We start from the raw sequence: 50,592 nt of genomic DNA, 5'->3' as shown, positions 1-50,592 counted from the left end.
ATACATATATACTTATATATGTGTGTGTATGTGTGTATATATGTGTGTGTGTTTCTATATACACATATATATGTGTGTATATACATATACATATGTATGTATACATATATACTTATATGTGTGTATATACATATATTTGTATACATACATACATATATATGTGTGTATATATATATATGTATGTGTATGTCTATATATACATATATGTTGTGTATATACATACTTTTACAGTATGTGTGTATATACATATATCTGCATACATATATGTGTGTGTGTGTGTGTGTATACATATATGTGATGTGTGTGTGTGTGTGTGTGTGTGTGTGTGTATGCCATTCTCCTCTGCCTTGTTATCAGAGAGTTTTCTGAAAGCGGAAGAAAAGTCCAAGGCGTATCTATGGCCTTTTCCTTGCATTTCTGGAGTCATAGCCATTGCCTCCTGAAGGTCAGAAACCCAACCAGACGCCAAAATACAAACCAAAATGCAAAAGGGATAAGATAACCTTAAAGGCTGAGTCTTCCTTATTACGAATTCCCAAAATATTCCAAAACCCCAAAGTTTCTTGTTTTCAAGGGCGGCTGAGGCCTTTCCTTTCCAGCGGTTCGATGTACGGAAACTTTTGTTTCATGCACAACAACGATTTTAAATACTGTCTATAAAATGACTTTCAGCGTTTGTGCGTAAAGTATATTTGAAACATCAGTTGTGCAAATTTGGGAACGCTCTCTCGCGATTTCTTTTCAGGATGGAGCCACAGCAGTCAAAGCGGTGTCAAACTGGATCATTTCTGCAGTGCAGACGCAGCCCAATTGCAGCCACTCAGTGGGGACTTGAGGCATTTAGGAAAATGCCTTCAAGCATCCTTGCTTTTGGCAGGGAATGGCTTGTTGGCATTGCAAAAGGGCAGCAAGCCGTTGGTTATTTGCTTTTCTATTATTGTATTTTGGAGAAGAAGTGGATTTTTTACGCTCCGTGAGCCAAAATAACCGGGCTCTTTTTGGGGATTAAAATGGGATCTTGACTCAGCTGGGCAGCCAAAAATGCCTTATTATTATGCCAACCTGACAAGACTACCTGCCAAAAATATGCCCTTTTATTAAAGCCTTGGAGGCTTTAATCGATCTGTTCTGAAAAACATGGATATGTACCTGGCTCTAGTAGCTGTTTTCAGTTGAAGAAGCAAAAAGCAAAACTTCATTCTCATTCGTCAATTATATTTGTATGTATTTTTGTATAAATTATTTGCATAATGTTTTAAAATATTAAATCTTTTTTTCAAATTTGCAGATGGCACCAAACTAGGAGGAGTAGCTAATACCCCAGAAAACAGGATCAGAATTCAAGAAGACCTGAATAGATTAGAAAGCTGGGCCAAAGCTAACAAAATGCATTTGAACACGGAGAAATGTAAGGTACTGCATTTAGGGCAGAAAAATGAAATGGACAGGCATAGGATTATGGGGGACACCTGGCTGAACGAGAGACTTATCTGTGTGTAAGGGATCTAGGAGTCTAAATAGACCACAAGTTGAACATGAGTCTGCAGTGCAATGCGGCAGCTAACAAGGCCAATGCAATTTTAGGCTGCATCAATAAAAGTATCAAGAGAAGTAATAGTGCCACTCTATTTTACTTTGGTCAAACTTTATCTGAAATCCTGTGTCCAGTTCTGGGAAACACAATTCAAAAAGGACATTGAGAAACTGGAGCCATGTGTCCAAAGGAGGGAGACTAAAATGGCGAAGGGCCTGGAAACCATGAAGCCCTATGAGGAAAGACCTAGGGAGCTGGGGATGTTTAGCCTGGAGAAGAGACGGTTAAGAGGTGATACGATAGCCCCGTTTAAAAGTTTAAAGGAGTGCCACACTGAGGATGGAACTAGGGCCAGTGTGGCCCATGGGCCACCATCTGCCCACCCTTGTTGTAAACTGAAGCCGAAGACAGAGCTCCGGTAGGAGAAAGCTTGCCAAAGAATGAAAGGGAGGGAACAGTGCCTAGACATGCATCGTGTCCAATGCAAACATCTCTCGGCTATGCGCTCCCAGGGTATTTGCACAGATAATTTCCTGCTTCAAAAACGGTGGAGGAGAAACATTCCCCAGGCATTCCTCCTAGGAGTAGCCGAGGAGCCCTTGAAGGTCATCTCCACCATCTACAAAGGAAGCCAGGATGCCAAAGTGGCCGGACCTGGCCTTCCAGATGTTCCTTTGCCTCCTTGTCCTCCATCCTGATGGATCCAGATGTGTGGAGGACCGGAGGAACGTCATCCTTTCGGCCCTGGAGAGATCAGCTGCAGTCCTGGAGGAGGAGTACGATGCCATCAACTTAGACGCCGTGGTGGGATTCCACATTTTGCAAGGTACCCAGGTGCCAACTGCTCCGGCACCATCCGCGTCTGACTCCTGCGCACACTTTCTTTCCCAGAAGGAAGGCCCACCTGTCTTCTGCAGGATGGATCCCGAGTCCTGGGCGCATGGGAATTGTAGTCCACGGCTCTGAGCTGGGTCAGGGATCTGCTCTGAGTTCTAGTTTGGACCTTAAAGGAATTTCCTGGGATGCTGAACCTATCTTGAGAGAAAGGTTTCAGCAGCTGGGATTTGGTGGCACCTGATAGTTAAACTGTTTTTTATTCTTATGGATTCAAGAAACAAATTGCTGAAGCTCCAGCTCTGAGAAGCATGCACTCACCTTCCTTCCTTTTCTTCCTTTTCTTCCTTCCTTCCTTCATTCCTCCCACTTTTCTTTTCTTTTTCTTTCTTTTCTTTTCCTTTCCTTTCCTTTCCCATCCCTTCCCTCCTTCCCTTCCTTCCTTCCTTCCTTCCTTCCTTTTCTTTTTCCTATTCTTTCTTCTTTCCTTCTGCTTTTTTTCCTTTTCCTTTCCTTTCCTTTACTCTCCCTTCCCTCCCTTCTCCCTCCCTCCCTCCCTCCCTTCTTTCCTTTTCCTTTTCCTATTCCTTTTCCTCCCTTCCTTGATTTTGCTAAGTTTGTTAAATAAAGGCCACCCTTTCACGCCACCATTGTGTTTAATGGGACTTGAATATCCAAGATCCATGAATGCTCTGTGACAATTCTGTAGCACTGAGTCATTGCAGTTAAACTGGTGTCAAACTGCTTTAATCCTTCATCTCCTCTTCCGCCTGTGTTTTTATACCAGATGATGTGCTTTGTGCCAAGAGGTGTGAATCCTCCATGTTCAGGGGCAGTCTGTTTGACTGGTTCAATTGTCACATTGTTGCTGCCATTTCCTTTGGACCTGCTTCCTTCCCACACTGCCTTGAAAACCGCACACTGTACACAATGGACACGCTGCAAATAACTGCCTGAGCTGCACCTCTCCATTCCTTTGCTAACAGTGTCTTTTTCCCTTTGCAATGTCCAGCCTTCTTGAGCAAAACGTTGGAGGAATGGGACAAAAAGCCAGGATTGGAGCCGGAGAGGGAGCGAGTGGCACGGCTGGAGGCAAAAGTGTCCGCTTGGACCGAAAAAGCCAAACATTCCCTGGAGCTGCAGGACCCCGATTATTACAGAAGTAAAAAATAAGTATTACTTGGGTGGAACTGCTGGGATTTGGGAAGGTGGCAGACGGACACACTTCTCTCCTTGGCATGATGAAGTTGTGCAGATTGGATTTTCTCTATGAGAACTATTGAATTGAAGGGATCCCAAGGATCATCTGGTCCAACCCGCTGTTATGGCAGGAAATTCACGGCTAAAATGTTAGAATTCAGAGACGTAGCCGTGTTAGTCTGAAGCATCAGAGATGTACAAAGATCTTGGAACACTTTCTTTAAACCAAAGAAAGAAGTTGACAGCATGAACTTTTGGGCCCCTTTTGGGGAGAAAGGCAGATAAAAGTAAAATAATAAATCAATAAATTCCCTTTGAAGCCGTGCTCTATGGTGGATTCCAAAAACCATCACCCCCAAAAAGTTAACTTTTCTAAGCTTTGGGTTCTAAGCAGGGTTCTAAGATCTACATCAGTGATGATGAACCTTTTCGAGGCTGAGTGCCCAAACTGCAATCCAAAACCCACTTATTTATTGCAAAGTGCCATGTCCCTCTGGCTTTCTAGTAACAAACTCTGGCAAACTTTGTGCTGGGACGATGGCACATGTGCCTACAGAGAGGGCTCTGAATGCCACCTCTGGCTTGCGTGCCATAGGTTCGCCATCACTGATCTACATTTAGGTGTTTCTTTGTAACATTAATCGCCCTGATTTTGTGAGCAAAAATAATTAATAATGTTCCGATGGAATAAAAGTTCAGTGCTGTCGCGCATGAATGGCAAGCACTTAAACAATCCTTTCTGCTCCCTCTCTCCTTTTTAAAAGTTTCGTTGATTTATTTATTTATTTGCAGATTTTGCCCCGGCTTTAAGTCCTGGTTTTTGGAAGGTCCCAGACCGCTGGACCCACATTGACCATTCTGTTGGTTTTCCCACAACCAATGGCTCCTGTTTGCATGGAGGGATAAGCGATTCCTGCATTTCTTTCCTCTTAGGATCATGGTAGGAATTTCCCTTGCTTCTCCCTTTCCGTTTGCACATGTATCCTTGGCTTCTGTTTTGGGTTGCCAGATCTCAGGGCTTGGACCAGAGTTTCCAGGCTTCATGGCTCATCATGTCCAGATGGGCGATCCTGGGGTTTTCTTGGCAAGTTTCATTCAGAGGGGTATTTGCCTTTGCCTTCCTCTGAGGCTGAGAGAGTGTGAATTGCAATGGGTTTCCATGCCTGAACAGGGATTTGAACCCTGGTCTCCAAAGTCATACTCCAATGTTCAAACCACTACACTGTATTGGCCCAACTATGAATACATAATGCTTACTGACATCGCATGGGGATATGCATCTACGCTGCAGGATTAATGCAGTTTGATGTCACTTTAACAGCCATGAGTCAATGTTATGGAATTCTGGAATCTGCATATGCATTAACAACCCTTGGCAGGTAACCCTAAACATGGCTTGTCTCTTATAAAAATGTTGCAATGTTTATCATCTGCCCATGGAAGTGGGTCTAACATCTCTCTTTTGCACAGGAAAGATGGCGGAGAGTCGTGCCTCGTTCCCGAAAACTGCAAGAGCATTATGACAAAAACTCACTGCTCGAATTATGCGTTGTCCCACCAGCTATTCTACTTCATCTTTGCAGAAATGGTAAGACGTTCCCTCTCCTGACATGATGGTTCGGAATATGGCCTTTCATCCAAAACCAAGAATTTAGTGAGAACCCAAGCTTTTTAAATTTAATAAAGTATTTTTATGTAAAAAAAAATAACACTTCTAGACCTCACTGGAGACTATCTTTTGCAAACAAAACAAAAAACCTTACATTCGTGGGCAATTTCTGAGGTGTGTTGTTAAATTCAGCTATCCAGCAACCATTGCTAGATGAGCTTCTTGTATTACTATGGGGAAAAAGGAGAGCATAAGCTAGCTAAACCAACATGCATGTTGTGTGAACTAGCTAAACTAACATGTAGTTTAAACTAACTAACCCATTGGGTAGCCTTGGGAAAGTAACACTCTCTCGGCTTCAGGGGAAGGCAATGGCAAACCTCCTTGGAACAAGTCTTGCCATGAAAATCCCATGATAGCTTCGCCGTACGTTGGAAATGACTTGAAGGCACGCAGCGCACATATGACCACATGGTTTAAATAAAGGAACAGGCCAGTCATTTTATTTCTCCTTCTTCTTCTTCCCACTTTTCTTATCTAGAAAGGATGTTTGAATCCTCTCTTCCTGGATGCCCAATATTACAAGAACGTCTTTTGCCATTTGATGATGCAAAGCAACCTTCATCCCAAAAAGGACGTTGATGCTCCGGGAGACATCTTTACAGAAAACAGTAAGCGACCTCTTTTTGCAAAGGCGCCATCCTGTTACAAAACTGTGCGTCACACTGCTGTGTGCCTTTTCTTGGTTGTTGCAGAAGGTGGAATTTGCTACCTGTTTAAGAAAACCATTGAGAGGCTGCCACAACCATTCAATGGTCTTCTTACTTCTACAAAACCGTCCTCTCCTTGTGATCATCTCCTCTGCTGCCAACGCTTCAGATGTGTTTGTGTTCTCTTCCCCAGTTATGTTTTGCGGCTTGGCTGGGTTCTCTGATTTCTACAAGCCGGAATGGTTGGATCGCATCCTTAGCTGGCAAACCCCTGGAGATGGGTGTTTCTGGATGTACAGTGAGTAGACAGGACACCTTTGGCGGAGTCATAGGATCGTAGAGTTGGACGTCATTTCATGGGCCACCAAGGGGTCTGCTCAATGCAAGACCTCCAAAGGTCACCAAACTTTGGTCCTCCAGATGTTTTGGACTTCAGCTCCCAGAATTCATGACCGCTGGCCAAGTTGGCTAGATGAAGTCCACAATACCTAGAGAGGACCCAAGTTTGGGAATTCCTAAACTAGAGTAGCCCCAACAAGGAAGGGAAATAATTGTTCCATTCCGATCTCCTTTTAGAGCCCTCCGTTCCAAATCCAGAAGGCGCCGTCCCCAAACCACGAAGGTTTAAAAGAAGGGAGAAACTTCTTAAAGGTAAAGCTAGACCTTTTGCATATTTGGTTGTGTATGTGAGACAGTTGGAAAGCTGAGAATTTTTAACACAACTCTGTCTAGTTTTTTGTGGGTTTTTCGGGCGATGTTCTAGAAGAATTTATTCCTGACGTTTCGCCAGCATCTGTGGCTGGCATCTTCAATGAATTCCCTGAAGATTCCAGCCACAGATGCTGGTGAAACATCAGGAATAAACTCTTCTAGAACATGGCCACATCGCCCGAAAAACCCACAAAAAACGATGGATGCTGGCCATGAAAGCCTTCGACTTCACAACTCTGCCTTTCTGTCTACCAATGCACCATTGTTGTGTGCCTTCAAGTCGTTTCCAACTTATGGCGACCCCAGGGCATAGGTTTATCCTGGGGTTTTCTTGGCCAGCTTTGTTCAGAGGTTTGCCCCTGCCTTCCCTTGAGGCTGAGAGAATGTGACTTCTTGCCTAAGGTCACCCAGTGGGTTTCATGGCTACACTGGGAACCAAACCATGGTCTCCAAAGTCGTAGTCCAACACTCAAACCGCCTGTCTGGTCTATGTAATGCCAAAGTGAGGATGATATTAAATAATGGTTGAAGAGCCTTTCAGATGCCTAATTTTTTTTCCTTCTGCAGATGAATGTTCTTCTCATAACATTGCTGTGGCTGTAGGAGCCATCGGGGGATTCCTTTACTATGGCTTCTGATACCAGAGAGGCATCATCATCATCACCACTACCATCACTATCACCATCTCCAACATTATGACTACCACCATGTTTATTTCAAGGCTGCTTTCTCATGCCCAATGCATTTCCAGAAATCCACTAACAATTGCAAATCCTGACAAGCTTTCAGTAGAATAGAGCAGAAGGAACTAATCCAAACATTTCACATTCATTGTTGTAATACACCTGCAAGTCAACTCTGAGTTATGGTGCATGAGAGTTTTCTTGGCATGATATAGTCTGTGGAAGATTGCCATTGCCTTCAGTGGGTGACCTTGGGCAAGGCACACACTCTCAGCCTCTGAAGGCGGCAATGGCGAACCTCCTTGGAACAAATCTTGCCAAAAAATATCTGATGATAGGTTTGCCTTAGGGTCACCGTAAGTCGGGAATTACTCGATGGCACGTAACAAGAATAAAAGGAATAAAGTGGGAGGAAGAGAGGGCACTGTTTTGAGGAATTATCAATGTCATTGCAAAAGTGTCATTTGGTCACCCAGCAAAGTTGCCTTCCCAACATGGATTGCAGAACTGGCCTCCCTTGTTCAGGAGATGGTCCTCAACGCATTTCATAAAAGCATTCTTCCCCATCCCAAGCCCAAAGCTGGAATTGAAATGACAGCCAGTTAGAAAACATCTTGCGCTGTTTTTTCCCTTGGCTCTTTAAAAGATAAGCCAGCGACGTCTCATCCAAATGATTACTTGGGTTCTTAGTTTGATGCAACCCAGAGGGGCAGTTTCAAGTCTGCAATGCACTGGAGAGGCACAAACCTTCAAGTGTATCTTAAAAAGTGATTTCCAGCCGATGGTTGTGAACAGAGACAAGGGACCGCTGTAAAGCCCCTGGTACCCCATCTTAAAAGTTATAGGTTCATTTGTCAAATCTTTTAATGGTGCCTTACCTCAGGCTTTTCTTTGCAGCAGACGCTAAGGACAGGAGCAAAAATATAAACAGTGCTAGGAGACGCTCGAATCCCTTACGAATTATTTTTCCCAATATATGTTGCTTAAGGAAGCCCATGGGCTGGATCCAAACCCTAAGGAAATTATGCCTTTTCTATATCATACCCCAGACTCTGGTGGCCCTGCTAGATTTCAATTATAATTTTGCTAGCAAGCTTATTTTCTGCTGCTCTAGAGATGAGGGCATAAGAGCAACGGATGCAAATTCCACCTCTACATTAAGAAGACAAGCATTTGATGTAAGGTAAAGCATAGCCTATTACAGTTCAGATCTCCTTGAAAAATACTTTCTATGGCTCAAAACTACACCTTCCAGCCATTTTTCCCAGCCTTGTTATGTGCTTTAAATTAATTTCTGACTTACGGCAAGCCTAAGGCAAACCTATCACCAGGTTTTATGGCAAGATTTGTTCAGAGGTTTGCTCAAGAACAGGCAACGGATGGCATTTTGGTAGTGACTTCTATATTTTCCTACAAAAGCAATTAGACATTGTTTGACACAGAATATCCCCTTCAGTTCAAGGCTACACAAGCGGAGTTGCACACGGGACACCGTTGTGCATCCCATGTACAAACGTGTTGCGCACTGCACAAGATTGGGCATTACCATCGTGCATCTCCCATCAGTCTGCCTATTTTGTTGCTCATTGTTGACGTTTGCCATTCACAATTGTCCCTCAACCCTGTGACTATAAAATTTAAACCCCATCTCCTTAACTTAAGAATCTTGGCCAAAAATTTCCAAAGGGCATGAAGCAACAACAATAAAAAAGACTCCACACTTTCAGGTCACCCTTCTTCTTCTGGATTTTGTACGAAGCACATATATCGATGAGAGTTTGGTGTTGACTGCTGTGTATTAAATATTTATGCATTTGAAATCTAAAGGTATATTAACCATAAAGAACGAAGGGGATTTGGGGAGGCTCCCAAATGCGATTCCCACCGTGGCTTCGGATACAGTGGCTCTTTCTCTAGGGAAAAGCTGATGCCAAATTTCACTACTAAGAAAGTTAACAACAACAAAAAGGTACAGATGTCCCCAAAGAAGCGTCTCAAACCAGCCTTTGCTGGGTGGTGGGTGGCGAAACCTTTGGTCCAAGAATTCAATAGCGGAAAGAGACCGGCAGGATTGAATAGTGCAATAGATCTTTATTGATAACCACACAGGACACCGGCACCGATTTGAACTACAGGCTCCAATACTAAGGCCTGGGGCTGGAAGCACAACCAAGAACAAGAATCACTTTCTGAGAAGGTAAAAAACCTAATTTTTTACCTATTGCACAAAAGGAACCAACTGCAACTATAGATGAGATGGACTGAGATGTTTCTCCTAGCAAGCCTATCATCATTCAGTCAGCAAATCCAAGCGGAAAGCAACATGGGTGCTATCTCTGCTTGATGGGTATTTTATCATCTCGTTTCTCAAGACTTCCAATGTTTAGCATTCCCACTTTGGAAAAGAAGCCGCAGTGCATTTTAAAACCAGCCAAAGCCCGTCCCAGTTACCATCGCCTTCCTCCGTCCGATCCTGTTCGTTCACTTCTTTTATAGCAATATATATTATCTATATTTATATGTACAAACGCACGCTAGCAGAAATCAACAAGATAATTCACACAATTAAGTGGCTTTTCCATACTGGAAGGATGTCTAAGCAGTAGCATGGTCTGTCTGCTTAGCTTGGAGAAGTTACTTTTGTTGAGGTTTACAACATTTCTGCATGGCTAAAATGTGGAAGCATTCTGGGAGCTATGCTCCAAAAAAAGTAACTTCTCCATGCTTGGGAGGAGGAGGGCAAGAGTCGCACATCTCAGTTGAAATAATCTCAAACCTACTTTAACCATCTCTGCTCCACTACTCTAGAATTATAGTTTTTCTAGGAGGGTGAAAATACTTTGTTGGAAAGTCTGTTCTGAAAACTATATTTCCCAGGGTTTCCTTTGGGGCTGAGAGTTGGAAAAGTTTGGAGTTCATTTCTTAAATTAAAAAGTGCAATGTATATACAACAAATAAAGTATACTACTGCCAACAAGCACCTCTTTCCTCTATGCAAAGATGTAAGGAAAAGAGGAAAGGAGTTGGGCATCACTTCCAATGGCCAAGGTTCAGCATTTCTGAACATTGACTATTCAATGGCTGAGATTCAATACTTTGATTTCCAATGGGAGTGGAACTGGGGTTTTCTCCCCTACCTCCATGGTTTATGAAATCTGCTTTGGAATATTTCTTAGTCCTCCAAAGCAGGTTTTTAGGGTATGTATGTGTTATCACGGGAATGGGAGAAGCACCAGATATTAGCTCTGGATGGGAAAAGTAAACCAGCTGGATTGCAAAGTATTTTAGGGTCCTTCCACACACTATAACACAGTTATAGTGCTATGGTTCCACTTTAACTACCATAGTTCCCTCCTATGGCATCCTGAGACTGGCAGTGTAGGGAGGGGTACATAGATGATGTAGGATGGCAAAGCCAAAAGTATTATCTCCAAATATTCGTACAAAGCCTGTGCCAACTCTGCCCTCCCTGCAGCCAAAGAGAAGAACGACAACGACACACTGGCCGAATTTTGTGGCAACAAGAATAATTAAATCTTAACATCTTTCCAACAGCTATGAACAAAGTGCGTGGCTGGCTGGATTTTTCCTATGAAGACAAAAACAATAACCATCGTCATAAAAACTTCCTTAACCCGAACAAATTTAACGAAACAGAGCAATGAGAATCGAAGTGAATCGACTGCTGAGAAAACAATTATAAGAATATTAACAAAGAGGAGGGCAAGCAGCAGAGCATTTGCAAAGCGGCAGACTTCAATCTTTTGGGACTTTGAAGTTGTCTTTCTCTTTCCGGATGGCGCCCATCGTCCGGATGGGATCCGTTTCCCGGGCGTGTTGCTGGACGGTGGCCTCCCTGTCAAGGAATGGGAAAAGAGGTTAATTCTGGCTTGCCAATAATAATAATTATTATTATTATTATTATTATTATTATTATTATTATCTTTATTTGTATCCTGTCCTTTCCCCCAATACTGGGACTCTGGGCAGCTTACACCTTCCAAATATTACTATTAGAACCATACGAAAGGCCACATTCAGACTGAATTAAACTAAGGACCGTATTGAAACATACGTGCTAAAAGATTATTTAAAGGGGGGGGGGAAATACAATTAAAACAATACAGCATTTAGAACATATATATAAATCATATACAGTGAGCCCTTGGTATCCGCTGGGGTTTCTCCCAGGACCCTCTGTGGATACCAAAATCCGTGAATGTGCTGCAAGTCCCATTAAATACAATGGCCTAGTAAAATGGTGCCCCTTATATAAAATGTCAAAGTCAAGGTTTCCACAGGATTCAAGGATTCAAATCAAGGATTCCATAGCATTCAGCCTTGGTGGTTAAAGAGGTACCGAACTGCATTAATTCTGCAGCGCAGATGCATCCTAAGTTGCCTCTGTCATTTGCACTCATTAAGGTCTTCCCTCCCAATAAGAGCAGAGTGTGTAAAGGTAATGTTTTTAGACTACAATTCCCAGAATCCCAAGCCAACATGGGAGTTGTGGTGCCCAAAGTTGGGTGTGAAGGTTCTTTCTCCTATGCCCCATTTGACAAAAGAAAATGTTCAGGATGAGTGAATTGGTGACAGCAGCTGATTTAAGATATAAATATACAGTATCTATCTGTCTGTCTGTCTGTCTGTCTATAGAGAGAGAGAGAGAGAGATCAATCAATTGATCAATCAGTCAGTCAATCAGTCAATTGATCAATCAATATAGATGACAGATAGATATAGATACACACACACACACGCAGACATGCACAAACTACAAAGCCCAAGATTTCATAGGATGGAGCCATGGCAGTTAAAGCAGCATCAAACCGCATTATTTTCGCAGTGTGGAAGCAGTCTCAGCCTCAGTCCCTTGGTGTTCAGAGGTCCTCTATTCCTGCCCCAACAGCCATCTTGGTTTAATAATGAACTTTATCATTATTAGGGAGGGGTAGGGGATTATTTAATTATTTAGTTTTTATATGTATCACATATTTTATTGATATTTGTTCATTTTGTAACCCGCCCTCGATCTGTAGTGAAAGGTGTGATATAAATAAACTCTTCTATTATTATTATTATTATTATTATTATTATTATTATCTTGGAAAGCCCCCAAATCACCTCACTCTCATGAAGGGGTTGAATGTGAACTCTTCGCTGATGGTTGAAGGGATGGTCGGTTCGCCGCTGTCGTATTTCGCCTAAGGAAGGAATACAAAACTTTTAGGATGCTAAGGATGCTTTGCAAAGGCAAAAACCCCTCCGAACAAAGGTTGCCAAAAAGGTTGCCACCACAATAGGGTCGTCTTAGGATGGCCATAAATTGCAAACAACTCAAAGGCACGCAACAACCACAACAACAAGATGATGCTGATTATTACTGTTATTATTAAGCTTTTTTGACTACAATTCCCAGAATCCCCCAACCTAAAGAGAGATCCCAGCAACCCAGTCATCTCTTCCTGTAGTAAAGTCGCCAGGGGAATGAAAGGAGGTGCATTGTGGAAGGAAAGGGTGAGTAGGCTACAAAGCGACTACAATCCTCTTGCAAAAAATGGGAGCCCTTCCTTACCTTTGCCCATGAGAGTTTGCGCTGGATTGCGTTGTTGTTGGGCTCCACATGTCGCGCAAACTTTAAGTTGCTGATGGTGTATTCATGGCCGCAGTAGACTTTCTGGGAAAGAAGAAAACGAGAGGTTCTTGCCGTTTTTAAATCCAATTTCCCCCCCAAAAAACTTTTGCAATTTCAGATTAATGCTTTATATTTCAACTATAACCGATTGTCTGTACCGACAATGTTGCTTCATTCTGTATTCTGCGTTTGTGTGTGCGGCTTTTTCTTTCTTCTTTCAAATTGCATTTTAGTATTGTATTTCAGTATTTTATATTACTGAAATAATTATAAATGTTTTAGTCTTAGTTGGTTGTGGGTTTTTCGGGCTATGCGGCCATGTTCTGGAAGAGTTTATTCCCGACGTTGCACCAGCCGCATCTGCGGCTGGCGCAACATCGGGAATAAACTCTTCTAGAACATGGCCGCATAGCCCGAAAAACCCACAACCAACTATGGATGCCGGCCATGAAAGCCTTCGACTACACAATGTTTTATTCTGTTTGTAAAGCACCATTTACACATCTGGTGCTATATAAATAAATTATAATAATAACAAAAATAATAGGAATGCAAGGTTCTGGAGTCAAAATGTCATAGTCCCAAGCATCATTCTGAGGATTCAGGGCATGGACAGGTAAATAGAGCCCAAATTCACCTCCCAGACCATCCTGTAAGCCATATCCTATATTGCAAGCCCAAATACCTACATCGTCCCTTTGCAGGCCCTCTCAAAATGCTGACAGGGAGTTATACTTCACCATTCTGAGAGGGACTCCAGAAGAACTGCAGAAACCGGGGGGGGGGGGGGGGGGCAGTAGAAGGTTTTTGGGTGCAGGTGAGGGTACATTTGTGTTTTCACATACTTGAGGGATCTTCAGCATGATTCCTGGGCAATTTCGGGGCCATTTGTCCAAACCATGCAGAATGGAGGGGAGATGTTTGGGGATGTGGTTGTGGTAGAGGATGAATGACATCTGAGGTTGGCACAGAACTGCACCACCGCCACCACCGTGCCAAAAGCGTTGGCGCAATACCGTTTCGGGAGGAAGGCGTCCCAAGATCTCAATCAGAGCTTTGTACATTTCATCTGGGGTTCCTTCAAAGAACTTCCCGCAACCAGCCACAAAAAGCGTGTCTCCTAAAAGTAAAAAGAGAGACAAGGAGAAAAGACATGTAACTGGTCAGATTCACATCATGCCTTGAGAAGAACAGCAAATCCATAGTATGACCACCATTAGCATCATCATCTTTACTTATATGGGTATACACAGCCTTTCCCCCAAATTTGGGACTCAAGACAGCTAACCATTTAAGACAAGTATAATATCACTAACACCCACCAAAGTCCAAGATTAAAACAGAATTAGGCTAGGCACAAAGTGGGTATTAGAAAAGCCTTCCCTCCCATACTAAAGCAGGGATGGGGAAACTGTGTAAAAGGGGCAAGGGGTCTATTTAGGACTCCGCATCTTCATCCCATGGGCTTCATCCCCATGACACACCAGGGCTGTGTCTGCACTGCAGAATTAACCCAGTCTGACCCCACTTCAACTGCCATGGCTCATGACTGTGGAATCCTGGGAACTGCAGTTTTGTGAGACGTTTAGCTTTCTCTGTCAGAAGTCACAATAAACTAAAAACACCCAGAACTCCATAGCACTGAGCTGTGGCAGTTAAAGTGGTGTCTAAACTGGATTATTGCTGCAGAATCCAACGCTAGGATTCTATGTGGATCACACCAAGTAGAGACAGTTGGAGGGCTATAGCTCAGGTGTGCATACCTCCGACCCCCCAAAAAGCCTCACCTGTGAAGACGGCAGGGGGTTCGGAGCTATTTGGCTTCGTCACAAAATAGCAGATGTGTCCAGAGGTGTGGCAGGGCGTTGAGAGGCATTTCACGTTTAAGGAGCCCACCTAAGAGAAGGTGAATACATTCAAGCTGTTGGTAAGGATACTTCTGATAGTATGGAAGGACTGAGCTCTTGAGCATGAGATTTCTCAGCACCAAACAGCAAGTCTTGGCTTGTAGAAGCCACCGGGGTGGACAAAAGTGAAGTGACAAACAACACCTTGGAAACTGAGGCATCTCTACTTCTCTGCTCTATTGTGGCCTCCCTAAAGAGCGAAGGTGGCCATTTCTTGAGCTGGACATTCCCTTGACTGGCAGAGAAGTAGGCAATCTTCCTTGTCACACAGAAGTCTTCACCAAGCAGGAGGAGAAATGGGTTTCCTCTCAGCTATAAGTAGTTACCTTTCATTGGTCACCGTAGGGCAGAGGTGGGGAAGTTTAGGTTCTCCAGGTGTTTTTGGCCAACCCTTCCCATCAGCCCCACACACAGAGGGTTTCTGGGAGCTGCAGTCAAAAAGATCTGGAGATACACAGATACTCTACCTCTGTTTTAGGCAAGAAAAACAGCCCATGCTTTTAGCAGGTCACCGCAAGAGCCAGCTTGCAGGACTAGACTTGGAAGGCCTTCAGATTTTTGTCTTCCAAAGTGTTAGGATAATAGGCATGAAAAGAAGACAGCAATAAAGGTAGCCTTTAAAAAAAAAGTGATCAATGCTGCCCTTTGCCAACCAGGGGCACAATGAGTAGGGTTGCCCAGCTCAGGGGACATGGTTCTCCTTCTTCCCTAACTCATCCTGGTCTTTTCTTGCTGTGACAGCTCTATACATGTGACAGGGAGGTCTGGCAGAGCCCCAGAACATTTCAATGTGCATGAAGCATGAAGCAAGGCCTGTTGTTCCTCAGCTAAACATCCCATTATCCACAAGCAGAGAGCTGCAAAGGCAGCCAGGGACAGTTGGGAGAGAAAGAATCAGATGCCAACTGCCATGCTCCAAGCATTCGTGCCCTTCAGTGCTCAGACACAGTGGCGCACACTTTGGAGAGTGTTTGGGTAGCCCCATTCTCCGCCCCCCAACTTTTTTTCCTTGTTCTTTACCTGAAATGACATAAGATGAGAGACTTTCTGGGTGAGGGCTCCAACCCTGCTATCTCCCCCGTACACTTGCAACCCTGGCTCCATCTTTACAAGTTTCTCATTGCCACCAGCATGGTCCCTAGAAGGTCAAAAGGCCAGATTTGGAAGGCTGCGCGTACACACACACAAGAGGCATTCTCGGACAACGCACGTCAAGCACACCTGCCTTTTGATTTTGCTCTCTTTAAAATAAAAACCAAAAATGAATGGAAGACACCTCCAGTTTTCCCTTTCCTTTTGAATGAGAACTTACATTCTGTTCTGCTGAGTGAAACAAAAACTGGACAGGACCCATCTGATCTAGAAGGCATTAGGAAAAGAGGAAGACCCCATTACAGGCAGATAGACTCTATCAAGGAAGCCATGGCCCTGAATTTGCAAGACCTAAGCTGTCGAGGATTGCGTTAAGTTGATTTGATGCCAATTAACAACAACCAAACTACTGCTAAGTCTATCAAAGAATTCTATTGATCTGAGAGGAATCAAGACTTTTTTCCCACTTTCTTTGAGAGTCCTTTAATTTTTGAGAACTACGTTTCCTGGGGTTCCTTGGATGAAGTGTCCAGGTGAAACAGGACCCAAACTATCCCAGAACAAAACATTAGTGTCACTTGACCTCCCTCTTGTGTCAAAGTCATGCCACAACCAAGTGGCAGCTTGTTCTTGACCCACAACATGGATGAAGGGGTTGTGTACATATCCCAGGATTTTTATTTATTCAAATCCTATCACAAAAAAGGGTTACCAGTGGTGATGTGTAGTAAGAACAGTGGTCAATTTCACCCCATGCTTTCGGACTGCGTCCAGAACCTATAGAAAGAGTAAGACAGGAACATGTTAAACCTTTTCACAAAGCATCATTGGGGCACATTCATTTTCTATCCACAACTCTCTAGAAAAAAAACAGGTCCATGGTCCAGATCTGGTAGTGCCAAATACAACAATCCTTTATGCAACTAGTTTGAACTTCGCTGCCAGGGTGGGCAACTGTTAGAGAAAAGGAATCCCAAAAGATCTTGGGCAACTCCCCCCCCCCCCCAATGCAAAAAAATCCCCATTTGGTCTCAATAAATTTGTAAAATCTCTGCATATGGCCACCTTCTGGCCACAGAAGAAGGTGGACTTGATCCAGGGGAGATACCTTCTGGGGCTGCACTGGGTCAACTATGGCAGCCTCTTTGGTCTCCTCGTCTATGAGGAGGTACATGTAGTTGTCGGTGAGGGCAGGAAGGAGCTCCACCTTCATGTTGTCCTGCGCGACTACCTTGGAGGGTCTTCTCTCAAACTCCGTATGGAGGAAGTTGGCCCGGAAATGGAGCACACCTTCAGAAGACAAAACAACAACTATCTTCAGCCAAGTCTAACAGATTGAGGGTCAACACCATGGGACAAACTTGGGAAGGACCCACAATACTCTACTGGATCCTTTGTCTGAGCCAATGAGAGAAGACTACATCATGGAGGAGAGAATTCTGGGAACAGGTGACAGTTGAACAGTCGAAGGAGTTGAGAGACAAGGTGGCCCTTAAGATTAAATAGGAAGAATCACATAGGCCTACAAAACTGAGGGTTATAAAGATCATTTGTAAAATGTATGCTGGTTTTATAGGAATTTGGCATTTGGAATCCAAAAACAACCTCAGATTTGCTCCATCGTGTAGTATTCCCCCCCCCCCACACACACACACAACTTGCTTTGACATTTCTATATTCAATATTCAAAGATCTATAGCTGTGTTAGTCTGGGATATCTAGATCCAAAGGGATCTTGTAGCACCTTGGAGACCAACTGAGCAAAAGGCATTTGTACCATAAGTGTTTGTAGACGTGGACTGCTATCTCTCCAGCTATCCACTTGATCTACATCTTCTCCAAAAGGTCCTCCATTTTGACCATGGCTAAGAAGCATGAATTTATATTTGTATTCGTGTTCTTGGTTTTTATTTTGTCATGTCATCCATCAAGGGAGGTCATTAAGTCCCATATTACAACAACACACAAAGGGCTTGTGTAGCCCTTCAAAGTAGACCAAGCCTACGAAAGCTTATGCCACAACATCTTTTGCTCAGTGAGTCCTACACAAGCCCTTGGTATGTTATAATACGGGATTGAATGACCTCCCCAATGGAGGACATTCCAAAATAAAAACTAAAAACACTCATATACATATAAATTCACACTTCTTAGTCATGCACAAAATAGAAGACATCTTGGAATTCCTCCTAGACACAGGGCTGGAATGGAGGAAATGTGCTGGAAAAGGAGGACCTCTGGCTACTCTATTCTTGTGGCTAGTTCCTATGGTACCCATCTCCCCAAAAACATCTCTCTCCTCACCTGTGTGGCAGTTACGCCTCTACAGAGCAGGTGTAGACCGACCCAGGAGACAGGCGGCAGCAACTAGGAGAGCAAAGAGGAAGGCAAAGTCTTTAAAGAGATTGAGATGATTCAACAGTCTTAAGACCAACGCCAAGCCTGGGAGGTTCTCCTCCACGCTAAACATGGCTTAAAACACCGCTCTCATCCAACCAGGTTCCTCTCATCCCCATAATGCAATCCTCCACGCCTTGTGCTGCATGATTTATTCCCAAAATTAGCGTCTCTCTCTGTTGACAACTCTCTTCCTTTCTCTCTCCAAGCGGACAAACCTGTTACACAAAAGTCACCTGGCCTCAGGCTCCATTTTCTTGTTCTACCACCGGCCCAAATTAATTACTTCTCTGGCGTCTTTTAGGCCTGGTCCACACTAGAGAAATAATTCAGTTTGACACCACTTTAGCTGCGGTGACAGAATTCTGAGAATAGTAGTTTGGTGACATATTTAGGCTTCTCTGTCTGAGAGCTCTGGCTCCATGACAAACTACAATTCCCAGTTTGTTTCAGTTAGTTGCAAAGGTGCTACAAGATCTCTATATACATTTCCAGGATTCCACAGAACTGAGTCAAAGTGGTATCAAACTGGATTATTACTGCAGTGCAGATGCAATTTTAAACGCGTATGTCTTATTTGTCCTTTAAACTGTTGTGTGTTTTCATTAATGTGTTTTAACTGATGTTGTGCATAGTTTATTTGTTGTCGTTCCCTGCCTCGATCCATGGGGAGAAGAGGGTAACAAATAATAATAATAATAATAATAATAATAATAATAATATTCTCTTGAAAGACCGGGAAGGCCATTTCCACTCCTTCATGTAATCTCCATGATCCAGCCGCAGCAGAATGGCTCAGCAAAGTTAATCTCCATCCACAGACACAGCTGCTGAGAAACATCCTTAGTTCCACCATCTCAGAACTTTAAGACCAATCCTCTCCAGTTTCCAATCTGGCAACTCTTGGCCACCTTCTCCATTGAAATCCTTGGTGGGAAGAGGATCACCCATGGGTAGATGGGCTTTTGGCTCTGGGTTGCACAGAAGGGGTTTGCCATGGCCATCTTATAAGGCTGATAGAGTGTGACTTGACCAGTAGAGGGTGCCCATGGCCGCAGACCCCAACCCTCAAACCAACCCTCTCTAGTTTCCAATCTGACAACTTTGACAACTTGGCCACCTTCTCCATTGGAGTCCATGGTGGGAAGAGGATCCCTTAATGATAGCTGGGCAATGGCCATCCTCTGAGGCTGAGAGAGTGTGACTTGACTAGTGGGGGGTGCCCATGGTCCTGTGTGCCTTCAAGACCATGTGCAGACCCTCAACTCTCAAACCAACCCTCTCCAGTTTCTAATCTGACAATTTTGGCATCTTGGCCATCTTCTTCACTGGAGACTTTAGTGGGAAGACGATCCCTTAAAGATAAGTGGGCCCTTGGCTCTGGGTTCCAATGTTACCTAACCAGAGTTTACAAGGGGGGGGGGATCCATGGTCAAGGCTTCCCAGGGGCTGCACTCTTGTTTGCTTCTGGTTTCTCTTTGGAAGGAAGGGAGGGATGAGTCTGGCACTTGCCTTGCAATGGTGCGTAAAGACGCACAGCAGAGCCTTCCTTGCAAGCCCTGCGCTTCTATGCAAAGCCAGCCCCGGTGTGGCACCCCCTCCTTGCCCCCCTGGGCACCCCCTGCCCCTCAGCTTACCAGGTCTCAGGGCCAAGGAGAGCCAAGCTGCAGCGAGCCTCCCCTTCTCTGCCCAGCCCATGATCCAGAGGCAGACTAGGCGCCCCGGACGCACAAGCCCTGCTCCGGTGGCGCACCAGCCCAGCCGCCCCTTCGGCAGCCAATGGCTTCTCCGGATTGCAAGACCCAGCCTCCCCAATGGGAGGAGGAGGAAGGAGGGCTGGCATTGCAGGACACGGATGGGGGCTGGCACAAAGGAGGGAAGCCAGCAGGCCTGGAAGGTAAGAGGGCTTGCAAGTTGCAAGGAACCATTCTGCACTTCTGTCGTTTTGCAATTTTTGCATCTGGGACCCAATCCAATGGCAGGGAAAGGGGTGGACTTTGGAAAAGGAAGCCAAAGTCTACAAGGGAAAGGAGGAGGGGTGGCATTGCATGACCATGGCTGGAGGGGGGGGGGGGTTGCAAAAAATAAAATAAAGGAGGCATGAAGGGTGCAAAGTCTGCAAGGAAGAGAAAGGGATGGCTGGGGGGTTGGCAGAAAAGGAAAGCAAGCAGGCCTGAAATGTAAGATAGGTTGCAAGGATCTCTCTTTGGAAAAAGGTAAAGAGACTTTGGGAAAAGAAGCCAAAGTCTGCAAGGAGGAAGAGGAAGAAAAGATGGCATAGCTTGGGGGGGGGGGGGGTTGCAAGAAATAAACCAAGGAGGCCTGAAAGGTGAGTGAGAGGCCAACGACCAAGTCTGCAGTTCTGGTTTTTGCATTTTTGGGACCAAATCCAATGACAGGGAAAGGGGTGGGCTTTGGAAAAGGAAGCCAGAGTCTTCGAGGAGGAGGAGGAGGAGGGATGGCATGGGTGGAGGTTGGCAAAAAACAAATCAAGGAGGCCTCATCGGTAAGCCAGGTTGCAAGGACCAACTCTGTGTTTCTTTTTTTCTTTTTGTGCATTTTTGTTTTTGGGAACAAATCCAAGGGGGATGCTGAGATTTCTGGCGTGGAGAAGAAAGGGGAGGGTTTGTGGTGCCAGAGCTGCTGAGTTGGGGTTTTAAAAGGCAGTGTTTGCAGTCAGCATTGGGACAGAGGGGAAAAGAGTGGACTTTGGAAGGAGGAGAGGCCAAAGTCTCCAGGGAGGAGGAGGAGGAGTGTTGGTTGGTGTCCTCTTTCTCCTTCCTGCAATGCAACGTTTGCCCTCTGAAAGTTTGAACCTTAAGAGGTGTTTTTTCTGGCCACTGTGTCTCCCTGAACTCCCTCCCTCTCTGTTGCTCACAAAGTATTTGTTGTTGTGTGCATTTAAGTAATTTCCGACCTATGGTGACCCTATCCTGCAGTTTTGTTGGTAAGATTTGTTCAGAGAAGGTTTGCCGTTGCCTTCTCTAAGGCTGAGAAAGTGTGACTTGCCCATGGACACCCAGTGGGTTTCATAGCAGAGCTGGGAATCAAACCCTGTCTCCAGAGCCAACACCAAACCACTATGCCATTGCGGTTCTCATAAGGTGTATATGAAACAGAAATGAATTTCATGTTTAGACTTGGGTCCCGTCTCCAAGGTATCTCATTAAGTACATGCAAATATTCCAAAATCTTGTCTAGTTCTTTCATAGCTGACCTCCTCATCCCCAGTCTTTTTCTGATCTCTTGGCTGCAGTCCCCATTCTGATCAAGGTTTCTGTCCTATCTGTCCTAACAGAGGATGTGGAAAAACTGTATCCTCAGCTACCTTCCCTGTATTTCATTTTTTCTTTTCTTCTCTTTTTTTGACAGAGTAATAATTGCGGTGAGAAACATGGCTTCTGCCAAGCCTTTGTCCAGATTCTGGGAGTGGGGCAAGACCATCATCTGCGTGGGACGGAATTATGCCGAACACGCCAAAGAAATGAAGAACGCCCTCCCTTCGGAGCCCCTCCTCTTCCTCAAGCCTTCGGCCGCTTATGTCCGGGAAGGTTCTCCCATCATCCGTCCGTCCTATTGCAACAAGCTGCACCACGAGGTGGAATTGGGGGTAGTGATTGGGAAGAAGGCCCAGGATGTTAGCCAAGAGGTAGCTATGGACCACGTGGGAGGCTATGCCCTTTGCCTGGACATGACAGCCAGGGATACGCAGGAGGAATGCAAGAAGAAAGGGCTTCCTTGGATGCTGGCCAAAGGATTCAACACTTCCTGTCCGGTCAGTGACTTTGTCCCGAAAGAAAAGGTCTCCGATCCGCACCAGTTGAAGCTCTGGCTGAAGGTAAATGGGGAGCTGCGGCAAGAAGGCGATACGTCCTACATGATCTTCTCCATCCCGCACCTCATCAGCTACATCAGTGGGATTATCCCACTGGAGGAAGGGGATGTCATACTGACAGGGAGCCCCAAAGGTGTTTCTGCTGTGGAAGAGAATGACAGGATAGAAGCTGGGATTGAAGGGCTCCTAACCATGCGGTTTCAAGTAGCCCAGCAGCGACGCCGGCCCTAATAAAGCATGCCACTTTTTTCCTGGCTGATTCAAACTGGAATACAAGGGAACACAGGTGCCATCTTTTCCCTCTGCGATGGGGAAGAAAAGCTGAGCTGCTTCTCTTAACAACAGTCTAGTGGCATCTCCTTATTTCCTCTTCTGGTGTCTTCCCACAGGTGGAGACAGAAAGCATAAGCTCATGTCTCTTTGGACAGAATGGCTTTTTCCTCCTTTGTTGCAAAACCAGCCAACAAAAAACAGCAGATCTGGGATGAGGGTAGCTGAGCTACATCTGCTCCGGTTTGTGTCAAAACACAATTTTGAGTTTTGTTTTTTTCACCCAAAAAATGCAACAATGACTTTCCTTAAAAGCACAGCCAAGTGCCTATATAGAATGTAATGGGCAAAAGGTCCTTTAAGAATTGTTTGTGGTAGGAGAACATCTAGCAAATTATATTGCAACAAAGTCTAATGAAACTGAATACTTAAGATGTAAACTAAATAAAATGTGTGTGTTTTTCTGCCTTCCTTAATCAATGTTGCACCACTGGAGTATTTCGTTTTCAAAGTACTTCATATCTGTTATCTGAAATCCTCACAAAAGGCCTGCAAGGTTAGTAGTATGTATATTGTCAGCACACTGAGAATTTGGGAGGGAGGTGGCAAAGGCAGGTTTTCTTAAGGAAGAAATCTGTGTTTATATCTTTGGTTTGATATTTCAAGCTCCCCTGCTGACAAAGTTGTCATTTTGCTCAGTTGCACCGTATCAGTTCCTACCATAGAATTTAACTTTAATGAAGAAAAAACCCTGATTTTTTTAAAACGCTTGCAGAGAAAGTGAATTTAAACTTCACATCAATATTTTTCTCAAATTTATTACACAGAGATACAATTTTACTTCCTAGTTTCAAAGAGCAATTAGAAATTGCTTGGAGAAATTTTGGAAGATGTTAAACTGTTCCTTAAACAACATAATGAACTTAAATGAGTTTTGATAAAGCACTATTCTTAGCAACTATGCAACGAGGATGAAATTTATGGATAAATAATTGTTTCACCGTACTAAAACATAATGAAAAATTCCTTCCAACTGTTTTGAAGGTGGGGTAGTTATTTTTCTTTTCCAGACAAGCTTTGACTGGCTTCCACTGGATCTGCTAGTTTGCAAGAAAGCAGACTCACTCTCAGTCCAGTTCGTGAATTTGCTGAAGGTATAACCTGTGGAATAAGTCTGAATTAATGGCTTAATAAAACAAAACTTCTTTCCCTTTTTCATTAGAAAAGATAAAATAGGATAACGGTGCAAGTATGAATTGGTTTGAAATAAGAAATGGAAGGGGAAAGGATTCTTAATCTTATCCCTTGCATTGTTTTCTTACCACCTTTCTTTGCCAGTTGCTTTTGCTCCAACAAGGGAAAATACACCTTTTCTTCAAGTCACATTCTTACTGAATAAAATGCTCCATACCATTGTGGCCTTCCTCTTAAAGATCATTTGATTCGGGAAAAGAAATTCTGATCATTGGGTTTCACAGCAGAAAATAGGAGGGTGGAATTGGATGGGGAGTGTCATTGCTTTCTTTGGTATGCATTTCATTATTTCAAGCTTCATTTCTATATATACCTTAAAGTAAACTTTGCTTCGTTCTAACAGAAAGTGCCATTTCAGGGCTGTCCTTTGACCCTCTGTCAGAGCCTGGAACTCCTGGACCTAATGGGAAAAACCACAGGTCTGAAATGTACATAATTGGCAAGAAGATTTACTTTTTGAGAAGGAAGTGCAATGTCCCAAACCCAAAACCTTCTCCAAACCAAATGAGAACTTGAAGTGCCCACCTCAGCTTTTCATAATTTCTCAAACTAGAGGGAGGAGTGAGGCGGGTATACAAATTGAACAGCCAAGATACCCAAGTGATAATGGTATAAAAACCTGAGATCTTGTCTCACTACTACTATATTGGCTTCCATAGATCAATAATTCTGGAAAGTACTTTTAGATCTCTAGGGGGAGACCAACAACATTTTATTGTTTGGCACATTTATTCCTGCTTAACGTTGGTACGCTATAGAGCCTGCTTCCTGATGCCATAGTGGCAATAAGAGTTACAAGCGTTTTTGCTGCACGTGAAACACTTTAAGCTAGACAGACCCTAAACAGCCATGACAAAAATTCCCAATAATATTTTTGCTGGCACAACAACCAGAACCGGAGGAAAGCCATTCCTAGTATGGTCTCACCGTGTAACCTAAGGTTTCCTCAGCTACTGTATCCGAGAGGCTGCAAGAATGAAGTGTGCCTGTGTGGTCAGTCAGATCAACTATTAAATCAAAGCTGGCAAAGACTGGAATCGCCTCTGAAGAGGTAAGAGCGCTGGTACAGAAGGAACATATGTTTGTACTCTCATTGACAACGTAGCGGCACTTGGCACTGCAAAACAGAATAAAGAGCACAGAGTTGCACCGGAGGACCTGGAGATTCCTATACAGGAATAGTGTTTTTTCAGTTGTCCACATTCACAGGAGCCCTGGTGAATGTGGATGAAATACACTGAAAGCCATCCCTGGTAAGACTGCCACTTCATTGTACTTCCACAGTACTGACCTGCAGTCTCTTAACTGCCACAAGAGGAGAAGCTAATGCATTGAAATAAAATTAATTAATTAATTAAAACAAAGTCTATGAGTGCTGTCTAGCGCATTGGTCTGTAGAAATTATGACACGGAGGCAAGATAGAAAAATGACTGCGGAGCAGAGAATACTTAGACAAGACAAGTGAAGTGAGACTAGTTCAGGAAAGGCTTTGATGCAGAATTAGAAAAGGGATTTGGAAGTTTTCTAAAATGGTTTGGGATAAGGAAGGAAATGTCATTGGTAAAAAATGTAATGCGCTGCTTACCATCTGTTTCGTATTACCTTTGTCGATTCATTATCAATATTCAGTGTAGAAATGTAGGCAAAAATGATACCATATAAAGGTTCTGGCTTCCTCATGTTCTGCAAAGCTTCAGATTTTAACTGTTCCACTGTATAAACATCCAATATTGTCTGCACTAAAGAAAATGGGAGGATTCAGGTTATCTGAAATTTAGTTCAAACTTTCTAAAGATACTGAGAAACTCGTGATCATTTAAGTTCGATACAAATGGTTTTAACATGAGTTTATAATCATTTTAAAAGGGTGAAATTGTTTTGATACATCAAAACAAAACTGATTTACCTGTCACATTTTGACATTGGAAATAGTATGCTACTTAAGTAGGATATGTATTATGTATGTACTTGACTCCCAGTTTGAGGGGAAAGGTAGGATAGAAATAAATATGCTGCTGCTACTACTACTACTAATACATATAATAATGCTTACATATATTATAATCAGAGCTATTTAGTTCAGCATGACTGACTGAACAGAGACACATCCTAGTGCTCTTCAGATGTTTTGGACTACTGCAACTCCCATCAGTCCTATCTAGCATGGCTAGTTTTTGCAGTTTAAAATATATACTTTCACTCAGATTGGAGGGTTCTGCTTATATTTAATAGAGGAAGACCACAATCAAGGTCCTAGGCTGTGTATATCAATTTATCAAATAAATAAATAATTGAAAGAACACTTACAATTTACGGAGTTTCGGAACTGATCTCCTATGTCATCCTCCAAATCTAACATTTCTGCGCTTTCTCTGACAAAGTTGAGCAGAATGTTTGCTTCTGGTGTGTCTTCCAAAAAAATAAAATACAGTACTATTAATAAAGGCAAACCTGTACAAAGCCAAAATACCTAATTGTCAATTTTAGCTAAATGATTAATGCAGTGTGTTACGGTTGGTGTGTCAATGAACAGTAACCAACAAAAGTATTATGTAGAATTATGTAGTGTGGATATATCCCATGTCTGTCACTTTAAAAAATGTTGTAAATTGGGGCAAAAAAGTCTATAGACTTTTAAAAAGTAGCATTAGTTTTTAAATAACAAGTCATCATTTCTATTTTTAAAAATCTGGATATTATAAGGGATTTTATATAGTTCAAACTGGGTATTATAACTGACCCTTACCAGGATTAGTCGTGATGATGGTTTTGGAAATTACGGTTGCAACCATGCAGTTTCTGAATTTGTCGAAGTTGATCCTTACATCTGCTGCAAATATAACTGGGAAGGTACGATTGGTTTGTTATTTTAATCAAAGCTTGACATTGGTGACAGTGTCGGCAAAAATATTTGGGAAGAAAACCGAAAGCCGATACCTGTTTCCCGAGGCATCCAGGTCTGTGCAAGCTGGATGGATTCATTGTCCCAGCTGGAGAGACAGTTAACAAAAACATTGCTAATTTGATTGCACTGTATTATAATTTATTTTTGTATAAATATGAAGCGTTTATGCTTTTGCAAAATCACCCATTTTCAAATACTGAAAACACACAATAATAAAATAAATAATAATAAATTTTTTATTTCTATCCCGCATTTTGCCAGGCAATCAAAGCGGCGTACAACAGGTTAAAATACAGCCATATATACATAATGCCCCCCCTTAAAACAAGATTAAACAATGTGAGATTAAAAACTACATATTAAAACCGACTAAGCTAAATAAAAATCATCATGGGCAGAGTTCACTAGACGGGAAGTCTTATTTGTGGCCGAGCATTTGATTCCGGGAAGGCTTGCCGGAAGAGATTCGTCTTAATGGCCTTTTTAAAGCTCTCTAGATTGGTGATTTGACGGATCTCGTCCAGCAGGCCATTCCATAAGTTGGGAGCGGCTGCAGAGAATGTCCTCTGGGAGGTTGCCATCAGCCTGGTCTTTAAGGGTTGTAGTAAATTCCTCCCAGAGGACCTGAGGGTACGGGGTGGATTGTATGGAAGCAGGCGATCCCTTAGATAGGTTGCGCCCAAGCCATGTAGGGCTTTAAAGGTGATAACCAACACCTTGTACTGTGCCCGGAAACTGATAGGCAGCCAGTGGAGTGACTTCAATATTGGTGTTATATGGTCACTCCTTGCTGTTCCTGTGACCAACCTGGCTGCCATATTCTGTACCAACTGCATAAAAGGAAAGAAATGGCAATACAATATTACCAGATAATAAAAGCAAATAAAGGAAAGCTAGCAAGCATTTGAAGGATCAAAATTTCCCTAATCAGATACCTGTTACCTTTTTTTCCCAACAGCAAACCATTACAAGGCATTACAGGAAAAGAACAGCAAGGCAAGTGTGAATGTCCTAGACTTCATCCCCATCAATATTTTTAGGGTAAACAGCACCTAAGACAGGGCATTTGACTCCATTAATTGAATGGGTTTGCATGGAGAGAGGAGCCGAAGCAGGCTAGGAATAGGGTTAAATATATATGGGAAGTAATGAGAGTGACTGACCAAAATATGTATGCAAAAGTATAGCCAAGTTAGTCTATAAAATCAGCATGTAGAGAGATCTTGTAGCACCTTTGAGACTAAGTGAAAGAAGTTGGCAGCATGAGCTTTCCTAGACTTATGTCTACATGCCAAAACACCCTGCATAAATAATCCAATTTGACGTCACTTTAACCGCCCTGGCTCAATGCCAGGGAATGCTGGGAACTGTAGTTTTGTGACAGCCTTCTCTATCAGAAAGCTCTGGTGCCACAGCAAACTACAATTCCCTAGCATTGAGCCAGGGCAGTTAAAGCATTGTCAAACTGGGTTATTTCTGCAGTGTATTTTGGACCTACAGTGAATAGGGATGTAGACTTAAGTCTGTTATTATTATTATTAAACTTTATTTATAAAGCACTGTAGATTTACACAGCGCTGTACATAAAATAGAATAAAATTAAATTAAAAGTCTAGAAAAGCTCATGCTGCCAACTTCTTTCTTCAGTCAAAAGTGCTACAAGATCTCTCTGCATACAAAATGTGTGTGTTTGAGAAATGCAATGCATGAATGCTGGTGTCAAGGCTTCTAAACATAAACAGTTATTTAATAAATGGAGCCTTATTAGGTGAAACCAGAAAACATCATGTTTTGAACAGTTTTTCTTTATGACACGTTGGAGGGTGTACTATAAAAAGCTACTTGGTATAACAGGCAAATGAAACCTCCCAAGTTCAGAGATGTTGTGATACCAATCATGATCATTTTGCTACTGATCAGGTTGGAGGAATGGAAGAGGAGATAGCAATAGCAAGTACATTTGCAAATGTTTTCTGATCTCGCGTAGAAAGACTCCATTTATTAAATAACTGTTTACATTCAGGGGCCTTGACATGAGCATTCATGCAAAGCTTGACCTTCGGATAGAGCTTGACTATACGTTGCTTTGAGCAAGGAGGATCATCAATGGCCTCCCTAACTAAATGGCTTTTTTTTAATTTCTTCATCTCCATGATGACCTTTCATAATTGATTTGTGGCTGTTTCACTTTGCCTCTCCCGAGGGAAGAATTTGTCAATAACTCATAGAGACTGGTAATATATTCAAGGCCATTGTACCGGACAGCCTTATAGGTAATGGAGGTTAATGGATATTGGTGCCATTTAATTATTGCTGCTATATTGTCACAGAGGCCACACAGTCAGAGTCTTTTGTTTATGGCAGCAGCTTGCACTTGTGTCCAGTTTGGGAGGAGAATAATTGAACTGTGATCACAGGTACTTGCTTCTAAAGGAGGTCATACAGTTATACTGTCTTACTCATGAAATCATGTGGGAAGATCAGACCATCATGGATCAGTATACAAAAGAGACTTGAAGTATCTTTGAGACTGAGAGACAGAAGTTGGTAGCACAAGCTTTCTTAGACTGATTTGCATCTGGATGAGGTAGACTTGGTCTACAAAAGCTTATGATACCAAACTCTTTCTCTCAGTTAGTCTCATATGTGCTATGACAATGCATGTATTCTACTTAACCTCTCCATGTTTGCCCGCTAAAGACACTTCCTTCGTCTTTGTTCTTACACTGAAAGTCTTTTTTCAGGTGACAAAAATTGAATTTTTGACTGTCCATCTGGAAACACCCTTAGAAAACACCTTACCATATCATTGCAAAAGAAGACTCGGTTTCATCATACAGCTTAACTTCACATCTGTGGCCTTTCCGCCTGTCGGAAGTGGTGAAGTATTTGGGCACGCCAACCTTTGCAAAATGAACAAAGAAACACCTAACTTGGTTCTGAACACATATGATACACACAGGCTTTGTGGGATACTTCTTTTTTGAAGCTTTTTATTAACGTTGCTTGTTAGCCTCTCTTAGCATTAATCAAGTCAAGTGACTGCTGACCAAGACAAAAGATCATTCCAATCGACCATGACCCAATAAATCTTTATCTATGCAGAAATCAATGAGATCATCAAACTACCACAGAAGCATCCTCTTAATTTGTATGATTTTCTGACTTACTGATTTAATGGCAGCCAGGACATTAATAATTCTTCCATCCAGGTTCTGTCCATTGGCCACAATATCCCCCAGTGAGTAAAAATCTTGAGGGTCCTTCACAGGTAGGTTCAAGAGGGACAGCAGTTTGGCGTCTGCTTCTCCGGGAGAACAGATTTTGACAGTGGAATGGTTTTCACTGAGCAGTAGCTTGTAGCAGCTGATGTGAAGATACATAACAATTTACCAGTCAGTACAGAAAGCATGTCCCTACATTATGAACTCTCCGAATTATGATATGCTGTTGTCAGATGTTATACTTTTTCTGTTAAAAAGCCTTTCCTCAATACCTATCTTTAGGATTCTTGTTGCATTTGCAACTCATGACAACCCTAAGGTTAACTTATGAGATTTTCCTGGCAAGGTTTGTTCAGAGGGGATTTGCCTTTGCCTTCCTCTGAGGCTGAGAGAGTGAGGCTTGACCAAGGTCACTCAATGGGATTCAATGGCTGGATGTGGATTTGAATCCCAATCCAGCATTCAAACCACTACATCCCACAGGCTCACCTGAAGGACCGTGTCTCCCTATATAACCTTGCCCATGTCTTGAAAGCTTCTGAACAAATGCTCTGGAAGCAGGTAGCTGTGTATATCCAGGCTATGTAACCAAGACCTACTTTAGAAGCTGGTATTAGATGTCCATTGTGGCATTAACATTTACCTTGGGGTAGCAGGATTGAATTTTTCTTCCTTTTCCACTTCTTTTGTTTGTACTAAAGGGTTTTCAATTGTGACTGTAATAGGAGGAAGAATGACAGAAAGTCACATAAAATCTGGATTTAAATTACAGCCTACGTATGTAGATAGTAAGATACTCTTGCAACGCAGCCCTAAGGTTTACTGTGCAAGCAGTTGTGTGGGAATGACAACGGGATGCAACATCACTTTAACACCAAGTAAATGAATCAAAACCTAACATTTCCTCGTTGTAGCCCTCAGGTTACAGGGATGTAACAAATAGGAAGTAGTGGGAAGAGTTAAATCAACCAGGAACACCTCTCCCAGCCCCTAAAAGCATAGGAACCACATGCTTTTGGAGAATACTTAAAAGTTTAGAGATCCATCCCATCATTCTATGTGAACCAGTTCATTTCCCAGAAATGGTACAGTTTCTTGTAGCCTTTACTTTAAACAGCATGTAGGAAATTACTTGGGAGGATGCTCTTGTGTCTGTTCTGTGTATAAAAATACAAAGCTGGATCAATGGTTGAGCAAAATATTAACATTATTATAAAGAAGCTATCACAAATCTCATTGTCTTCTAATGGACTGCAGAATGAATAATGTTATTTAGGCACATTTGGCACAATCCAGACAAAGTAAAGCACTTTCAAGGCCCATTTCAGTAGTAGAAGAGGTAAGCCATGGTTAACATGCTTAAACATATTCTTAACTTTCCTACTGAAGTGAAGGGAATTTTCATTGCAGTCCTATGGTTTACTCAAAACTTAGTCCTGTTGGCTTCAGTTGATCTTTTTCCTAAGTAAGTGCGCTTAGGATTGCACCCTTAACTCAGCGCTTGACTCTGGCCTAGTTGTACCTTTCATGATAAACTGTTATTACATTTATGAACAATCTGGGGGAACAATGAAACATAATACATATTTCTGTTCTAGGGAATCTGGGAGATTGCTTTTCGCGTCTTTGCCTCTTGATGACAGCTTTACTACATTTGAATACTGGCTTTTTAAAGTTTACTTCTTCCCCTTTTGCTCAGTTTAACGGAACATTTTGGTTCCAATTAAATAGTCTGCAGCTCCTTGACGGAAAGCGCACTATCAGACCACAAACACATCACATTGATTTAAAGAGCGGGGAAAACGTACCGAAATTGAAATATGTTTGGAATAAACTCCAGCTTACCACAGTCGCCAACTCTAAAGCTTTCAGAAAGCAGTTTAATGTATTCCTCTCTTCCCCAGGAATGGACATTGATGAAGCAAGATGGCGAGTCGCGAACAGTAAAACCAAAAGTGTATCTTTCTGATCCAACGTCTGGAGAGAGAAGAGGCATTTATTAGAACCCAATTAAGAATCTGAATGTGTTAGTCATAGGATAATATCATATGTGCTTATTGTGTTTAGCCTGGTATTATCAGTTTTAAATCATGGTACAAACAGTGCTACTCATTCAAACTGAGCTCCAGAGGATGGCACCTGTCTCAGATACCTGCACTTGTAAAGGCTGTCAGCATACCTGTCTTGGGCGCCATTTCTTTATGCCCATATGGCATATAATCGGGAAACATGGAAGCCACACTTGGGATACCAGCAAGCAGTCAAGAAAAAGCTTAGGGAAATCATGGTTAGAGGCAAGGAAGGCTTACTGTAAACACTCAACAGCCTGGTTGGATATTTGGGAAACAAAACAGAATAATCTTGCTTTTAACCACCAGAGGTCACCAAACCTTTTAAATATGTATGGGAAAACATTAGTTCTCATTGTAAATGGAAGAAAAAGATGCACTAAGGTTGCTTCCTTTAGCAGAGGAAGGTGGGACTCTTGCCACCAATTGCAATGAAACTGAATGCATCAGCCCTCAACTTTATACAGGTATATATCAGTTAACAAACTATATATGTTCCCTGACAGTACTTCTTTAAAAGAAAATTGGGGACCAGAGGCAGAAATAACATGGGAAAGAATCAAAATAGTTTCCCACACCACAAAAAAGAAGAACAGTTTAGCATACGTCAGCAAACTTATTACTATGTATACTCATGCGTAAGTCTAGAAATTTAGGTCAAACAATTGACCCCAAAAACCTGAGTCAACTAACCCACGGTCAATGTAAGTAATGTATTTTAACGCTCATTTAAAAGAAGGAATCATCCCTGATGAAAAGCATCCAGCCTTAAGAGTAAGCAAAAAGAGTTATGTCTGTTGGAATTTTGTAAGTTCTTTGACATTGTTTTGCCTTGCTTCGTCCTTTAGCTCCTTTGTATATGCCCCTAAGTTTTACCCTTGACTTATCCACGGGTCATAGCAAAGTCCATAATTTTGGCCCCAAAACGTGCCCTAGACTTATACATGAGGTCGACTTATATTTGAGTATATGTGGTATTCAAAACTAACAATATGCACATGTATGGCGACCCTAAGGCAAACTGATCATGGGGTTTTCTTGGCAGGTTTCATCAGAAGCGGTTTGCCATTGCCATCCTCTGAGGCTGAGAGATTGTGACTTGCCCAAGGTCACTCAGTAGGTTTACATGGCTGAGACGGGAATTGAACCCTGGCCTCCAGAGTCATAGTCCAATGCTTGAACCACTACACCACACTGTCCCTCTAGTCTTACTGTTTTAATCTCAAATTTGTATGGTTTTAGCTGTATTTGTTTTTACTGTATTTTTTGTAAGCCACCGAGTCCTAATCTGGGGGAAAAGAGGGCTATAAATAAAAGGATGGATGGATGGATGGATGGATGGATGGATGGATGTTGATTATGCTTCTCTCATCAGAATGAAGTTATGCTTCTTTCATCAGAAACAGTAAGGGAATGACTAGTATTGTAGTGGCTTCTTCCCTCAAAAATGGGAAGACAGACACCAGCGAAGGATGAAGACACTTTCAGGGTGATATGCCCCCGTAACATATTGTTATGCCCACCTTATAGCTATGTAGGCTCCAATGACATTTTATAGTTTGTGCAGATTCTCAAAAGATTGTGCGCATACTTCTCCATCAGAGAAACCACTGACGAAGATAGAGCCTGAGAAACAGAGATGTAATCCCTTAAAAAGAACTTACTTTTTCTGTCTGGGAAGCCTTTGGCATCTGTTTTTCCAATCACCACGCCAATTATACTCTGGGAAAAAAAGAGATTACAGAATAAATACATCAAATGCAGATGTACAGGATGGATTTGATTTCATAGACTCGCTTGTATTCCTTCCCTAATAAAAAGCATACTTGACTGTTGCTAGTTCGGCTCACTTATCCTACAGAAGCATTACTACATAAACAGTGTAAATAGGGCCCTCTCTATAGGAAAAGATGAGAAATCATACCAAAAAATATCAACATCTGTTTGTTAAGGAGAAAACATACCTGGAAAAATATCTAGCTTTTCTTGCTACTTGTATTAGAAGAACGTATACAATAAGGAGTGCAATGAGGACATTTCAGACTGGAGAGGGAATAAAATCCTGAACTATTTAAAGGGGATGGTGTGATTTTTTAAAAAGATTTTCCATGCGGCAAGTATTTTATCTTTACCATTTATCTTTCTTTTTGCACTTTTCTCACAAACAGAACGAATGCCAAGCCTGTTGAAAAACAGGCTCTTAGATTCCTGTGTCCCTTTCAGTCGCTAGATGGAGCAAGGAAACTCTTTCTGCATTTATCCGGATGAGTTCACGCAGAGCATGTGTGTAATGAAATATCATTTCCTCAAGTCTCCAAAAGCTTTCTTTCTTTAAAGTGCAGCCTATTAGTCCGCATTCAAAATGTTTTGCTTCCTAAAGTCCCTGTAATTGAATTAGATGGCAACATATCCTGCGCATAAATCTACCGATAACCGAGAGCTGGTTCCTGGAATCAAAAATGTCATTTTATGCCCCGAGACTCTACTTAACAACAGTATTTGTTTCAAAGTCTTCCTAAACTTTATCGGTACAATATTATTTCATTCAGATCCCGACCAAGCGAAATTACGTAATTCCAGAATGAAAAGCGTGAGATCTCTTCCTTAAACCTCTTATAAAAAGCCTTAATATTAAGAGAATGGTTTCCAAACACGTAAGTTTGTGATTGTGGCCTGTTATTCAAAGGAGAAAACAGAAACCTCTGTGTCCGTTTGCCATACTTTGTGCTGACATTTTCCTAAACCTTTGTTATTTTTTCTTTCCACCGTTGAGCTCTTTCAGAGCCTTGGCGTTTATACCACTAGTTAGAACAGTGATAAAGTAGCTCAATTATGTATTATTCCATTGCGGTAATACTGTAATACGGTAGAGTTTCATTTACTGGAAGGAGTTGTTTATTTTAAACGCACACACCTACCTGCGACGTTCCTTCAAAATGCATGTCTTGGCATTAAATAAACCATATTTCCCTTCCAAATTAAAGCAAGATTTGTTTACCAAGTTGAACTACCATAAACTACGTTCCGGGTCAGTCCGTTTTCTAATGCTTCATCTTTCTAATGCTTCATCTTGCAGTGCTGTGAAATGAATAAAAACCCTCTGGCCAAATGAACCCGTCCCACAAGAGAAATGTTGGAAATGTTCATGTGTTTCCAATTCCGTACCAAAGAAACATGCCTTGAAGAAATCTATGGCCTCTAACTTTTGATAGGGGAGGAAATTGCAGCCCTTCTTTTATGTTAAATTGACAAAGGAGTTCATGATTTGATAGCACACATCCCACTTGCATTGAGGAGAACAGTGAAAGCCCTGGGAGATGTGCCCAAACATATTCTCTTGTTCCCATTATTATTTTATTAGCTATACAATATTTGAATTTCAGGCCAAACGTTCTCTGTTGAGAGTTCCCCAGTACTTAACAATAATTAGGCTACAATCCCTTTATTCAAAAGTGAACCCTACAGAATGTAATGATGCTCTGACTCATGGTTTTCTTGGCCAGATTTATTCCAAGGTGGTTTGCCATCGCCTTCTTCTTAGGCTGAGAGAGTGTGACTTGTCAAGGATCACCCATTGGGTTTCCATGGTTGAGTGGGGATTCGGATCCTGGTCTCCCAGAGTCCTAATCCAACACTCAAACTACTCCATCCCACCAGCTCTCATAATAATAAGACTAACTTTTGAACAAATGTGTATAGGATTTGGATTGCACAGTTCACACAAGTACACTTATCCAAGTCATGTCTGTAAGCAATCATTTTGCCATATCTAAAATGAAGGGAGAAAAGTAGAACTACAATAATAGCATACCCACACTTCCATATAGCTTATAATTCCAAGTTTTTGCTTCATGATGTAATTACTGTCTCTGTTCAAGAAGATGGAATGCACTGTGAGGTCTAAGAGTGTATCCACACTGCAAAGTTATAGAACTATGATCCCACTGCAACTGCCATGGCTTCATCCTATGGGATGCTGAGGTTTGTAGTTTGGGGATGGGTGCTGTAGGGAGAATTCGAAGTCCCTTGCTAAACTGTAGGATTCCATTAGATGGGGTTGTTAAAGTGGGATCAAACTGCTGTAATAATGAAGAGTGGATGCACCCTTAAGTCAAAGGTTCCTAACTGTTTGTGTCTGATAATCCTGGTTTATGCTCTGCCACACAATGACAGTATAGAAAGAGATCCAGTGCCACCCTCAGAAGTCAGAATCATTACCAGCCAACATTTTGTCCCATGAAATGAGGCTATGGTATTTTTAGAAAATCCACATTTACACAATTAATACCTCCTGCTCTAAACATGGAACCTGCATTGCAGAAATACTGTACTCATGTATAAGTCTAGAAATGGATGATATGTATTGCACATACACCCGTGTGTAGATATGTATTACACATAAGCACCGACCTCACAATATCTAGGCCCTCTGACGGTCACTCGCTACCCCATCTGTCGGAATAACAAGGACTTAATAGTTGTGAAATAACAGTCAGGGATGGAAATTCTGCTCCCCTTAATTATCATTTCTTTTAAAACCATCAAGGGGAGCCAAAGAAAGCTTTGCATGAATGGGGCTGCCCATGTGAGAGGAGCTCCCAGCTTCCAATCTGGTGTCTGCAGCCCAAAAGAATACATCCCCAATGCATTGTGAAGGCAGAATACAGACTCTGTGGAAATTATCAACTCAACATCTATTTAAAGGAAGTACAAAGAGGCCTCTGATACTTCAAGTCAATGAATTGTCCAGTCAACATTGATGGTTGGGGTATCCCCACTCTGTGGTCAACAGAAGCATCAGTTTTCACTTTCCAAGGAGGCACAAAGAGAAGCTAACATACTTTGTCCGCCTAATCATTATGTCAATGCTGCGAGAATGTAAAGGCAAACCAATTACATAATTTTGCAGTAATACAATACAGTGATATACAGTTTCACAGGAGAACAAAAAGGACTTATGTCACCAAGACCTACAGGACGAGCGAGATTTGGGTGCAGATCTGAAATGGCGACAAAATGTTGCACAGAGATGGAATAGGCCATTCTTTCTACCTGAAAGTGAACAAAAAGTATGTTAGACCTTTTTCCAAAAGCAAAAGCAAAACAAATGACTGAGTCAAGCCACACAGAAGTTGTTTTAATTAACAAAGATATAATGCATCACACTTGTTTCCGGAGGAGATCTTCACTGCAATGATAACATACAGATCAAGGATTCTTATTACATGCCCACATTTTAAAAGAAAAACCCATTCCTTCGTAGACATTCTTCTACGAAGAACATTTATTGTATCCGATTTAGACCAAGCTTATCTATCAGAACTTTCCTCCACGCGGGTTATAAAATACAAGAAAGAATGAAAGAAAGAAAGAAAGAAAGAAAGGGAAGGATAGATAGAACAAGGAAACAGAGAAGGGGAAGTTAAGCCACATTGTGGTCTTCCCTTGTATCCTAACTTAAGTATTCACGCTGCATCTCCACTGCAAAATTAATGCAGTTTGACACCGCTTTGACTGCCATCCTATGGAATCCTGGGATTTGTTGTGGCACCAGAATTCCCTGAAAGAGAAGATTAAATATATCACAAAACTACAAATTCCAGAAACCTATAGCACTGAGCCAGGGCAGATAAATAAGTATCAAACTGCATTCATTCTGCAGTGCAGATGCAGCCACAGAGTGGCTTGAAGAGACCCAGATTCCCAGAACCAGCTCCTGAAAAATAAAACATGGAGATGGTCAAAGACAGGGCAACATAGATTTAACAACTGTGTCTCATATATTATGATCTTCCCCCAAAAGAGGCATTTTGCATTCTGTATATTTCTAATACAGATGCTGAGGATGCATTTCTAGAGGGAGGAATTTGACTGTTTCCTCCCCACTATCAGTAGTAACACCTACACAGCCTCTTCCTTAATGTTTATTCTAGTGAGGTTTGCTACTTCTTACAAGGTAAAAAAAAGGATTAAGGAACTGTCGGTGGCCCTTTCTGAAATGAACGTCAAGAACCAATTTTGGCAAAGCAAAACACTTTTTAAAGGAATAACTGAGTGTTGGGACTCTTTAAAAAGCTCAGCATTATCAACAAGTCCCAGAGTGTTGCATGTCCTCAGATTTCTTTCTGGTACAAGATAAAACATTCATTTCTAAAACCGGAACGTAAAGCAAAAAAATGTATTTACTGTGGGATGCTACAAATCTCAAGCCTTGTGCATTGGCAAAGGAATCACAACTGAGCCAGTGACGACTGTGGCTTGCGACAGGGAGCACATAGTTCCCTTGCTGCAGGAAATCTTGGGATTTGTAGCATCGCCAGGTCTTTATCCTTCGCTGCCAAAGAGTGCTGGTTCCTCACAAAACTATAAATCCCAGGATTCTGTAGGATGGAGCCATGGCAGTTAAAGCGGTGATGAACGGCATTATTTCTATAGTGTAGATACACCTAGGAAAAAGGTGGAAAATAAGAGTAGCAGCAATAACAACAAACCTGGAAGCTTTTTGTAATGAATGTTCTTGCAAGCTGTTTCTCTTGGACTACACTTGTCCCTCCATATTCCCTAGGATTAGGGGCACAAGACTCCCGTGAATATGGAAAACCGCAAATAACAAAAACACCATGTTTCTACCAGAGAGGACACCTCTCTAGGAATCTCTAGGTCCTCCAGGGCAACTCTTTGGTCAACGTCCAACAGACACTGACCATAGAACTGCTCTGGAGAACTACAAAGGCCTAGTAGAGTGCTCTCTCTAGGAATCTCTAGGTCTTTCAGTGCAACCTTTGAATAAAGTTGACCACGGAGTTGCATTGGAGGAGCTTCAAAGGCCTAGTAGAGTATTCTCTCTAGGAATCTCTAGGTCTTTCAGTGCAACCTTTGAATAAAGTTGACCACGGAGTTGCATTGGAGGAGCTACAAAGGCCTAGTAGAGTGTTCTCTCTAGGAATCTCTAGGTCTTTCAGTGCAACCTTTGAATAAAGTTGACCACGGAGTTGCATTGGAGGAGCTACAAAGGCCTAGTAGAGTATTCTCTCTAGGAATCTCTAGGTCTTTCAGTGCAACCTTTGAATAAAGTTGACCACGGAGTTGCATTGGAGGAGCTACAAAGGCCTAGTAGAGTGTTCTCTCTAGGAATCTCTAGGTCTTTCAGTGCAACCTTTGAATAAAGTTGACCACGGAGTTGCATTGGAGGAGCTTCAAAGGCCTAGTAGAGTATTCTCTCTAGGAATCTCTAGGTCTTTCAGTGCAACCTTTGAATAAAGTTGACCATGGAGTTGCATTGGAGGAGCTACAAAGGCCTAGTAGAGTGTTCTCTCTAGGAATCTCTAGGTCTTTCAGTGCAACCTTTGAATAAAGTTGACCACGGAGTTGCATTGGAGGAGCTACAAAGGCCTAGTAGAGTATTCTCTCTAGGAATCTCTAGCTCTTTCGGTGCAAACTTTCAGTTAAAGATGACCACGGAGTTGCGCTGGAGGACCTAGATGGTCCTAGAGACAACATATTAATCAAATTTGTGACCAATCAAAGCCGCAAATATCAAAGCCGCAAATATGGAAGGATACGTGTATTTCTATAGTGGAGATACACCTAGGGAAAAGGTGGAAAATAACAGCAGCAGCAACAACAAACCTGGAAGTGTTTTGTAAGGAATATCCTTGCAACCTGTTTCTATATTTCTACACATTGACTGATATGAAGACTCTTCTTTTTGCTTGTTTTCTTTACTTTTCATCCATCAGACTATCCGCATAGGTGTCTTCTATCAGGAAAGACAACAACACATGAATGGCTATCAATATTCCCTGTCACCTTCCCTGTCTGGAGAGATAACACATAGCAAACACAACTTTGACATTGTGTTTAAATAAAACATACATGGGAGCAAACACCTCCTTTGGTTCAAGACTGTCAAAGTCTTTCCTTTTAGTCTATTTTCCTTTTAACCCTATAAAATTCTTTAATTGTTAAGGTATTTTACTCTCATATTTAACATTTCTAACTTGGAAGGAAAACATGGAAGCTTCCAGCTGTCTAGCGAGGCAAGATACTCCCCAGTTATGCCTCCCAGACATCTTATCAATTCATCCTCCCAAATACAGTGTTAAATAATTCATCGCCCATTGAAAATGGATTAGCCGTTGTTGTTTTTAAGACTGAATCTGATTCCTGCAAAGAGGCAGTTAAAAGGCCATTATAGTTGCAAAGTGTTGCATGTGAACTCTTAACATTAAATGATGTGGAATCACTACAACTTTCCCCTCCATCTCTGGCTGCATATAATAATGAGATTTGGAAAGAAAGAACTGGCTTCTTCTTGCAAGGGCTTTTGAGATGATAAACCAAAACAGTGACACCGAAACCAACAAGAGCTTTGTAGTGGGTTTTAATGGGATTTTGCATTCTCTCCTCGGCATATTATTATTATTATTATTATTATTATTATTATTCAACTGGAAAAAGAAAAAGAAAAATTATGTTAGAGAGGTTTCATAACCTTCCCAAAGCTACAATTACCAGGATGCCTTGCATGAAGTTGTGGCCATTAGCGCTATATAAATAATGTGTAATATTCAACATCTTTATCAATGACTTGGATGACAGAATTGGGAGCATACTTATCAAATTTGCAGATGACACCAAATTAGAAGGAATAGCTAATACTCCAGAGGACAGGATCAAAATTCAAAATGACCTGAATGGACTAGAAAGCTGGGCCAAAGCTAACAAAATGAATTTCAACACGGAGAAATGTAAGGTACTGCACTTAGGGCAGAAAAATGAAATGCACAGATATAGGATTATGGGGGACACCTGGCTGAATGAGAGACTTCTACGTGTGAAAGGGATCTGGGAGTCCAAGTAGACCACAAGTTGAACATGAGCCAACAATGTGATGCGGCAGCTAACAAGGCCAATGCGATTTTAGGTTGCATCAATAGAAGTCTAGTGTTTACATCAAGAGAAGTAATAGTGCCACTCTATTCTGCTTTGGTTAGGCCCCACCTGGAATACTGTGTCCAGTTCTGGGCACCACAATTTAAAAAGGATGTGGAGAAACTGGAGCCATTTGTCCAAAGGAGGGTGACTAAAATGGTGAAGGGTCTGGAAACCATGAAGGCCTATGAGGAAGGACTTAGGGAGCTGGGGATGTTTAGCCTGGAGAAAAGAAGGTTAAGAGGTGATATGATAGCCCTGTTTAAATACTTGAAGGGATGCCATATTGAGGAGGGAGCAAGCTTGTTTTCTGCTGCTCCAGAGACTAGGACCCAGAGCAATGGATGCAAGGTCCAGGTAAAAAAAGATTGCAGCTCAACATTAAGGGGAACTTCCTGACAGAAAGGGTTTTTTGATGGGGGAAGATACTGCTGCCTTGGAGGGTAATGGAGTCTCCTTCCTTGGAGGTCTTTAAACAGAGGCTGGATGGACATCTGTAGGGGATGCTTTGATTTAGATTTCCTGCATGGCAGAATCGGGTTGGACTGGATGGCCTTTGCAGTCTCTTCCAACTCTATGATTCTATGAATAATAATAATAATAATAATAATAATAAATTGATAGGGCAAAGACAGTTCTATCCTGGCAATGAAAGTCAGCTCAATGGCCACTTTTGTATGTTTCTAAATGCATGCTTCCTTTCAATGGCAAGCTGCTTTGAGTCCCAATTTTTGAAGCTGCTTTTAAATTAGCAAAACAAACTGGAGGAACCATATATATATGTGTGTGTGTATTAGTGAGGATTATTCTATATATATAAATGCAACTTGGATAATAATAATAATGATTTATTTATATCTTGCCCAATGACAAGGAATCAAGGTGGGATACTGTTGAAGCTACTTTCAAATTAGCGAAATTGGACGATCCATATATATATATATATATATATATATATATATGGGTGTGGGGTTGTATATATACATACACACACATATATATGGCAGTTATTATACACATGTATATATAATATAGTGGGGATTATTATTATTTTTATTATTATTATTATTTATAGCTGCCACTTGGATACTGTTGAAGCTGCTTTTAACTTTGCAAAACTTATTGTATTAGTCTAATATATGAGTGGCAATTTTATATATATATATATATATATATACACACACACACACACACATCCACACTTCCACTTGGATACTGTTGAAGCTGCTTTTATATTAGCAAAACTGAAAGATTAGATAGATAGATAGATAGATAGATAGATAGAGACTGTATATACACACAAACACATATGTGGCAGTTATTATATTAGTATAATATATGAGTGGCAATTATTATACACACACACACACACACACACATATATAGTGGGGATTTATATACACTTAGATACTGTTAAAGCTGCTTTTAAGTTAGTAAAACTGGAAGATATATATATATATATATATATATATATATGTACACACACACACACACACACATATATATATATATATATAAACTGCCACTTGGATAATGTTGAAGCTGCTCTTACACTAACAAAAACAAAACTGTTAAATCGACCCATATGTATATGTATATGTATGTTTGTGCTTCTGTGTGTGTAATTTATATCATAAACCTGTATTGTCTCTTAATGTATTTTGACGTTGAAACACTGCGACAAAAAGGGAGTCCATGTTTCCCTTTGAGGGGAAAAGGGGACATTTGTGTTCCCTCATAAGTGAAGATTTGGATCTGAGGGAGGGCAGGATTCATATACTTGTTTTATTTCATTTATGTTTAATATATTCTTATATAAGAAGCTCTTTGTTTGTACACAGCTCTGCCAGTCACTCCTTTCAGAGGAGGATATAAAGCTTTAAAACACTGGTTTTTAAAGACTAAAAGCATTAAAAATTCTCCTCAGAGGCTTGACACACCTTCCCCGCCTCATAAAAAGCCAACACTGCTACTGCGCAGGCGCGGCGCCTCCTCCCTATTTTGAGTGGGCAAACGCCAAGGCTCACACTGCGCAGGCGCAGTGGCTGCGGAAACCCCGCTCCTCTGCCTACCTTGAGTGGGCAAACCTCAATGCTCCTAATGCGCAGGCGCAGCTGCTGAGCAAAGTTTCAGGATCATACTCGTATTCCTTGCCCCCCTCCCACCCCTGACTTCTTAAAGGGCCAGCAGCACTTCATAGTAGCATCTCTATGGACCATTTCATTCAATGTATATTCTGCCTGTATCCCAATAAGGGACCCAAGGCTTGACCATATAATGTATTTATATTTATTTATTTAAATAAAATACATAAAATAATTTTAGCCAGAGTAGTTTGAGTGTTGGACTATGGCTCTGGGAGTCAGGGTTCGAATCCTGGCTGGGCCATGTAATCACACTGAGTGACTTTGGGCAAGAAGTCACACTCTCTCAGCCTCGGGGGATGTCAGTGACAAACCCTCCTCTGAACAAAGCTTGCCAAGAAAACCCCGTGATACGTTTGCCTTAGGGTCACTGAAAGTCAGAAACGACTAGCAAAAACAAAATGGCGGTAGTGGTGGTGCTATGGGACTGGTTGCTGCTCACCTGCTGCTTGTGAATGCAGCCTGTAAAATGCACCACCATTCTTCAACAGTGTGCATTTCCTCCTTTTGGATGAGGCTTTTTCTCCACCTCTTTAATTTGATCTCCTTTGCTATCAGTGAAAGGCAATGAAAGCCGTATGCTTACCTTCAAACCAAGAGGAAGATAATAGGGGCGGGGGGAAATCCATAGCCGGAAACATTTCATACACTGGCAATTTGATCTGTTCTCTCTTTTTTCTTTTCCTTTCTTCTTCCCTTCTGTTCTTTCTGAATACAAAGAGTGGCTGGTTGGACTCAATGGCAAGGAGCTCGATTCTTGCTTTTGCAGAACTGTCTGATGAAAAGGCAAAAAGGTTTATCCTAAATGGAGATCATTTCAGTCCGGCAGACTCTTCTGTAGAAATGGATGCTGGTTTTGCCAGTGTTTTATATCTGATGGAATGGAAATGAGAATAAATAGGTTTTTGCATGGGTAATAGATGGGAGACGAGCAGCTGTCAATCCACGTTGGAGGTCTTTCCATGTTTAACCAAGCCAAATCGGACCTAAAGAGACGATACCTGATTGCCAAGCAGAGACCCCCTTCCCTTGAACCGAACCCAAAACAAGCTTGTTGCCCCCTTTGACGTGCCATTTCTCATCAAGCGGTGTATAATTATAAATAATAAATAATAATAAATAAAATTTTTATTTGTACCCCGCCCTTCCGGGTGATCAGGGCGGCTAACAAAATGCACCGAAGCGCAAACAAAATACAAGATTAAAAACATACAATAACAATAACAATCCTTAAAAACACTGAAAACCCCTTAGCCCAACCTCACGGCCACGAGAGAGGAGGGAGGCCCACAGGATGTTTAGTCGGGGAATGCCTGATTAAATAGGAAGGTTTTTAGGCCCTTCCTAAATTGGGCCAGGGTGGTAGATGAGCGGAGCTCCGTGGGCAACATATTCCAGAGGGCTGGGGCAGCTGTGGAAAAGGATCTTCTAGCAGTAGCAGCCAACCTAGCCCCAGGCACCTTCAGGAGTTGCTGCCCAGATGTTCTGAGGGTGCGAGGCGGAATGTACGGGGAGAGGCGGTCCTTCAGGAATCCTGGGCCCAAGCCATTTAGGGCTTTATAGGTGATAACCAACGCCTTATATTGCGCTCGGAAGCGAATGGGCAGCCAATGGAGGTCTTTAAGCACGGGTGTTATATGGCTGGTCCTGGGAGCACCAGTGACCAGCCGCGCTGCCATGTTCTGCACCAGTTGCAGCTTCCGAGTTTGGTATAAAGGTTGCCCCATGTAGAGTACATTACAGAAATCCAGTCTCGAAGTTACCAGAGCATGTACAACAGTTTCAAGGTCCCTCTGAGCCAGGTATGGGCGCAGCTGGCGAATCAGCCGAAGCTGATAACAGGTACTCTTGACCGTCGCATTCACCTGAGCAGTCAGGCGAAGGGAAGAGTCAAGAAGCACCCCCAGACTGCGCACGGAGTCCTTCACGGGGAGCGTGACCCCATTCAGAACAGGTGGAACCACCGTCATTCCTGGTCCAGGGGAACCTATCACTAGTACCTCCGTTTTTTCTGGATTAAGCTTGAGTCGGTTTTCCCTCATCCAGCCCATTACTGACTCCAGACAGGCCACGAGAGGAGAGACGCCATCCCCGGTCACTGCATCAGTCGGAGACATAGAGAAAATGATTGGGGTGTCATCAGCGTACTGATAACCCCGCGCCCCATATCTCCGGATGATCTCTCCCAGCGGTTTCATGTAAATGTTAAATAGCATGGGGGACAAAATGGCTCCTTGAGGGACCCCAGTTTTAAGGGCCCACTCACTGGAGCACACGTCCCCCAGCTGCACCATCTGGGACCTCCCAGAGAGGTAGGAGCGGAACCACTGGAGCGCAGTGCCCCCGATTCCCACCTCGGCCAGGCGCCCCAGAAGGATACCATGGTCTATGGTATCGAAAGCCGCTGAGATGTCCAAGAGCACCAACAGGGACACGCTTCCCCTGTCAATGCCCAGACGGAGATCATCGACCAAGGCGACCATGGCCGTCTCAACCCCGTGACCCGCCCGGAAGCCAGTTTGAAATGGGTCCAGATAATCCATTTCATCCAAGACCGCCTGAAGCTGGATCGCAACCGCCCTCTCAATCACCTTCCCCAAGAATGGTAGCAGCGACACCGGCCGATAATTATTATGAACCAGGGGGTCAAGGGAGGGCTTTTTTAGGATCGGTCTTACTATGGCCAATTTAAGATCCGATGGAAATCGTCCATCCCTGAAAGATGTATTAATTATCCGGCGTAACAAAAGTGTCACCGCCGGTCCCCCCTGGGCCGCTAACCATGAGGGACAGGGATCAAGAGAGCAGGTTGTTTTCCGAACACTTCCGAGGATCTTGTCCACATCCTCGGTACTCACCGACTCAAACTGATCCAGTATAATATAATCCACGGAGGCTCTGGACGCTTCTACCCTAGGTTCTGCCATAATGTCGGCGTTCAGACCTTCGCTTATACGAGAAGTTTTATCCACGAAAAAGTCGTTAAACAAGTCGCAGCAGGCCTTAGAGGGTTCAAGGATCTGGTTCAGGGCGGGAGGGAGCTGAGTTAGCTCCCTGACCACCCTGAACAACTCTGCTGGACGCGACTCCGCAGACGCAATACGAGCACCATAGAACGAATTCTTTGTTGCTCGTATTGCCTCTCCATAGTCCTCTAACAGTCGGTCTAGGAGAGTCTTGTCGCTTAAGCGAAGGTGTTTCCGCCAACGGTACTCTAGCCGTCGCAGAGCCCGCTTCCTCGCCCGGAGATCTTCCGTGTACCAGGGCTTGCGTTTGGAAGCGGGCCTGAGAGGGCGCTTGGGAGCGATTCTGTGTATAGCCCCAGAGAGACCGGTATTCCAGATACCGGTAAGGGCATCAACAGAGTCGCCGTCATTTCCAACCGTGAGCCCCTCTAAGGCTTCTTGGAACCTCTCAGGTTCCATCAGCCTTCGAGGGTGGACCATCCTAATCGGTCCACCACCCCCGGGGGGGATCTGGGTAGAAGCCTTGATTATCACCTCTACCAGGAAATGATCCGTCCATGACAAGGGGGAAATATCAGCTATTTCCACCCACGGATTTACCGCCTCCGAACAGAAGACCAAATCGAGAGTATTACCTGCGCAATGCGTGGGACCCCGTATCAGCTGGGACAGGCCCATGGCCGCCATGGTCTCCATGAATTCCCGAGCCGCACCAGGTGGAACAGAGCTTGCCGTGAGGGAGATGTTGAAGTCACCCAGGACAAGAAGCCTGGGCGCCTCCAACATCAGCTCAGCAACCAGCTGTGTCAGCTCGTTAAGGGAGTCCGCTAGTGCACGGGGTGGCCGGTACACTAACAGAATCCCTAGACTGTCCCTAGCCTTTAGGGTCAGGTAAATACACTCAATATAGGTGGTCTGTCGGAGGTGGTTCCTGGTGAGGGACACGGTGTTCCTATGTACCAAGGCCACACACCCCCCCGCCCACCTAACCTGCGCTGGTCCTTCACCGAGTACCCGGCAGGGAGGGCCTGAGCCCACACAGCATCCCCTTCAGGCCCCAGCCAGGTCTCGGTAATGCAAGCCAGGTCACACTTTGAGTCCTCCAGGAGATCCTGGAGGATGTGGGTCTTGTTATTAATAGACCTGGCATTGCACAGGAGCAGCGACAGGGTTTGTGGCACGGTTGGAATGAGCCCCAGGTCCTTCAGGTTGGGAGGGGGACAGGAAGGCGAGATAGATATGACGCATCTATCCCGTCTTCCCCTGGAACGAAAGTCCCTTCTCCCACCGCCATACCTCCCCCTGCCCCACACAACCTCGATTGGGGCTCCGCCCACCAAGGTGTTGTCCCCGGCCCAGGCATCCCCCGCATCTCTATCCCTCCCCCACCCTCCTATGGCTGTTAATGGAGCAGGGGCTAGCCACTGTAGGCATTCCCAGCTCCTAAGGCTATTCTAGCCTCCTACACCCGCCGCTGTGCAGCTCGGAAAACCCCGGGAGGAGGCCGCCCGGCGAAAGACACAGTCCCAGTGACAGCGGCGTCGGTGGCGTCGGTGGTCCCTTGCGCAGAGGAGACAGAGGAAGAGAAATCCTCCTGGGCCACTGCCCAGATGGGAGGGGGGCGAGCGGCAGCGTCTCTGTTGGGGAGCCGGCTTTATAGGGCCGCTCTCACCGGCCCCGCCCCTCCAAAAATGCCGCTCCGGCGGCGAAGAAAGATCCTCCTAAGCCGCTGCCCAGATGGGAGGGGGGCGAGCGGCAGCGTCTCTGTTGGGGAGGCCGGGAGCCGGCTTTATGGGGCCGCTCTCACCGGCCCCGCCCCTCCAAAAACGCCGCTCCGGCGGCGAAGAAAGGTCCTCCAAGCCGCTGCCCAGATGGGAGGGGGGCGAACGGCAGCGTCTCTGTTGGGGAGGCCGGGAGCCGGCTTTATGGGGCCGCTCTCACCGGCCCCGCCCCTCCAAAAACGCCGCTCCGGCGGTGAAGAAAGGTCCTCCAAGCCGCTGCCCAGATGGGAGGGGGGGCGAGCGGCAGCGTCTCTGTTGGGGAGGCCGGGAGCCGGCTTTATGGGGCCGCTCTCACCGGCCCCGCCCCTCCAAAAACGCCGCTCCGGCGGCGAAGAAAGGTCCTCCAAGCCGCTGCCCAGATGGGAGGGGGGCGAACGGACTTTATAATAATGGACTTTATTGACGTTGTAACTATATGGGCGCACAGGTGGTATTCATTTCCAGGGCTTTGATTGAAGACAATGAAAGATCTTGTACCAGAGAGTCGAACACGGCGGATTCATCAGCGCAGACCTCCACTTTCAAAAGCCATGACCTTCAGGTCATAAAATTACTGATCAGGAGTTGTTGGGTTGTTTGTTTTGTTTGGTTTTTTTTGCACACTCACAAGAAGTGAAACACTATTGATTTTCCCCCTATTTTTGAACCTAAAGTAAAGGGAAACCTGAACATAAAGGTTAAGGAAACCTAGGCACTAGGTGGCATTAAATGGGTCCTATTGGGAGGGGGAAGCAAGATTAATGTTGATTTTGGGGCTCTCCAGACCACCCTAGTTTTCCTCCGGAGGGATGCCACAGTAGCCAAACCGCGCAGCATTCCTCCAGAGCAAAAGAACCCGGAAAAACCAGGTTCTTCTTGGCATGCGCAGACACTGTCATCAGCCATAAGTGTGCCATTGGCGCACTGTGACCCGACCATGATGGAAGTGCAGCGCCCAGAGGTGTGGACGCAGTGCCGTGCTTGCATCACGCACACGCGCTGCATAAAGGTGGTGCCGTCCATATATGCTAGGGTTCCGGAGCATGCGGATGCTGCATGCTCCAGAACCCTAGAATTGGCCCCAGGCTGCCACAAACCGGCTGTCTATACTGGGCCTTTGTTATCAAATATATCACTTTTCCTAAGGATTAAATCAAATCCAAAGGTTGAAATCAAAGGATGCATTCTCCCCAGAACACCTTCCCAACTGGAAAATGTCTGTTTAGGGTAAATGTGTTTAGCCTTAGAGCAGTGATGTCCAAACTCTGGCCCTCCAGTTGTTTTGGACTTCAGCACTCAGAAGCCTCAGCCACCTTGGCCAATTCTGGGAGCTGAAGTCCAAAACACCTGGAGGGCCAGAGTTTGGACATCACTGTCTTAGGGCATTAACTATTGTATAGGCTTATTGAACCTTATTGTCAGCCATGATTTACTACTGGACTCTATCAAGGAGGTCATGGGTATGAATTTGCAGGACCTCCGCTGACCAGCGAAGGACAGGAGGCCTTGGAGATGTCTCATGCACAGAGTCACCATGGGTTGAGATCGACTCAAGGGCAGTCAACAACAAGAAGATGCATCTTAATGTGTGTTAAGTTGTGTAAGGTTGCCAAGTTTCCAGGTGTCACCTCAATGTTCCAGCAAAGTGCTCAGCTACTTCATGGGCAGAGAGATGTTGGCATGCTCAGCAATGGATGGCCGGCAATGATTGCTCTCTGCAATAAATCTGGAGCTGGAAGGATGCTGGCCCTTTGAGAAGCAGCTGGCCTCTGGCTTTTAAGAAGAAAACATTTGATCCGGATGAAAACTACACAGAGGCAAAAAGCAATTGCAAATATGCCCCCCCCCCCCCCGCCCTTTCTTTCCTTCTTTTTCTTCTTCTCAATTGGAGATATTTGGTTCCGGTAGAAATTAAAGACTGAACGAGCCTTTCCAAATATGACCAAAAAAACCTCAGCGTATAAAGTGTTGCTCTTTGCAGTTTAAAATCCAAATGTCATGGTGGGAAAGAAGAAATATTTTCTGGATGGAAACAAGTGACATCCAGCTGTTTCTTACCAGTCTTGCAAAAGCAGATTTTGGCCTTTTTTGCCGCGGTTCTGAAATAATAGCTTTTAACAACTTTCATTTTAATCACTTTTTCGCCTTTAAAAAGGCCACTAGGCACTCCATTCCTATCTTTTATATTGCAGCAAGTGGGAGAGCCATGCATCCCTCCGGATGTTTTTGGAGTGCAAATCCCATGCGACCATTGGCCTTGCATTCTGGGGTTTCTAGTTTATTTGGATAACCAGAGGGTTGGATAACCGGAAGTCCACATAATAGTTGAAAAGGTTTAGACACAAAAGCCAGTATTAGGAGCTTCTGTAACCACATTCAGGGCATGATCTTTGAATGACGTTCCTGGATCCGTAACCATCCCTTCTCCCTCCTTGCTATGGACATCCAGAGTAATTATTCTTGTTCAGTAGCCATCTACTCACAGCACTAGCCCACTGTACAATCCTAAAAAATGTTCATAGAGGCTCGATGGTTAAGATCATGGCTTTCAACAATGGTATGCTATACCCGAAGTCACGAAAATCATGCCCCAAAATCTGAACCCAGGGACTGAAGTCTGACTCCATTGTGCGTCCTTTAATTGTGCAGCTTTGTGAACAAAATCTCCTTTTTCTGTGCTTCGGAAACTTCTGCTTATTGGATTTTGGCATTTGCCTTTTTGCAAAAGTTTCATTTCTCTCCCCTGCCGCTACACCCCAACCTTCCTCTGCTTTCTGTAATAATGTTAGTGTGTGTGTGTGTGTGTGTGTGTGTGTGTATTCATTTTGTTGCTCTTTCTACTGAATTGCATGCTTCCCCCTGCCATCCCCGGTTCCCGATGTGGAGATAAAAGAAGGCAATCCGGCGCAAAGAAGCCG

The 50,592-nt window shown here is 43.3% G+C and overlaps 4 protein-coding genes across 7 annotated transcripts; 2 read left to right on the top strand and 2 right to left on the bottom strand.

The window, feature by feature from the left end:
- The first annotated feature begins 1,293 nt into the window (after positions 1 to 1,293).
- Positions 1,294 to 7,482, top strand: CUNH16orf89 (chromosome unknown C16orf89 homolog). The gene is made up of 8 exons (XM_089476763.1): positions 1,294 to 2,360; positions 3,381 to 3,530; positions 4,361 to 4,508; positions 5,039 to 5,156; positions 5,719 to 5,848; positions 6,081 to 6,185; positions 6,464 to 6,538; positions 7,166 to 7,482. Exons 1-8 carry the CDS (start codon positions 2,171 to 2,173, stop codon positions 7,234 to 7,236), a joined length of 987 nt encoding a protein of 328 aa, XP_089332889.1. The 5' UTR covers positions 1,294 to 2,170; the 3' UTR covers positions 7,237 to 7,482.
- Positions 7,483 to 9,352: 1,870 nt separating this feature from the next.
- LOC149306230 (hydroxyacylglutathione hydrolase, mitochondrial-like) lies at positions 9,353 to 20,075 on the bottom strand. The gene is made up of 9 exons (XM_089476886.1): positions 19,950 to 20,075; positions 17,024 to 17,205; positions 16,628 to 16,692; positions 15,844 to 15,961; positions 14,704 to 14,812; positions 13,933 to 14,036; positions 12,857 to 12,958; positions 12,406 to 12,485; positions 9,353 to 11,137 (listed from the first exon to the last, which is right to left on the bottom strand). Exons 1-9 carry the CDS (start codon positions 20,008 to 20,010, stop codon positions 11,038 to 11,040), a joined length of 921 nt encoding a protein of 306 aa, XP_089333012.1. The 5' UTR covers positions 20,011 to 20,075; the 3' UTR covers positions 9,353 to 11,037.
- LOC149306229 (oxaloacetate tautomerase FAHD1, mitochondrial-like) lies at positions 17,251 to 22,893 on the top strand. Of its 3 annotated transcripts, none has more exons than XM_089476890.1 (2): positions 17,251 to 17,364; positions 21,685 to 22,893. In XM_089476890.1, the coding sequence occupies exon 2, from the start codon at positions 21,707 to 21,709 to the stop codon at positions 22,376 to 22,378; it is 672 nt and encodes a 223-aa protein (XP_089333016.1). In that variant the 5' UTR covers positions 17,251 to 17,364; positions 21,685 to 21,706; the 3' UTR covers positions 22,379 to 22,893. The 3 variants fall into 3 exon arrangements, with proteins under 3 accessions (XP_089333016.1, XP_089333014.1, XP_089333013.1); XM_089476888.1 differs by lacking the exon at positions 17,251 to 17,364 and adding an exon at positions 17,366 to 17,400; XM_089476887.1 differs by lacking the exon at positions 17,251 to 17,364 and adding an exon at positions 19,993 to 20,209.
- A 328-nt stretch (positions 22,894 to 23,221) lies between these two features.
- On the bottom strand, positions 23,222 to 42,810 carry LOC149306228 (meiosis-specific with OB domain-containing protein-like). Of its 2 annotated transcripts, none has more exons than XM_089476884.1 (15): positions 42,745 to 42,810; positions 39,500 to 39,629; positions 36,845 to 36,922; positions 33,535 to 33,592; positions 31,647 to 31,778; positions 30,445 to 30,517; positions 29,748 to 29,943; positions 29,380 to 29,480; positions 26,610 to 26,662; positions 26,419 to 26,514; positions 25,980 to 26,081; positions 25,258 to 25,411; positions 24,599 to 24,788; positions 23,985 to 24,071; positions 23,222 to 23,578 (listed from the first exon to the last, which is right to left on the bottom strand). In XM_089476884.1, the coding sequence occupies exons 3-15, from the start codon at positions 36,911 to 36,913 to the stop codon at positions 23,471 to 23,473; spliced, it is 1,419 nt and encodes a 472-aa protein (XP_089333010.1). In that variant the 5' UTR covers positions 36,914 to 36,922; positions 39,500 to 39,629; positions 42,745 to 42,810; the 3' UTR covers positions 23,222 to 23,470. The 2 variants fall into 2 exon arrangements, with proteins under 2 accessions (XP_089333010.1, XP_089333011.1); XM_089476885.1 differs by lacking the exon at positions 42,745 to 42,810 and adding an exon at positions 42,444 to 42,519.
- Between the last annotated feature and the right edge of the window lie 7,782 nt (positions 42,811 to 50,592).

This window comes from Sceloporus occidentalis, unplaced genomic scaffold (genome assembly GCF_023333645.1).
Source record: "Sceloporus occidentalis isolate IW3139 unplaced genomic scaffold, rSceOcc1.0.p SCAF_10, whole genome shotgun sequence".
Classification (NCBI taxonomy): Eukaryota; Metazoa; Chordata; class Lepidosauria; order Squamata; family Phrynosomatidae; genus Sceloporus; species Sceloporus occidentalis.
This window is presented reverse-complemented; position numbering and strand designations above follow the sequence as displayed.

Bases quoted from the DNA above. Each gene is read 5' to 3' on its own strand.
- LOC149306230 (XM_089476886.1), bottom strand. From the start codon at position 20,010: ATGGGCTGGGCAGAGAAGGGGAGGCTCGCTGCAGCTTGGCTCTCCTTG. The intron at 14,037-14,703 runs GTGAGGCTTTTT...TTTTACTTTTAG, and splicing joins ACCCCCTGCCGTCTTCACAG to GAGACACGCTTTTTGTGGCT. The intron at 12,959-13,932 runs GTATTGCGCCAA...CTTCTTTCCCAG, and splicing joins GACGCCTTCCTCCCGAAACG to AAAGTCTACTGCGGCCATGA.
- LOC149306228 (XM_089476884.1), bottom strand. From the start codon at position 36,913: ATGGCCTATTCCATCTCTGTGCAACATTTTGTCGCCATTTCAGATCTG. The intron at 31,779-33,534 runs GTAAGTTCTTTT...TTCTCTCTCCAG, and splicing joins AGGCTTCCCAGACAGAAAAA to ACGTTGGATCAGAAAGATAC. The intron at 30,518-31,646 runs GTAAGCTGGAGT...CTCCTATTACAG, and splicing joins CTTTAGAGTTGGCGACTGTG to TCACAATTGAAAACCCTTTA.
- LOC149306229 (XM_089476887.1), top strand. From the start codon at position 20,127: ATGGGAGGAGGAGGAAGGAGGGCTGGCATTGCAGGACACGGATGGGGG. The intron at 20,210-21,684 runs GTAAGAGGGCTT...TTTTTTTGACAG, and splicing joins GAAGCCAGCAGGCCTGGAAG to AGTAATAATTGCGGTGAGAA.
- CUNH16orf89 (XM_089476763.1), top strand. From the start codon at position 2,171: ATGCCAAAGTGGCCGGACCTGGCCTTCCAGATGTTCCTTTGCCTCCTT. The intron at 2,361-3,380 runs GTACCCAGGTGC...TGCAATGTCCAG, and splicing joins GGGATTCCACATTTTGCAAG to CCTTCTTGAGCAAAACGTTG. The intron at 6,539-7,165 runs GTAAAGCTAGAC...TTCCTTCTGCAG, and splicing joins AAGGGAGAAACTTCTTAAAG to ATGAATGTTCTTCTCATAAC.